General features: G+C 30.8%; 5 protein-coding genes and 1 long non-coding RNA gene across 6 annotated transcripts; 2 read left to right on the top strand and 4 right to left on the bottom strand.

Moving 5' to 3' along the window:
• Positions 1–11,222: 11,222 nt before the first annotated feature.
• LOC107930611 (U-box domain-containing protein 4) lies at positions 11,223–13,916 on the top strand. The gene is made up of 2 exons (XM_016862285.2): positions 11,223–12,668; positions 13,609–13,916. The coding sequence occupies exons 1-2, from the start codon at positions 11,685–11,687 to the stop codon at positions 13,678–13,680; spliced, it is 1,056 nt and encodes a 351-aa protein (XP_016717774.2). The 5' UTR covers positions 11,223–11,684; the 3' UTR covers positions 13,681–13,916.
• An 8,249-nt stretch (positions 13,917–22,165) lies between these two features.
• LOC121203649 (strigolactone esterase D14) lies at positions 22,166–23,723 on the bottom strand. Its single transcript, XM_041114845.1, has 2 exons — positions 22,938–23,723; positions 22,166–22,738 (listed from the first exon to the last, which is right to left on the bottom strand). Exons 1-2 carry the CDS (start codon positions 23,306–23,308, stop codon positions 22,309–22,311), a joined length of 801 nt encoding a protein of 266 aa, XP_040970779.1. The 5' UTR covers positions 23,309–23,723; the 3' UTR covers positions 22,166–22,308.
• Positions 23,724–34,462: 10,739 nt separating this feature from the next.
• Positions 34,463–36,657, bottom strand: LOC121230295 (uncharacterized). Its single transcript, XR_005928247.1, has 4 exons — positions 36,448–36,657; positions 36,281–36,336; positions 34,937–34,968; positions 34,463–34,723 (listed from the first exon to the last, which is right to left on the bottom strand). It is a non-coding gene; the product is annotated as an uncharacterized lncRNA (long non-coding RNA).
• A 6,292-nt stretch (positions 36,658–42,949) lies between these two features.
• LOC121230294 (calcium-transporting ATPase 1-like) lies at positions 42,950–48,236 on the top strand. The gene is given in 9 exon segments (XM_041114844.1): positions 42,950–43,389; positions 44,153–44,207; positions 44,296–45,147; positions 45,150–46,246; positions 46,468–46,626; positions 46,813–46,984; positions 47,101–47,399; positions 47,623–47,891; positions 47,991–48,236. Coding segments are annotated over 8 exon segments (3,060 nt in total). The 5' UTR covers positions 42,950–43,212; the 3' UTR covers positions 47,872–47,891; positions 47,991–48,236.
• Positions 48,237–53,894: 5,658 nt separating this feature from the next.
• LOC107930558 (transcription factor RSL2) lies at positions 53,895–55,462 on the bottom strand. The gene is made up of 4 exons (XM_016862224.2): positions 55,127–55,462; positions 54,723–55,049; positions 54,252–54,317; positions 53,895–54,126 (listed from the first exon to the last, which is right to left on the bottom strand). The coding sequence occupies exons 1-4, from the start codon at positions 55,460–55,462 to the stop codon at positions 54,034–54,036; spliced, it is 822 nt and encodes a 273-aa protein (XP_016717713.1). The 3' UTR covers positions 53,895–54,033.
• Positions 55,463–66,966: 11,504 nt separating this feature from the next.
• LOC107930583 (adenine phosphoribosyltransferase 1, chloroplastic) lies at positions 66,967–69,762 on the bottom strand. Its single transcript, XM_016862249.2, has 6 exons — positions 69,507–69,762; positions 69,314–69,424; positions 69,140–69,232; positions 68,893–69,042; positions 68,657–68,715; positions 66,967–67,331 (listed from the first exon to the last, which is right to left on the bottom strand). The coding sequence occupies exons 1-6, from the start codon at positions 69,592–69,594 to the stop codon at positions 67,278–67,280; spliced, it is 555 nt and encodes a 184-aa protein (XP_016717738.2). The 5' UTR covers positions 69,595–69,762; the 3' UTR covers positions 66,967–67,277.
• Positions 69,763–72,089: the final 2,327 nt, after the last annotated feature.

Genomic DNA, 72,089 nt, shown 5'->3' with positions numbered 1-72,089 from the left:
ATATATTACTTTATATGTTTTAGTTCATATACACATATACCTGTATATATATTATTATTCATTTTATAATCTTAATATACATATATATATATATATATTTACATACTCATTTACATATATGATTCATATTTTCCGTATACATACATACTTATGTTATATACATATATATATTAACTTAAATACATACCTATATATACCCACCTTTTTAAAATCTATATATATACGTACGTACCTATTTTACAACTTATATGTACTTATATATTTTTCTATTTTTTTTAATTGTATATATATATGTATATATCCATATTTTCATTTTCGTAAACACATTAATACCTGCTTATATGTATTTTTATACTTTATAATTTCAACATACGTATATATATGTGTATTATATTTCTATTCCTTACTATTATTTTATTTTGTATTTATTGCTTATTTATTTAATTTTCTTTATTATTTTGAATAAATATTTTAATTTATTTGTATATTTTTTTTATTGTAAGTATGATTTTTATTATACTGTTCCTATTGTCCCTATTATTCTTACAGTTTTGCGTGCATTATGATTTTATTGGCTTTCGTATTTTTCCTACGATTTTCGTATTTCATTTTATTTGATATAACAAGTTCGTTTTGAATTAATAATATTTCGTGTTCAGATTCGAGAATATCGTACCCTAACTTACTGGGTTTCGATTTTCACAATAAATCTAAATATACGAATCTTTTCAAACTCAAGTTTTTTTTAAAATGATCTCCGGAATTAAGAAAAGATCGTGTCCTAACTTACTGGGCACGACCCCTTTCCTAAACCTGGGATAATAAAATATCTTTCAAATAAATAAAATTTTGGCATTCATTCGCGTATCGAAAATTCGAGACATTGTGTCCTAACTCACTGGATATGATTCTCCTTCTCGAATAACGTGAAATATGCCCCTTTTTCCTGAAAATTTTCAACGTTTTAATACAAGGATCGTATTTTTAAAATTCTTCAAGGTTCTCAATTTTTGACATTAAGACATTAAGTAATCAACTAGGTACCAATTTTGGGCGTATCGAGGGTGCTAATCCTTCCTCGTGCGTAACCGACTCCCGAACCCGTTTTTTTGAATTCCGTAGACCAAAATCATTGTTTTGATAAAAATTAAATCGGTTATTAAAAACAACTACTTTTCGAGGTGACCCGATCACACATCACAAAAAAGATTGGTGGCGACTCCCGTTTTTAGTTTTCATTTTCAAAACCCAAGTCGACCCCGTTTTTAATCCAAAAAATGGTGTCAACAGCTTGGCGACTCCGCTGGGGACCAAACACGAGAGTCAAGCCATGAGTTGATTACTTTTTGTCTTTTTGTCAAAAATCAAAAACTTAGTTTAAATATACGATCCTTTCATTGTATTTTTATTATGATCTTCGTCATTGTGATTCATAATTGCTGTGTTTAAGTTCAGATTTATTTTTGCACATTGCATTGCATGACCGTTGGTCACACCCTTTTTAAGTGGGAGTGAGAAGCTACGCCTTCGTGAGGTTTTCACCTCCGCATGGGATAGTGTCTCGCTTTCGGGATACATCCGTACCTATATCTCCGTGAGATCTTCATCTCCGCATGGCCATAGGGAAATGTATTCCCCTGAACTGAACTCAGTCCGTATGAGCCTATAATGGGTGAGGATCGAGGAATCTGCTGGTTCAGGTACCCTTACTTTAGAACCAACCCTCATATAGTAGACTTAGGAACTTAACCTAGGTAGAGCCACTCCAAACCCCTAGTATCTACCCGATTAGGTACTTTTTGTTTTCCTTGTTTGCTTCTGTTTTTTTTACTAACCGATCTTGTTTTGTTTTGATTATGATTGCATTGCATTTGCATTTTAGGAAAGAGATGTGGATTCAAATCCAATTACTAAATTAGAAGGCTTGTCATGGAATACGAATTCCATGATAAAGTGGAAAACAATACGACTTCCCAAACATATTCTGAGAAACACAAGAATGGCGAGGGAAGAGTTCATGACCTTGCTTGGTGGCCTGGGGATTCGAGACGATTGTCCAAAAGCCTTCAACAAGCTGACGAGCCTTATGAAGATGGGCAGATGATGGGTCGCGACCAAGTTCAAGAAAATGAGCTAGCAATGGCATCTATTGGTGAGATTACCTCAAACATGCGGATGAAGAAAAATCAATGTTGTTTCTTGGAATATGAGGGTGAGGTCGTACATGTATCCGTTTTATGTAGGGAAATTTGCTTTCTAGAAAAGTTTCCTAAATGTAATTGAATCAGAATCAACGTCTCTTTAGGCATTCATTTCATGCATTTGTATTACATTGCATCATATGCATTAGATTTTCACGAAGTGACCCTAATTATGTAAAATTATTTCAGCTAATCTGGAAAACCAATCAACCAAACATCCTTACGGTACTCGTCGCAAAGCCAAAGAAATGGATCAAAGATTAGAGAAACTGGAGCAAACGCAAAAAGAGATGCAAGACCAGTTACAGGTGCAAATGAAAGAACATATGGAAAAGATCCAGAAAGACATGGCACAAAAAATGAAGGAGTCTCAGGATGAACTAATGACTAAATTGACGCAGTTAATAACCAAGGGAGTGGATAAAGGGAAAAATCCTGTGGTTTGCGATGAAGAAGGAAACAATGATGAGCCACTTTTTTCTCCAGGATACACGCCTCCGCAAGCGCAAATTCAGATTGAACCACATCCACGAAGATCTTCTGTTTCGATTAGGCCTCAGCACTTTCAAGGTGACGCTTCAATACCGAAGAACCTTCAGGGCAGATCTGGTTTTAGTCCTGACGATAATCTGGTTGTCCCGGACTTCGATGAAGTAGCGGAGAAAGACAAGATGAAGGAGGAGGTACCAAAGCAGTTTGAGGAGAAATGGAAATGGATTGAAGAGAAGTTTAGGGCGATAGAAAGTATCGACGGCTATCGTGGAATAGATGCGAAAGATCTGAGTTTAGTTCCGGATTTGGTGCTTCCTTACAAATTTAAGATGCCGGAATTCGAGAAATATAATGGGACCAGCTGCCCAGAAGCTCATATTACTATGTTCTGTAGGCGTATGGCTGGATACGTCAACAACGACCAACTGCTCATATACTGCTTTCAAGATAGCCTCACAGGGGCAGCGTCTAAGTGGTACAATCAATTGACGCGTATCCAGATTAGTTCTTGGAGGGATTTAGCACAAGCCTTTATGAAACAATACAGTCATGTAGCTGATATGGTCCTTGACAGAATTACCCTTCAAAATATGGAGAAAAAGCCTAATGAAAGTTTTAGGCAATACGCACAAAGGTGGAGGGAGGTCGCTATTCAAGTTCAGCCGCCACTCCTAGAGAAAGAAATGACGATGCTCTTCATCCACACATTGAAGGCCCCGTTCATCACTCACATGTTGGGAAGTACTTCGATGAGTTTTTTAGACATAGTCATGAGCGGTGAAATGATTGAAAGTGCCGTGAGAAGTGGAAAGATTGATGCTGGGGAGAATAATAGAAGGTCAGACTTAAAGAAGAAGGAAAATGATGTGAGCAATGTGAACACCTACAACAAATCGATTACACAGCCAAGAAAGGTGATTACTAGTCAGCAAGGTTCATCTAGACAAGAATCGTATGTGAAGCAAGGCACTGAGAACCTTCAATTCACGCCAATTCCGATGGCATATAAGGAGTTGTATCAAATCTTATTCAACGCACGTGTTGTTGCCCCTCTCTACACGAAACCTCCACAGCCACCGTACCCCAAATGGCACGATACGAATGCACATTGCGAATATCATGCGGGAAATACGGGGCATTCCATAGAGAACTGCATAGCCTTCAAGAAACTGGTTGAAAATCTCATCAACATGGGTGTCGTCAAGTTTGGTGACTCATCTAATGCAGAAAATTCGCCACCCAATCATGATTAACAATGGGGTGAACGCAATATATGAGAAAGTGTTGGGAAGTTTTCACATCAATACCATATATGAAGGCATAATTGAAAAGGGATCTTATTAGATGTTCGCCCTTATAAAACCTGGGAGTGTTCTAAAGAAACCTTTGTAGTATTTAGAGCTTACTCAGAGTAATATTCAAAACACACTTGTTGCTTTCAGCCTAGAGCAACAAGAAGTCTTTTGTGAAAAAGGCTTATGTCTGAACGTCATTATTTTAATGGAATGCATCTTTGCGATCTTTTGAACTAATATTTTTTCATTGATCATTCTTTTATTCTTCCATCCAAATCATTCTTTCGTTCATTCATAATCATACTGTGCAGATACTTATTCTTAAATTCATACATTCTTTATATATTATTTTGTACCTACAATAGGTCCCTGGATATCAACGACATGAATGACACTGCTACAGACTTAGAACCTCCTTTTGAGCGAGATATGTGTTTTGAGGGATCTCACGACTTTGAAGATGACACAGATCGTAGCTTATCTCCAAACTTGTTGAGGATGGTAGAACAAAAGGATAAACAGATCCTACCTCTCAGTGAATCATTAGAAATTGTGAGCTCGATGAAGACTAGAATTGACCTGCCTACAGAGACGAAAATTCAAAGATGTCTTTGTATGATCATACCAGGGTATGCCTCGATTCTTATAATAAAACCTGCACAACAGCACGATGTCAGAAATTTACAGTGCGAACGATGCAATTCTTTGCCGGGGCAATACCGTTCTCGTCAATTCAGCATAGCTCTGCCCGTTTGAAGTCGAGTTTCTATTCCTTCAAGATGTTGCTGGATTTTATCCCGATGGAAGAAGAAGATCAAAAGTTTCCAGTTGTAGTTTTGCCCTAAAAGGCTCTATAAAGGAAATTCGATATCAGAGAAGATCCTTTGAAGGGGATAACAAGGACTTGCCTAATCCCAAGAGTTTAGATCCGATTCAAAAAACAAGGGAAAAGAAAAAAAAACAAAATCAAAATCAAAATAAAAAATAAAAAGAAAAAGAGAAATTAATCAAAGTCAAAATAAAAATATGAAAAGCAAAGAAAAGAAAAGAAGAGGCCAAGGCGAAAAACCAAAAAGGGCGCTTTGTGACCAAAAGTGGTTTTGAGTTGAAAACCCAAAAAGGGTGATTCAAATTTTGAGCAAAATGGGGCATGGACATCACCATTATCGAAGGCTTCTAATGGGCATTGCTTCACTATTGAGATCATTAATTACTTCATCAAATGGAGAAAGGCTACAGCATGCGTCAATGTCATCATATGCCAATATAGAATTCCAAAGATGATGGTATGGGAAAATGTATTGAACTGGAATGACAACATGATAGTTGAGGGCTGTAATCGGTTCAAAATCAGACATCACAGTTTGTCACTGTATTGTAAGACAATGAAGTTCAAAAAAAAAAGATGAAGAATGAAAATGGAAAATGAAAAGAGTAAAAATGGAGAGGCTAAGGGGAAAACCCGCAAAGGGCGCCTTAGGCCAAAGGGGATCTGAGCTGAAAACCCGAAAAGGGCGGCTCAAATACTGATCAAAATGGGGCATGAGGTGATATAAGCTGCTCAAGTTTTGTTCATGTTGAGGCATGTGTTGATCTTGCCATGCCTGAATCAACAGGAAAGGATAGGCGACATCTTGGGGGCATCGACAGAGCATTGTAGATCTCCTAAACACATGTCAAACTCAGGAAAGTCTTCAGAAAGTTTGTACAGAGAAGTTCAAGCTGCGATATCTGGGGCACCTAACCTTCATACTATTTATATATTGAATCTGTTGTTGTTCTTGGTATACTTCATTCTTTTTCAAGATACGTGTTCCAATCAATTCCTCTTTTATTCTTGCTACCCTTGATAATTCATTCATTTCGAGCTTGCTCTCAAATCAATTCTATTTCATCCATCATTATATACTTTTTCTTTGCAAACTTGTTGCATTAGAATAATGATTAATGGACTAATAATACTTTCACAAAGGAAGTTTTGCATATTATTCTGAAAAGTTTCTAAATAATACAGGAACCTGAAACAGGACTATTGTTTAGAACATGCCAAATTTGAAGGTTGGAAATTTGAGAAGGAAGAGTCTAAGTTTGGACTTTCTCTTTGGATTTTGTTGACAAATACATTGATTGAACAAAAGGACAAGATGTCGTGTCAATGAAAAGCTTAAATAAACAAGCAAGCAATGATCACTAGGCAATAGGAAGAGGTTACCTCGGAGAAGAGAGCCTTCATTTGTGCATGAGTCTTTGAAACGACACCCTGGAAATGGTGTAAGGGGGACCAGAAAGATTAAGATCCTATATCCTTGAATTGTGATAAAAGAGGATTGAGGAAAAACCATATTTCTACCCTTGGATTGTAGAGGGAGAATGATGGTACAAATTTTGTGCCCTAATAGATTAAACTTTAAGGTTTACAGTGGGGGGCAACCAGATTAAGTGTTTCTTTGGATATACCAGACGAGCAAAAAGGCGTTGTAGTACGTCAGTGATAAAACCTTAATAAGTTTTTACGTGATGTTAACCTAAGCATTAAGGAATTATCTTCATGACATTTTGCATTCATTCAAATGTCATTCATACATATCTTGTTAGGAGCATTTGATTCATTCTGATTATGTCATCCTAATCACTAGGCACAATTAGGTTCATAAAATAGAACATACAGGTCATGTTCCCCAAGGGACAGATCAATGAAGTTACAGATCTTGCCTTCCTGCATTGATAGCGAAGCAGATCGAAGACACAAACCTTGCCTCTTTCGGTTGTGATAGAGCTGGTTGAAGACAAAAGATCTTGCCTTCCTACATTAACAGCGAAGCAGATCGAAAACAAAGCCTTGCGTCCATCGATTGCAGTGGAGCTAGTTAAAGAAGCAGATCTTGCCTTCCTGCATTAACAGCAAAGCAGATCAAAAACAAAGCCTTGCCTCCATCGGTTGCATTGGAGCTGGTTAAAGGTTACAGATTTTGTCTCCCTAAGCCGTAGCGGAGTAGATCAAAGACAGCAAATCTTATCTTCAAGTGTAAGGAAGCGGATTCAAACCATAAGTCCTATATCCCTGACCTGTAGGGGAATAGGTTGGAAATTACAGATCTTGTCCCCCTGAAGTCACAGTGGGGCAAACTAAAGCTAGAGATCTTATCTCCCTGAGATTACAGCAGAGCAGATCAAAGATAGTAATCCTATCTCCTTGAGATTACAATGGAGCAGATTAAAGGATCTTATCTCTCTGAAGTTACAGTAGAGAAGATCACATCAGGTCTTATCTCCCTGAGATTACAGTGGAACAGACCAAAGAATTTCAGATCTTATCTCCCTGAGATTACAGCGGAGCAGATCAAAGATAGTAATCCTATCTCCTTGAGATTACAATGGAGCGGATTAAAGGATCTTATCTCTCTGAAGTTACAGTAGAGAAGATCACATCAGGTCTTATCTCCCTGAGATTACAGTGGAACAGACCAAAGAATTTCAGATCTTATCTCCCTGAGGTTACAGTGGAGCAGATTGAAGCCAGAGATCTTATCTCCCTGAGATTACAGCGGAGCAGATCGAAGACACTATCCTATCTCCCTGAAGTTACAGTGGAGTGGATTAAAATAAAGGATCTTATCTCTCTGAGGTTACAGCAGAGTAGGTCGCATCAAGTCTTATTTCCCTGAAGATGCAGTGGAATAGATTGAAAACAACGAATCTTATCCCCCTGAAGTTGTAGTGGGGCAAGTTGAAGATATGAGTCCGATATCCCTGAAGTTGCAGTGAAGCGGGTCAGAATGATGGACCTTACCCCCTGAAGTTACAACAGAATGGATTGAAGTTACAAGTCATATCTCTCTGAAGTTGCAGTGGAGTGGATTGAAGCAACATGACACATTGGATTGGAATGAAACTACTTGAAGAAAAGCGTCAAGAGGAGTCAAGACTCGGCGAGACCGGGCAAAAATTGGTCTTTCTTAATCTTTGCTCTGTTCTCGTTACACGACAACGAGCAAAGAGGGGCAGCTGTACAAGCCCAATTTTCATGCCCGGGCCCAATTAACCTCTAGCCCAAGCAAAAAAAAAAAAAACAAAACACAAAACCAATTAACTTACCCAATTTCTGCCCGGCCCACTAACAAAAGAACCCATACCAGCAGACCCAATTACAATACCCCATCACCTACCCTCTGCCACCGCCACCAACTCCGCCGTTCACCTGCTTTCTGCCACCGTCCCATCACCGCTCACTTGCTCCACCTGCTCCGCCGCTCCCATGCCACTTGCACCTGCAAAAACAAAGAAGAAAAGACAGAAAACAAAAAATAGGAGAAAATTGTGGAAGGCTATATTAAGCCACCGAAACTATTTTGTAAAGGGGGGTATTCTTTGTAACAAAAACAGAGATTAGCAAAAAAGGAAACACGATACAAACTAAGTTTTAAGGTGATTATGAGTATTTTTTTTGTTTTCATTTTTATTTCTTGTCTTTTTGTTTATTTACACATATATAAAATAAAGAAAGGAAAAAGAAGGGAACTCACCTGAGAGCCGTTCGGTTGCGCCGATTGAGGGTTGTTTCCCGTCGAAGATCGACCCTAAAAGTTGGGTTCCAAGGCCTCTCCTCTCGGCTCTTTAGGCCATGCGAATCTGGCCTTCAATAAGGTCTTGAAACGGATGGGCAAGATGCCTATTTGCGCGAGGCCGACCACCGTCCGTGGTGGCGTAACGGCGGCGCTAGGGGAACCCAAGGGCCGGACCTTTTGAGAAAGCAGAGGTCTTTCGGATTTTTTTTTAATGGTGGGTGGAAATAAGATTTTTGGGAAAATTTTGGGTTTAAATAACCCCACAAAACGGCACCGTTTGGGCTTTGGGTTCAGAGACCAAAAACGACGTCGTTTTGGTCTCTGACCCGCGCGGTAACCCGACCCATTGGGAGGATCTGCGTGTTTTTGACTATTGGGTAATTTGCGCATTTAGTCCCTTTGATTCTGTAGCGCTTTCAAGAAAATTTTTCGCATATTTGCAATTTCACCACAAAATTTTATTTTTGCCTCAATTCGGTCCATTACTGTGCAGCGTTTTGAGAGGCTTTGGCTTATTTTCCATTTTGGTCCCCCTTTTTTCGCGCGTATCACAATTCGATCCCGTACCTTAATTTATTTCTTATTTTAGCCCGGAAATTTTGGTTCAGTTTTAATCTAGTCCTATTATTATTATTATTATTATCTTTTTAATTCAAATTTCGATATATACATATATACATGTACATATATTTTATGATATACATATATATTATAACTTACACGTACGCTTATTTTTCTTTATATATATTTTACAACTTATATTCATATCCATATATCCATATACATATTTTCATTTTTATAAATATATGTACATACTTACATACAATCTTTAATTTAAAATATATCTTTTATATACTTTTTAAATTCATATACATATATATTACTTTATATGTTTTAGTTCATATACACATATACCTGTATATATATTATTATTCATTTTATAATCTTAATATATATATATATATATTTACATACTCATTTACATATATGATTCATATTTTCCGTATACATACATACTTATGTTATATACATATATATATTAACTTAAATACATACCTATATATACCCACCTTTTTAAAATCTATATATATACGTACGTACCTATTTTACAACTTATATGTACTTATATATTTTTCTATTTTTTTTAATTGTATATATATATGTATATATCCATATTTTCATTTTCGTAAACACATTAATACCTGCTTATATGTATTTTTATACTTTATAATTTCAACATACGTATATATATGTGTATTATATTTCTATTCCTTACTATTATTTTATTTTGTATTTATTGCTTATTTATTTAATTTTCTTTATTATTTTGAATAAATATTTTAATTTATTTGTATATTTTTTTATTGTAAGTATGATTTTTATTATACTGTTCCTATTGTCCCTATTATTCTTACAGTTTTGCGTGCATTATGATTTTATTGGCTTTCGTATTTTTCCTACGATTTTCGTATTTCATTTTATTTGATATAACAAGTTCGTTTTGAATTAATAATATTTCGTGTTCAGATTCGAGAATATCGTACCCTAACTTACTGGGTTTCGATTTTCACAATAAATCTAAATATACGAATCTTTTCAAACTCAAGTTTTTTTTAAAATGATCTCCGGAATTAAGAAAAGATCGTGTCCTAACTTACTGGGCACGACCCCTTTCCTAAACCTGGGATAATAAAATATCTTTCAAATAAATAAAATTTTGGCATTCATTCGCGTATCGAAAATTCGAGACATTGTGTCCTAACTCACTGGATATGATTCTCCTTCTCGAATAACGTGAAATATGCCCCTTTTTCCTGAAAATTTTTAACGTTTTAATACAAGGATCGTATTTTTAAAATTCTTCAAGGTTCTCAATTTTTGACATTAAGACATTAAGTAATCAACTAGGTACCAATTTTGGGCGTATCGAGGGTGCTAATCCTTCCTCGTGCGTAACCGACTCCCGAACCCGTTTTTTTGAATTCCGTAGACCAAAATCATTGTTTTGATAAAAATTAAATCGGTTATTAAAAACAACTACTTTTCGAGGTGACCCGATCACACCTCACAAAAAAGATTGGTGGCGACTCCCGTTTTTAGTTTTCATTTTCAAAACCCAAGTCGACCCCGTTTTTAATCCAAAAAATGGTATCAACATTATAAAATCAAAAAAATCAAAATTCAAAAAGAAGTTATAAAAAGGTTCATATAAATTATAAAAAAATAAATCAAACATAAATTGCCATGCAAGTTATTTAAAAATTTAACGTTTTAGCCAGCATTTTCGTTAAAAAATTTTAAGTTGTAATTTGACTCTTTTTTTTTTAGATTGAGCATTAAATTTAATTAAAAAACGGCTAGATTGATAAAAAAAACTATAAATGTTGAAAGATAAAATTACCATCACATCTTTTTTAAAATGCAACAAATTACTTATAAAATTTAAAAACTTAAATTCAATTATCATAAGCTATTCATATTTATCTCTCTATTAATTAAATTCACTGTTTTCAGAATCAGATTAAATTAAGAATTACTCGATATACTAATTTGAAATAAAGAGTTAAATAAATTGAATTAACTATTAAATTAAATAAATTATTTTTTATTTTTAATAATTTATTTAATTAAACTAATCGAATCAATTAAACTAAAAATTAACACCCATACAATTTTCAAAACATTTATTAAACTTTCAAAACCGTGGGGAGTTGTTTTATTTATCATTTCTTTTTCCCAATGAACCACGGGGAGTTTAATTGGTGATAGAGAAGGGAACCAAGGGGGACTGCGTCTTCGATAATAATAAAAAAAAAAGCGTTTATCGAATGGCGAACCTTCGACGCACGCGCTTAAAGGGACAGACCATTCGCACGTGCTCAACAATGGCTTATAAAGTTTTTGGTACGGTCAAAACCCTGCACGTGTCAACCCAAAACCCATTGTAAGCGTCCAGGTGTAGCTCCCTTTTGTCTTTTGCACTCCACCCTTTATATTCGCTTCCTTATTCACTATTTTTCAGCCCTTCTCAAGTAACCCGAAAATTACCTTTCACATTCGGATCCGGGTCACCCGATTTCAAAAATATCCGGTGAGATTTTTGATGCAGTGACGGCGTGGTGGTTTTGGATATGGAGACAGAGAATGCAGTGAATTACAAGTTTATGGGGAGGAGCTTTACTGATTTGAGTATCAACGATGATTCTTCTGCTTTTAGTGATTGTAACAGCGACAGATCCGGTGAGTTCTCCACGGCGTCATCGCAAAGCCGGAGGTTATTTCTCGCTTGTACTAATTCTGATAACTCCGATGAATTTATACGGCAACTCGTATCGGATCTTGGCTCCTGTTCGATTGATGAGCAAAAGAACGCGGCTTTTGAGCTTAGATTGTTGGCGAAGAACAAACCGGAGAATCGAATCAAGATCGCTAAAGCCGGTGCGATCAAACCGTTGATTTCGTTAATCACATCAACCGATCCTAACCTTCAAGAAAACGGCGTGACGGCGATTTTGAATCTGTCTTTATGCGACGAGAATAAAGAACTTATAGCTTCATCTGGAGCGATTAAGCCACTGGTTAGAGCTTTGAGAACGGGAACTTCAACGGCGAATGAAAACGCGGCTTGTGCTTTGCTTCGGTTGTCACAAGTGGAAGAAAACAAGGTTGCAATCGGACGGTCAGGAGCGATTCCACTTTTGGTTAACCTTCTCGAAAACGGTGGAATTCGCGGCAAAAAAGACGCATCAACGGCTCTGTATTCATTATGCACGGTTAAAGAGAACAAGATCAAGGCCGTTGAAGCTGGAATCATGAAACCGCTAGTGGAATTAATGGCAGATTTCGGTTCCAACATGGTTGACAAATCGGCTTTCGTTTTGAGCGTGCTGGTATCAGTACCGGAAGCCAAAACGGCATTAGTTGATGAAGGAGGGATTCCCGTTTTGGTTGAAATCATTGAAGTTGGATCACAAAGACAAAAGGAAATCGCCGCCGCAATCTTGTTGCAGATTTGTGAAGATAGTGTGGTGTACCGTACTAAGGTGGCCCGCGAAGGAGCGATTCCTCCCTTAGTCGCTTTGTCTCAGTCAGGCACCAATCGCGCCAAGCAAAAGGTAAGTTACTAGTAACGGTAATATCAACCATATATTTCTATACTAACTTAAAATATTGGATTTCAGTTAAGAAAGATACAAATAAGATCAATTTATTTAAAAATAAGTAATTTTAACTTTTTTTATTACATATATTTTATTTAATTTTTTTAAATATTAATAAGAAAAATAGATTTACCTCAACAAATTAATAAAATTAAATAAGTAATTTTTAAAAAAATAGAAACCACGTCCCTCTTTCTCTCATACAATTCTTTTATCAATAGAGACTCAAAAAATTTTTTTTTATCAAGAACCATTTATGTATTTTTTATTTCTTTATTAATAATTTTTAGTTTCTTTTAAAATATATTATTTTCATTTTTACTCGCATAGCGAGTGTTCATGCAATTATTAATTTGAAATCTCTAACTAAATCTGGTGACACCATCTCAATCAATAAATTTATTAAAAATAAAATTATAAAGATATTATTGTATTTTACTATTTTAAAATTAATATTAAATATATTTTATTCATTTTTCTAATCACCATAAATTATTATTATTATGATTTTCATGTACGGTTGGTTAGTCATCGTTGGCTGACGTGGCATGGCTATTTTTGGGAGAAAAAAAAAGTCGCGGAATCACCCACGCCAGTCGCAGAAATTTCTCCTTCCATTTTGGTTAATTAAAAAAAATTAAAGAAAACTCATAAAGAAACCAACAAAACGCGCCTAGTCGCAAAAGAGGCTAAACTGTCTTTTCAAATTTAATTAATTATTTTATTTTAATTTAATTTCTTTTCCAATCAGTTTGTTGAAATTTCTTTTTCTTATGTTTTCATCATGAAAGGCTACTACTGTTTTGTATTATTGTGTCGAAGATGAATAGAATTATTTCGTTGTCGTTTTGTTTCTCATGATTCATTTATTAATTTGGACATTTATTTTGTACAGGCAGAGAAATTGATAGAGCTGCTCCGGCAACCAAGGTCCGCCAACGCCGCAGCCAGTCCCTCAGATCTGTAAGCATAAAAATCTTTCCTTACATCACATAAATGATTGTAATTATTTAAAAAAAAACTGAAATAGAGATTTTACGAGATAAAAAAATGTGAATAAAAAATGTAAATATCTTTATATAAAATCTATCTTGCTATGAAAATGATGTGAGACTTATGAGGAGCAGATTGATTTCTGGATTTTGGTTTGTCCTTTTTCGAATACTTTATGAAGTATATATTAATCGTTTGGGTTATACAGTATTTTATTTTATACCATATTACATATTATATCACATCGTAAATGTGTATATAAATCAATTTTTCATATTAGATTTTATCACACTTATCATAAAATTTATTTAATAATGAGTCAATTAAGTGATAATAAACTTGTATTTTTATGTTAATATTTGAATTTATAATTTATAATTATTTTATTTTAAAATGATATAAAAATAAGAAAAGAAAAATTTGTCATTATAATCATATTAATTATATTTTAAAAGATATATTTTTATAATTTTATAATTGAATTTGTGACTCTGTTAAGAGTAACACTAACTTATATAATTTTATATATTTATATAAAAATATAGTTATTGAATGAACTACATGTTGCGGTTAAAGGTTTTGTATACAAAATTTCTTCAATTTCGGGATCGATTCATAGATTTAGTAGTGTTTTTTAATTATTTTATTTAAAAATTTTAGATAAAAATGTGAAAAACAAAAACAATACCATGATAATATTTATTATTTCTTAAAAGATGGTTTTTTTAAGTTTTTTACTAATTGATTTAATGTTCGATCAGCTCATAATATATTTAAATGTATTTTATACTGAAGTTATTTTTTTTATGAAAATGTGTTAAAATTAAATAATAAAGTATTAAAAAGAAAATTTTAATTATACTTTTTAAACAAATTATTTGTAGTTTTAGAGTTTTTAGAGAGATTAAACTACAAATTTATTATTTTTAGATATAAACATAAGATAACAAATAGTTAGATATTGTATTATTTTGTCTTTTTCTTTCTTAAACTATAAGTTTAAGGAAGTATTAAAGTGGAATAAACGAATGTCATTTGTGGTCCGGAATTGTGGCTTCTTTGTTTTAGTGGTACTTTTGCTTTGTTTGGTAACATTTCATAGTTTAATTAAGTGCATATTTTATATAAAGTGTAATCTTTTTGCTCTAATTTGGTATTAGTCAATCTTTTTATTTTTATAAAATTATTAAGAGGACTAGATTGATAACATCATTAGCAAGGGCGAAGCCAGAAGGGGGGGTAAAATGGAAATTTAATTTTTTATAGTCTATATCTTTATAAATTTTTAAAGGATTAAATCAAATTTTTATAATTTTAGGGGGGCCCAAAGTGCAATTTTACATTTATTAATTTAAAATTTTAAGAAAATTTCAAGAGCCTAAATATAAATTTTCTATTTTAGGAGGGGCCAGGGCCACTACCAGCCTCCCCTTGTATCCGCCTCTGATCATTAGTTGTGATCATTAATCGGTCACATTATTTAGGTTATACGAAAATTTAGTCAATGGCGTTTAACCTATAATAAATTTATATGTTGCTGAAAGCTTAGAACTATTTAATAAACAATTGAATAAACTTGACCCAATGTTACTAAACTATTCGAAAAGTTTAAGTTTTGGTTACTCAACTTCAAAATGTTATAGAATGACCACTGAACTATTTGAAAGATTTCATTTAAGTCACTAAACTATTCAGAAGTCTAGTTAACGAGCTCCAAGTGGCCATTGAATAATCGGTACGATAAATTAATATTCTTTGATGAGTAGAAGATCAGAGAAGAAAGTTATTTGAATTTCGATTCTTAGAATTTTAACTGTCAAAGTTGTTTCGTGAAAAACAATTGAATTATAGAAGAGAAGGAAAAATATGTTTTCGATTAATATAAGTGGTGCAAATAGAAAAGGTCATATGACAACAAATTTAATAGCCTAATAACTTAAATGAAAAATTTAAGAGATTAAAACGTAAATTTACTAATAATTTAATTTACTTTAACTACAAACAAATAAATCAAACTATATTAAATTAAAATAATCATTTTAGAGGGACTATATATTATAGTTAAAATATTTGAAAGGAAATCCACGAGAAACTCGTGCATGAGGACGAAATAAAGAAAGGGGTGCCCACATTCATTATTGGTGTTTGATTTTCTTGTTAATTAAAATTATTTTAACCATCTTATCATCTTTCTACGTGTCGAAACCTCACACTATCACTAGCTTGGTACTGTAACTTTTTAAGTTTATCAATTTTCTTTTTCTTAAACCAAATTTGTGGAGTGGAAACAAACAAACAAACAAAAATAGTAAATAGATGATTATTTATAAGACGAAACCTAATATCTGGTTATTATTTTATTCACTTTTTTTTTCTTTTCTTTTTAGAAGAGCTTTGTAATGATTTGTTCTTTTCTCTCTTTATTCGACGTTATATCACTTTCCAATTTCCATATGGTGTATGGTTAAGCTCCAATATTATATTATATTTGGTTAATTTCAAAAAAAGAATTATTAACTATATATATATATATTAGATGCTTCCTTTTTTGAGTAAGCAAAGTTCATATAGGTGGGCAATGCTCTTTCTTTTTTTTTTTTTACTCAAAGACATTGATTCCATTCATCTTTACTAGATCTTTGCATGTGTTAGTTCACTCCATCCGCTCGAAGATAATTTATAAACTTGAAAAATAGACTTGAACGAAAAAAAAAAAGATTCATTTAAAAAACGAACTAAGTCTTGAGTAAAGTTTTTTTTGGCTCGAGCCTGACCCAACTTGAATTAACAAAAAGACAAATAAAAAATTGTTATTTTTTTATTGTTTTCTCATTGTTTTGCTACCATTTTACTATTTTATTGTTATTGTTTAGATATTGTATAACTATTGTTTTATTATTAATATTGTTACTATTTTAGAGGTATTGGATATTAATATGTTTTATATAAAATTTAAATATTTTATTGAAATAATATATTAAGTAAAATTTATTATTTTTATTTCACTTATGTATAGAATTGATTTTACTAAATTTTGAGACAAGAAGCTGATAAAGAGAATTTACTTTAATAAGGAGTATACTTTGTTGTTATAGATGAAAAATTGTTATACAGTGTAAAAATAATACATAAAAAATTTGTTCCACAACAAATTTAGTTGTTATAGAGGGTTATTGTTATATAAAAGATTGACAAGTATTAATTGGGGTTCAATTATTTTAGCTTTTAGTCATTTTGAGTTCGGGTTATTCAAGTTTGCAACTTAAGTTATGATTTTAGATCATTTTTGGTTGTGATTGCTTCATAGCCATTTTTTGTTTAGATAATTTTAATTTGAATTATTTTTATGTTGAATTCAATTTTAAATTCTTATCAATTTAAATTCAAATCATTGATATTTTATAATCAAATCGAGATATTATTATCATCCTCTTCTCCTATGCAGCAAAATAGTCTTAATATTTGAAGTTTTAAATTCAAAATTGCTAAAACTATTTAGCCCTACTCCAATGATTAGTTTGGGTATCATACTTTGCATGTAGACCTTTGTAATATGATGAAAAAGTGTACATCTCCCATTACAATAATCTCTAATCCCTATGCATATGAGTTTGGGTTCTTTCAAATATATATCTTAAATTATCTCTAACTAATTAAAGAAGATATTATAACCTAATCCAAATCTGCAACCTCCACCAAGAGTCTTTTAACAATATCCACTTTTAAATGTTTTTTAATCCTTAAATAAGATAATCAAAAGGATTTAATGTTAGTTAAAAAATTGTGATTACACAAGCATGTTGTTGATGATCAACAATCTTTTTTTCTTTTTTTTTTTTTCCATTTGCTTAATCCCACACTCATACTCCACATTAGAGAAATTCAAAAAATGAATGAGGATTGCTTTGGGTTATTGAGTTGAAAGTCTTTAGGCTACTTTTGGATGGACGATGATTGTAGTGTGGTGAAATCTTTTATCTCATAGCTATAATTATTAATCTCACAAACATCGTTGTTTTTACTTTACAGTCTATCTAAAAGTACCCTTATCTTGTAACAATTTTTATATATTTTTTTGGTTTTGTTTAAAAAGGCTAGACTAGGAAGTCTATGCTCTTGCGATTTGGAGTGGTAAATGGCACGATCTCTCTGTAATAGAATTCTCTAAGATTTAAATCCCGTTCTTATAAAGTTGACTCGAAATTCCACCCACGTCCATTGAGCTAACCATCATATATATTTTTATAGTTATTTTGAATCAAATAATCATGGATTAACAAACCTATCATTGGATTTTAATATAATATCTCAAACACAATTCTATTTTTTTTTTAAACTTAGAGGTTCAAATTTGTTTTTATTTTTCATTACTAATAAAATATGTAACAAAAATACACAATTTGGTTTAGACATTAAATACTTAATTTAGGGGTGAAGTTAAAAAAAAAATTTGTTTCTAAAATTCTGAAAGGGCTAAAGTTAAAATATTTATGTTAAAATAATCTTCTTTAAGGATTAAAAATGTAATTATTCCATTTAATTAAAGGTTAAAAATATTTAAATTGAATGTTTTTAATTTTTTGAAGGGCTAAAAAGTAATTTTACCATTTAGTTAAGGATGGCCATAATCCTTGTTTACAAATTACACCAATGAAAAAAGTAATTTTACATGAAACCCTTCCCATAAAAAAAGTATAATTACAAGATTCATTTACCAAAAAAAGAGAAAATATTGGTTAAATTGTTTAACAAAGTAGCACTAAAAAAAGGCACGAGCTGCACCCCAGCTAACATAATTTTGCAATTTTATATCAAAATTTAATTTTAATTGATAAACCCTAATTTTTATTTAGCTTACAACAAACAATATAGAATTAGGGGAGAGATTTTCGTATACTGATGTAAAATTAAATTGATTTTACATAATTCGTAAAATTTTATACGATTAATATTTATCAGTTCAATCGTTATATTTCATTCATATCATTCATGCATGTTACTTTTGGTGTAAAATAAATATTTTTAACTATTCATTTTATTTAAAAATAATAACCGTTAAATATATATTCATATAAACAATATTTTAGACCAATATGATGGAAATATCAGATTGATTAAAAAATTTACTTGCATGATAAATGCAAATATCTTGATATAAATTCAACAATTTAGATTATTAAATATCAATGATATAAAAAGTTGCAAAAGGAAGTAAAATAGAAACGCTTTACATTGATGTAAGTAGACCTCTCCCCTGATACTAACTATTTAAAAGGTATATAAAAATTAGATTAATGTATATTTTATGTATCATTATATTAAATTATTTAACTATCATTTATTATATTTTTAAATTTTTAAAATATTTTATGTACCATTAGTTTTGTAAATAATTTATATTAGTTACTTAAAAGGTATTTAAAATTTATATTTCATGTATCATTATATTAAATTATTTAAATATCATATAACTTAACTAATTTTTTACTTTACACTATTGTTGATACCTTGTATCAACAAGGGAAGAGAAGGTGGTGTAAGTAAGGCATGTTTACCCTTGTTGGGCAGAGAACCAAAAAAGTAGGAGAATGAAGAGGAGAGGGATGAGAGCTTAGTCTCTTAGGGTTTGTTGAGAAAGGAGAGGAGGCCCTTTTTATGTTGTATCTTAGGGTATTAATGGGTAAGCGGTGGTTCCTGAGTGATCTCCTCGTGAGGAAAACACACTCATTAATAATGGATGGCCTATCGAAGAGCCCAACCGGGTGGTTAAAGATGGATGATTCCTCTCGTGTGTGATACGAAGCATACAAGTAGTTGGTCACTGATTAATCATCCAGACGATATAAAGTGGAGGGCTGCCTGTGGGCGTATTTCTAATCGCTTCTCATGTTACTACGTGTTCAAGTCAAAGAAGTGGTATAACAATTATCATGTTAAAAGAAAAAAGGACATTTTAACCTTCAATTGCAATTTTTAGCAACATTACTAAACATTTAAAATTAATAAACTATATTTTTCACAGCACATTTTCTAATAACAATTTAAAAAGCACTTTTCAGCTGCAACATCGACGAAAAACTAAGCATAATTGTTCAAGTAGATAATGACATGGCTTAAAATACTTTTGTAATAAAATTAACAGTACCATTTTTTAAGTGATACAATTTTTAAGCAATTTTATCTTGAAACAAAACCTTCTTTATAATATAAAGAAATCGAAAACTAAATAAAACCGAATTATCATCAACGATCTAAAAATTTAAAAAAAAAAATCGAATCAAATCGGATCGAATCCAACCAATTTGAATCTCTACCTTTCAATGTTGGTGTCCCTCAAATTATCTGTTCAAATGTCAAATTAGTTCCACAAAATATCTTCTGGGCTGTGGTGGAATTTTGTTGCTATCACGGCCCATGAGGCCGCCACGTATTTATACAAAAGCCTTTCACCAAATATTTACATTTTATAATTATTATTTTCTATTAGATTTTTTCGACTAAATTCGAATAAATAATTTGATTTTTCAAATTTCGAGTCAATTTAAATTTTACAATTTAAATAAATTGAATAACATATTAATATTTTGATCCCTAAAAATTCCAAAATTTCATAATTTGTTTTTAAAATTCTCCAAAAGGGTAAATTTGAAGACCTAAACAAGTAAATTATCAATTTCAATTTATTATATTAAACTATTTTTTAAAAATATATATGGTTTTAATTTTATGTGCTTTGACATAGAATTAATTATATTGTAACAATATTTTAATTTAACTTGAACAATTTCACTCGATTAAACTCGACTCAAATTTCATTTAACTCGAATTGATTCGAAAAAAATTCACGGTACATCCATTTAAATTATTTACACATAGATATTTGCATATTCTTATAGTTATATCTAGGGTTAATGCATTGTTTCAGGCCTAAATTTGGTAATTGTTTCTATATCGAGGTATGAATCTTTTTCTCTAAGTTAGTCTCTAGATTTGATAATCGCCCCCACATTAGGGCTTGTTTTTTTTATTCAAGTTAGTCTCTGAACTTGACAATTATTTTCATATTTGGGTCTGAACTTATTTTGGTTAACTTTTTTTAAGGAAATAGCATGGATTAACTTGAATAAAAAAAGTTCAAACCTTAATATATGATCAATTGTCAAGTTTAGGGGCTAATTTGAACTAAAAAATCAAAATCTAATGTGAGAGCAATTGCCAAATTCAAGGATTAAGTTAAACAAAAAAAAATATAAAACCCCAATATGAAAACAATTATCAAATTCAGATTCCAAATAATGCATTAACCATTATATTTAAATGAGAAAAAATATAATAAAATATTTTAAAAATAAAAAAATAGGCACGTCACAATTTTTTAAAGATACTTGTAAAATAAAAAATATATTATTAACACATCAAATACCAAGTCTTAATTTAAATGCAAGTTTCAACCAACTCAAAATATATAAAAAAAAAACCTATGCAAAGCTCATACCTCAATTAATCATTAATTAATTTTTGTTTTGGTTAAAAATAATTTAATTATAAAAAACACTTGAATATATATAATATTATTAACAGTCATGAAAATAAAGAAAATAAATAGAAACATACTTCAAATTTCAAGATTAAATTAAAGGAAAAAAATTAAAAATAGTAGATTTTTGTATTAAAAGTCTAATTATATTTTCCTTTATCTATTAAAAAAATAGATAAATTAATCCCTATATATCATATCAAAAAAATTAATTCTTCTATTAAAAATTTCAATTATTTCTACTATTAAAATTTTATATTTATATGTTAAAATAAGATACACGTGACATATTACACATATAATTATTTAGTTATTCTATTAACAACATAAATTTTTAATAATAAAAGTGAATACTTTTTTTAAAAAATAATTAATTTACTTTTTAGATAATTCTTAATATACTACTATTCTTATAGTGAAAAGCATCCTCTCGTCACGTCACAATCACGTGGGGTATTCTAATCCTAATCCTATGGGAGGGAAAAAATATCATGATAAAATAATATTTAAAAAATCCCAAGGAGCCTAACGTCCACAAATTTATGTATATATAAAAAAAATACAAATTTATGATTTATTATTACCATAATAATAAAAGTTAGATATTTTATTCATTTTCTATATATTATTTTGAATATAAAGTTAATTACATCGATTTATTATTGAAATGATACACACCGATTAAAATGATTAAACCCAATGCGAATTTGACTATATTCAGTTCAACTAAAATATAATTTAAATGACCCAAACTTAAAACTACTTAAACTCAAAATCACAATAACTTAAAATGATGTAAAAATTGAAAAAATTCAAATGGGTTAATTAGTTAATTGACCCTTAAAATATACATTTTTCCTCAATTGATATCTATGCATGAATTATCTTTTTTTTTTCATTTTAAGAGAAAATTAGGAGAAAATTAAGAAATTAGATTTTATTTTTCAACATAGAGATTACGTTAAAGAGAAAAAGGGTTTGAATTATCACTGTATCAACACCAGAATAAAAATCCGACCCATTGGGTCCAATTGGCATTGTTGAAGTAAAAAAACACTAGAAAACTCACCGCGGAAGGGCTCGCCGGAGCACTTGAGCAAGCAACACCGGCGCAGTCAAGTGCGGTAAATGGCCTTCTGTTCTCAAAATCTCCACCGTGGTTCGTCCCCCAAGATGGGTCTTTAAATACTCCGCCACCGATGCCGGAACCGACACATCTTTCGCCGTCTGGATCACGCAACACGGCACTCTCACTTTCCCGAGTTCCCCTCTCAGATCACTGTTGAATATCGTCCTTGAAACGAACAATGATATGTCCGGTCTCATGTTGAAAAGTGTCCGGCTGAACTCTCGAACCGCCGTCGGCACATCGGCCCCCACCAACACTGGGGCAAACCCGTTTACCCAAGCTTCGTAATTGGCTTCCATTGCTGAAAATACTTCCTCAATCTCGCCTAGCTCGAACCCTCCGTGGTAATTTTCGTCATTGAGAAACCTGCAAACCATAAATTTCATTTTGGTCTAACTCTAATTTTAGTCGTTGTGTTATGCTGAAACTTTAAATTTAGTCTTTTTGATTTAATTCAATCCTTTATTATTAGGTCTAATTCTAGACCTGAAATTTTGAATATTTAAATTTTAACATATTTCACCGGTGAACCACAAAGGCCAATTTTTTTTTCCTTCCGTTTTACCTGGGAGAAGCGCCGATGAGGATGAGTTTGGAGAAGAGTTGAGGGCAGCGAATGGAAGCCAAGATACCGATCATGGCGGAGACGGAGTGGCCGACGTAAGCGCAACGGTGAACGCCGAGAGCTTTAAGAATATTAAGCAAATCGTCGACGAAAGCATCGAGAGTGTCGTACCTAGTGGAATCGAAGTAATCGGGGTTGACGCTGCCGGCACAAACGAGGTCGTATAGGATTATACGATAATTAGGTGTGAAAAATGGGAGAATCCGTTGCCAAACCGATTGGTCCGTACCGAAACCGTGAGCCAAGACAAGGATTCTGTCGCCGGAGCCGACAACTCGTACGTTGAAAGCTTCTAAAAGGGTGTTTGCCATGTTTTTTTTTTTGGGGGGGGGGGTTTCTGTAGCGGGAATGTGTTATTGACTTGGGGATGTAGGGTTTGTTTGATTGTTTTTTACTGGTTTAGACATTTATTTATATTGGTTTTTGCCATTGGTGGAAGGGTTAATGACTTTGATAGTGATGGTGGTCTTATCTGATATAAGTGTATTGATGGGGCATGCCATACAGCTCAAATGTTTTGTTGGGTGAAGTTGTTTTTGGTGGGTTTTTTCTGAGTTTAGATTTTTTTTTAATTTGATTTTTCGATTTTTTTTATAAAATTGAGTTTGAACGGATCTAGGATAGGATTGGGAATTTTGGGTTTAGGGTTTTTAAGTTCAAGTTCATTGTACAATCTTTGGTTGTTAATATTGTATCGATGACTATATTAATAGAATTGTGTTTTAGTGTTTCGTTTCAAATTTATCGATATGGTGAAATATTTTTATAGTTTGATTTCTAGTTCTATTATATATATAACCTCAATTTAAAAGTAGTAATTAGATTTAATGCTTAATCTAATAATTACTTCATTTTAAAATGTAATAGTGAAAATTAGTTAAGTTACAGTTATAAAAAATTAGCTTTTTTTTTGACAAAATGAAAAGATAAATTACATCAAATCAATTGCTTAAAAATACTATTCGCTTTGTCTTGTTGTAAAACTTCTAAGATTTCATTAGGAGCCATATCAAAAACCTTTAAATTTGACTTCAACGTTAGACTAAGTTTAGCCAACCAATCCTCAATCATGTTGTGTTCTCTAACTACATATTTAATCCGTCATTGTCCTTTAGATCTCATAACTCGCTGGACTATTCTAACCACAGTGATACCTAAATCCTCCAATCCAATATCAATTAAAGCCTGAACCATATCAAGATTATGAGTCTGAATTGTAGCTCATCTATACCCTTTATTTAACAGAACGAGAAGCCCATCCAGGATACCCTATATTTCAGCCTCAAAATGCGTATATATACCTTAATAACGATTAAATCCCAAAATCTAATTTCCAAGTTGATCCTGCAACACACCTCCAACAGAAGCATTTCATGTAGCTCTGGCCACTACGCCATAAATGAATAAATGGACCCACGTACCATCAGCATGAGAGTTATATCCCAAACTAAGAGTATTATTCTTGTGACTATTGAGCCCAACTAATAGAGATTTCAACAACTTCAATTGCCGACCAAGTAACATTCTGAAAGATGAAAAGATTTTATTTTTCCAGATATGCCAAGCGATTAATCCAAAAAGACACGACCATGTAATGCCCTGATCTTGCAGCCTTATATGACAACAAGGTTATAAGATAACCAAACCTGAAAAGTATAAGAAAAGGATCTTTGTTGATGCTCTATTGGAATCATATACATCCACACTTCCTTTGCTACCAGACAATCCCGAAGCACATGAATACTATCTTCAATTCCATACCCACATATAGGACAAGAACAGTTATATCCAATCCCCCGTTATGTACACTCTAAATTCGTTAGAAGTCTCCGCTTAAATGCCAACCAAAGGAAAAATCTCACTCTTTATGGACCCTGGTACTTCCATGAATTCTTCCAAAATTCTTCTCAAGATTCCAAGTTCCTTCTTTTAAAGACCAGAACGCACTATGTACTAAAAAGGAACCTAAGGCCAATGAGCCCAAATTATCCTATTTGACCCCGAATTAGGATGAGGAGGAGGGATACTAACAATACGATTAATCACTTCTTCAAACAACCATATACGAAACAGATCCAAATTCCAAGTACTATCAAACTTTACCAAATCCCTTAGAGTGCAATCCAAATAAAGAATAGCATAGGAGGGAATTTGCGAAATTAAAGGACCAGTATATGGGATCCAAGAATCTTTTGAGCAACGAATATTAGCACCATTTCCAATGGACCAAGCTAAGTTGGTATAGGTTGGTGATGCACTGGTATATATTAGTCTTGATTGAAACGAATTGAAATACGATAAAATAGCTTAAACATGTTGAAATTTTGATGAAGATGAAACTTAAGTTGTTTGATATTGGTTTAAGAAAGAAACAATGTATACCAACCTATAAAACTATTATTGATACAATATAGATGACCATGGTTTCATCACTTGACTTTCTTTTTAGAGTTCTTGTATGTTCTAGGTTAAGTGACTAGATGGGTAGCCTTAGAAGTAGTTCAAAAGAGTAAAAGGGCTTTCTTCAATCAAGCGAGTCACTTTTTCATTTCATTGTTGGTTTGAATATTATTTTTGTTCAACATGATTTTCATTGATTTATAATTACATTGAAAATACAAATCAAAGAAAGTTGAATGAACACTTGACAAAAGTCAAGTTACACTAAAAACATATTTGGACCAAGCATAAGATATAGGAGAAAATGTTACAGTCACTAATACAAGCCATATCACGATTGTCAAAACCACATAATCAAATGGCAACAACCAGGACTAAGAACACGAATTGGTGTGTTGTAACCATTATTGACAATCTTGTCATTCTCGAAGCTTACTCTAAAGTTTTAGAATGCATTGAATCCATTTAGTTAAACATAGAAAAAACGAGTGAGTTTGTAACAACCTGATTTTCAATGATACCAGAAAAGACAGTTTCAGAATCTCATTTTCGTTCAATTTTATCTATTAATTGCTTAATTAGGGTACATGGACTAAATTGTAAAAGTCTTATCGTTATAGGTTTTTAATTGGCCAAAGATATAAAGGCTTAAATTGCAATTAGCTAAAAAATAAAAATAGTAAATTAACCATTTTTCAATAGGATTTAGTGGCTTATGATGACATCTCTCACTTATGTTAATTAAGATTAGTTTAATGTTAATTAAAGCATGATTAGTTTAAATTAATTAAGTTAATTAGCCCTAATCTAACTATTTAAGTTAAAATAAGGTAAAAAAATATATATCAATTTTCATTCATCTTTTTCCTCTTGTCGAATGTAAAAGAAAGAAAACCCATTTAATTTGAAGGTGTCGGTGACACAAACATTGACGAAAACTCGATAATAGGAGGCGAAAAGTGCAATAAGGAACAAGAGTAAGGGTATTTTGAGGAGAGAGGGAGAAGGGAGTTGTAGATGGTGAGAAGGTGACAATGGCACTAGCATCGATGACAACTCGACGATAATAGGAGAAAATGAGAGAAAAAAACGAGAGAAAGAAAATGAAAAATGAGAAGAAAGGAAGAGAAGGAAAGGGGAGAAGAAGGTGGTCGTCAATCAACCCTAAACTGATAGATAATAGGTCAAAATAATGAAAAAATACAAAAAAAGTCGCTATTTAGGTTTTTAAGGGTTTTAACCATCAAAAGAGAATAGAAATGTCCATTTGGAGAGAAAAACAAAACTGATGAAATCTGTGAACAATAACACAAAATACAACCACCACGTATTAAAGAGTGAATGTGCATTCGTACTTCCACTTCAACCAATAAATAGTTTAATGGAATAGTTTTTGTACCATTTGTACTAGGATTGTACCAACTATGGTCTAAGTTTGCTCCTATTTTTAAATGACAAACTCAATCTTACTTAGACCCATTGTTATTTTTTATTCTTAAAATATAATTATTTTTATTTAATATTTAATATTTAATATTTATGTATGTATACATAATTTACTGCCATTACATATATGTTCTTTTATTAAATTTCTAAACATAAACATTTTAACATTTATATTTTTAAAATTTACATCATAATATAATGTATGTATTTTTTATATAATATAAATTGCATAAGATATAATAAAAAAATAACATATTATGAGCTTGAAAAATGGTCGAATCATGTTTTATTATTTTATAAAAAAATTATTTTTTAAAACTTTTTATTTCTTTATTTTATATTTTTTTGCAATAATACTATTAATTTCATCTAATTTCTTTTCAATTATCGTATTTTTTTATAAATTTTATTTTTATAATATATATGTTTCTTTCTTCTAGATTTTATATATAGTTTTGAACTTTTTATATCTTTATTTCTATTTTTTAATATTTTTTAATGTTTATATACATTTAATAAAAAAATATTTTTTACATAAAGATGCCATGTGGCGCTTTGTAATTGGCTATAATAATAATAATTTTTTAAAATTTGTAAAAAGATGGACTAAAAAATATAACAAATGCATATTTTAGATACCAAATTGAGAATTTAAATATACTCTAGGTACCAAATTAAGACAAAAAATTTTTTTATACATCTCAATAGATAAACAAATATACTTTAGAAGTCAAATTGCAAATTAAGCCCAATTGAATAAGGGTAAAATTTCTTCCCCTAATTTTTAACATCATTAAATTGTTCTTGTATCATTACTTCAAAAAAAAATGTAAAACTAGATTTTAATATTTTAAAATTATCCTTGTATCATTATTTGAAGGTAATATAAATTAAATTTCACTTTTCAATTTAATCTTAATAAAATTTCAATTTAATCCAATCAATTTGGTAACACTTTATTATACATCATTTATTACTTTGAGCACTTTTTTTAAAAATATTTTTTAATAAAATGGATATATTTACATTATTGTTTTTTTACTTATTATTACTTATTAATATTTTTAATGAAAAATAAAAATTCTTAATATTACTTATTTTACTTCTTCTAAATTACTATAATTTCATGTTTTTATATTATAATATTAAATAAATTTATTCATATTTTAATTATAATATTATTTATTAAAAATTGGGATTTTATAATTTATAATATTTGAAAATTGAAAAAAAAACTATTATAATATTTTATATAATATTTAAATATGGTGCTTTCCTAATAGAATTGTTAACAAAACAGCTAGAGCATACTTAAAACGAGTTATAGAACATATTTAGATAGTGAAAGATTTTTTAATTAATAAAGATATTTTTAATTAAAACAAAATAAAATATTTTTAAAAAATAAAATAAGTTTATATAAATTTAAAACGAAAACTATTCAAATCGAGCCATAAGATTTTTATTTAAATGTAGGATAAAATTATGAATATGTTAGAAATATATATAATAAGAATTCGTATTAAAAAGTTTTTAATACACAAAATCTCGGTAAAATGAGTTCTTTAGTTTCACTCAATTTTGAAATTGAGTAAATTGAACTTTTTAAAAAAAAAACTTAAGTAATTTAGTCCTTTTCAATTTCGAAAGTGAATAACTAAGGACAATTAATCACGGCGTTAATGTCTTTCATCAATTGTACATAATTTTGATTGGTATAATAACAAATTTAGCCTTCAATGTTTATATATTTTGTCATTTTGGCCTTAGTTTTAAAAAATTAAATAAATTGAGCCTCAACAAATTTACACAAATATTGCGGGATACATTTGTTAAATTGAGACCAAATTGACAGAATGTGTAAAATTTGAGAGCTAAATTTGTTATTATACCAATCAAAATCATGTGTAATTGATGGGAAATATTAACATCGTGATTAATTACCTTTAGTTTCTCATGTTCGAAATTGATAAGAGTTAAATTGCTATGAATAGGGACCAATTTGTCCAATTTTGAAATTTGGAGGAATTGGAGAGATTTTTTTACCCAAAATATCGTACCACAACTCATATTGGTTTTGACGAAGTTGATTTTTGGTCGGTCTATTTACATTAAATCAATTTAATTTTAAAATTTTCAGATTATTACAATTTTTAAGGCAAAGTATAATTTCATTGAACTTGTGATTTCCTAAAACCTAAAAAGGATTATATAAAGAAATTTTTATTTTTGGGGTGGCGAAGGCTATTGCCTATCCCTTCCTTCCGCTCTTGATTATAGTTTAGATCATTTTAAGTTTAAATCATTTTAGATTTTAATTGTTTTTTAAATCATTTGAGTTATAATAATTTTTTTATGATAAAATCAAAATTACTTTCAGCTCGAGTTTCAATGTTTGTGTCAGAATTGATAACCCTAATTGAACTTAATTAATATTCTTACCAGAATCACCAGATTATTTGATGGGAGAATTAATTGCTTGGCTTAATTAAGTTGGGCAATCAATGTTATACATGGAAAATAAGCAGACTCCCATTGTAAGGTCACATAGTTGGAATCTGATTCAATATACAGGTGTACCTTTCACCAACCAAAAACTTACTGCATTGTCCATCTTTTTCCTTGTATAGCCCCATCCAACTCATTGGCTACACAGTTGAAAACACTATTATTTTCTTCAATGCATCTCTTTAAAAAAAGTTGTTCCTCTTTTACCCAATATTTGTCTTCAAAAGCATAAGAAACTGCTTTATCTTCCATCTTTAAAAAGCTTTGTTTCAGCATTTACTTGTTCATCTTTACAAACCCCTATAAATTTATCAATTGGTCTTCCCCACTAATGGCGCTTTCGAGAAAAAGGTAAAACAAAAGGACCATGGCATTATTACAAGCACTGAGGAACTAGATTGTTGTAGGAATAGTGTGGATACAAGGTTTGAGGTTAGGTGACTTGGAGTGGCTCTTATCCTAGTGCTGAGAACTGTAGGAAGGGGTTAGAGAACAAAGAGATCCCCGTTTTTTGATTGGAGTGTCTTGATTGCCTATTTTGAGAACGAGGGAGTTTTATATAGGTGGTGGATTCGGTGTTAGGCCTGTCCTCAACCCTTATAAGCACTAATTTTGTTAAGTAGGGTTTAGTGAAATGTCGTGTCAAGATATGTTTTATCTTTTTTAGGATATGATTGACTATATGTTATAGGACCATTCATGGTAAAATTCCTTACTATATGCATTAGGATATGATGGATGTAACAGAGAGAATTTTAATAAATTTTGTTCCGATTTTTAAGTGGGCAAACTCTTAATTAGTCAAACATTTTTTCAAGTTCGAGATAATTTTTTAATAAAAGACTCGACTCAAATGATTATCATGTATAACAAATACAAGTTTATGAGAGTGTATTGAATGCCTATTTTGAGGAGGGAGTTTTATGTAGATGGTGAATTTTGTGTCAGGCTTGTTTTTACATCCTTGTAAGCAGTAATTCTATTAAAGTAGAGTTTGTAGTAAAATTATGAGATGCCCTGTCAGGAAACTGATCTAATCTTTTTGAAGATATGATTGGTTATGTTGCAGTTAATCGGTGCTGGATCCCCTTATGATGCATGCCAAGACATAATGAATGTGACAAAGGTCTCAATTGATTTTGGCAGGATTTTTGTGACAATTCCCTAAGTGGGCAAGCTGTTGGTTGGGCAAACCTTCTTTCAAGGTTGAGGCTGTTATTTTGACAAATGATTTGTGTTTAATCAGTGTTATTTGAACCAATTCAGTCGATCATGTCAGAAATTAATCAGTGTATTGGTTCAAACATAGAAATTAAATTCATTTTTGGGTGAACCATTAAAAAGTAGTAAAAATTTAAAATTTGGTGACTAATCGATTTTTATAATTTGTATGAATTTTTAATTATTTATTTAATTATCGTTGGACCAACTATTAAACTAATTGAATAAAAATCAATGATATAATCAATTCGACCTTGGATCCGATTATTAAAATATTGTATATAGCAAGTTTTCCATCCACTTTCTCAGTAATTTTTTATGGGATACTACTCTTAACTAGTTTGTTAATTGGATCAATAAGGACCAGGATTAATAGAGGGGACTAGATTGTGAATTCCAGCTTAATTTTGCTTTTACGAGTTATTCTTTTTGCTCTATAACATGAATGATGTAAACATGCAAATTAGTGTGATGGGGGTTGTTGTTGTACAGATAACAAGACATTTCGATTTGTCCCATAAGCAATAGATATTGTAATTTCCATTCCTATGATAGAACCTAAGGATTGGGACAAAAGAAATGAGCATCAAAAACATGCAGGATGAACCTAACTTACTTTGCCATATCTCATTGGAGGCAAAGCTTAGCCTAAAAAACAAGTAGGCTTCTCAATTTCCATTAGCGAAAAATAAAAAGCATGTTAGGACATAAAGTTAGAATAGTTTGCAGAAAATTTATGGCACTTGGGGCCCTCTTCCAATGAATGCCTAAACACTACGCATGTTGCAAAAAATTGACATTGAGAGAAAGTGAAAGATGGTGCATTCTTGGGGTCTTTTATTGGTTTAATGAGTTAATTCAAAGAAGATTAAAGGATTTATCTAGATTTGTAGATTAGAATAGTTGGATTGATTTTGGATTAAATGAATTTTTAAGTATTAAAAAATTTAAATTATTTTATGTCGAATCAATTTTTAAGTTTATATCATTTTAGGTTCGGATCTTTTTGAGTATGGGTAATTGAGATTTGAGACTTAGATTTTTATTGTTAGATAATTACGAGTTCAAAACATTTTTGGTTATGATCACTTTAGGTTTATGTTATTTGGGGTTATTTGTTTAGATTATTTCGGTTCAGATTATTTCATGTTTGTATCAATTCGATTTTGGCTTGTATGGCTTCATTGGAAATTCTTATGGAGGCGCAGTTGTGGCCCAACATTGAAGTGGAGAAAGGCAATTTATTTAGAAATCTTTGAGGGAGAATTTGAAAATGCAAGTGCAAATTTTTATCTTTAGACGACTCCTCATATTTATGAAGGAACAACATATTAGAGAACGCAAGCTTCTAAATAAAGAGAAGGGTTGAATTAATTTATCATTGAAGAGATAGTGTGTGGGATGAAAACTCTTTCATGCTTATAATGATATTTTACTAATGGTGAAATTGATCAGAATTGTGTAAGGACTCCACCAGAATAGACAGCTAATGAAAGAAATAAGAAAATGAACAAGATGTGTATAAAAAGTCAAAATATCCTTTACTTGATCATGATTTTTTTTTGTTATGTAAAAAAACATTATATTAAATTTAAATTAATCGAATGAAATTTTGGAATTCAAAATTATCCCTTTACTTATCTATGCTTTTAATTCTTCTTTTCTTTGCTACTCATATTCAACCTCATCTAGATAAACCATGGGACAAGATTGTTGAATGACAAATGTGGGGAAATAAGATGCATTTAGATAATGCATTTACATTAAACCTTAAAAAGACAAGATAACACGTATTTAGGACATTCAAGAAGAATTTTTAAAGATATCTTATTTAGCACTTATAAGATATATTCAACTTTTGTAGGAAATAGGTGAGTGGAAATTTACAAATAATAATAAAAAAGAAAAAAGAAAACCCAAGGTTGTAGGGTGTTTCTAAAATAGAGCATTTAACAGAATAAAGAGATAACTGGAAGCTTAGTCGATTAATTCATATCATGTCTAATCACCATTGGAATTTTGTTGGATTCTTTAGGTGAAAGTCACTCCATCATCCAATACTTTATGCTTAATAGAAAAAAGTATAATTTTTTTTTAAAAAAAGAGAGAGAAAGAAATTAATGTTATCCACATGTTTGAGAATCAAAATGAGTGTTTCTCTTTGAAAAAAAAGAATCATCCTACCATTATAAAGTATATGGATAATGTAACTTTCTTTGTTCTTGAAATGATTAATTTATACAAAAAAAAATTTGGAATAAATTTTAGTTAAGTTGATATCGTTGTTATTACAATAATTAGGAGAATGTAAAATTGAAGATTTAAAATAAGTTACGGTAATATCATAAATACTATAATATCTATTATTTTTTATACAAAGCTTAAAACTACTCATAGCCACTCTCCAATCCTTATAAAGAAGCATAATATTTTCAGTGTATTCGAACCTACATTCTCTTATATTAAAAATTATATTAATACGATCTAAATTAAAACTCAATCGACGATATTTTATGCCCTTCTTGCAAGAAAGAGGTAATGTGTTGGCAAGTTAAAAGATTTCAATTTCTTTTATCATTGCTTAGTAGATTTTACTATTAAAAGAACACGTGTTGGACATAATCATCCACTTCCTCTTTAATCATCCCTTTCTTCTTGTGATGCCCACTCTTTTCAATCTTTCTGGTCCATTTCCATTAACAAAAATAGATGATAAATATACATAAACCAAAGATGCTTGATTTGTATTAATTTTCTTTTAAATTTATCTTGGAGTAATTATTTAGATTAATTTTATAAAAATTATTATAACTTTATAAAAAAATAATGACTAAATTAAAAAAAAAGGGTACTTATGTGTGTAGATATGGTCTAAGATTTTAACTTTTGTGGCATGGGAATAAAATATGTCACGACTTGTGGCTCTCTCATGGATATTAGATTTGATATGTCTTCTTAGTAGGATAAGGTAGTTGGATAAGGTAGGTGGGTTTCTCTTCTTTTCTTTTTAATTTTTAGTGTAGGGAATTATATCCAATTTGGAATTAAATTAAGTTGAATTTTTAAACCGATAAATATCTTTTAATGCTATTTTTTTTCATAAAACTTGAACTCGTGAAAGAAGGGGCCGTGCATGATCGTTCCCCCTCCCCAAAAAGATAAAATTCTAGAATTATTTTCTTTAAAATTCGAAAAATTACAAGTTAATACAATGATAAATTTTCATTGATCCCTATAAAATTTATATTTCAATTTTAACCTTAATTTCTTTTTCGAACTTTATATTGCTCAATCCAGCCGAGGTAATTAAGGTAAGTTGATTTGAATGACTTGCCTTTTTTTTTATGTAAAACAAATAGATAAATTAAACACTATTAACTAGTAATATTCAATGGACTCTCTGTAAACAGTTGTAGCCCTTCATTTCTATCAAAAGCCAGTTTAGTGATACCTATTTCTAACAAGAGTTGTTGAATATGCTTGACTAGTGCTGAATGTGATGTCTTTGAAAATGTTTCCTGAATTTCCTGAAAAACCTCCAAATTGTCTATCTGAATCAATACTCTATCACACTGTTTGTGTAACACCCTAATATCTAGCCCAAAAATTTTGACTAAATCTTGAAATTCACATTAGCTATTGAAATGACTTAGAACATACAAATCGTTCAAACTTTACCAAAAACATTTTCTAAGACCACTTTGGCTCATGTTTAACAAAATTTGGTAATATACTTATCTTACGTTTTGCAAACAGTGGTTTAATTGTCGCTAAGATTAAATTAAAGTCAAATTGATATTCCCTTCGATTTGCAAACATTTTAGATTTAACAAATTGTTAATCGAAATTTCAAAATTAGTATTGCAACGGAAAAATCTGACATTTTTCTATTAACTGAAGTTCATAAAATTTAAGACTTAAATATTTGGCCGATTATTAAAAAAGGGTAAACAGTCAATTGACTAAAGTCCATGCATGAAAATACTAATCTAACTCAAAACTGGAAACTCATACCATAGTTCATATAAAATATTTACAATCCAATTGAAACTAATTTATTAAATCTTACGAAAAAAATATTAAACCAAACCAAGATGTGAAACTCCGAGACATCTGATTTGCTGAGTCCAAAACCTAACCTAACGAATTACCTGACAAGAATAAACTAAGCAGTGAGCTACGGAGTTCAGTATGAGTCTAAAACAAATGTAATTAAGTAGTGTCAAACAAGCATTCAAACATACTGAAATCTCAAATAATTTATATAAGTTAAACACATTGAATAAGCAATTCCATTCGCAAATATTACACATTCAAATGCGTAGAAAATATCCAAATGCGTGACAAATGCAAATAAAACTCACCCAACCATCCAAACACACCAACTCCGTCCAACCTGCACACCAAATAGAGTACTTTAGACCCTTCCATCATTTACACACCAAATTTGGGTTATGGTGGACCCATCCAACTCAAGCAAACCTTAAAGTGGTCATGTGTCACATGATTGTTATGCAGCCAATTTGCCAACATTGTTGCAGAATTACTGCCAAATTATATCAAAGCAGTTTAACTGCAAAATCTAACTTCCTTATCCTCATAACCAAATCCAAACCTTATCCTCGTAACCAAATCCAAACCATAATGCATATGCAAAATTCTCAATGCATACAAATATATCATACTAGACATACTCATATACAATTTCCAATGTTTCATATCATACTCAACCGATTTCCAAAATAGCAGATTCAACATTATACAAAATTTCTAATTTTCACATCCAAACATTTTCATATACCAAATTTAGTTTACCACATCATGTAAACAACTTGTGCGAATAACAAAATTAAATCTTAAGAATACATATATATATAATATTCTAACAGTAATATGCCTTTCATAGACCTTCCACAACCAGTAATAGTGTCTCAATCACTCTTACAGAGGTTTAAACATGCAAGGGATCATTCAGTGACTAAAACAAATTAATTTGCGAAAAAGGAGTAAAAACTTCCACAAAAAAAAGAACCACATGACCGTGTGGGAAGGTTCAGACCGTGTGACAGGGGTACACGGTTGTATAGCTGAGGCACACGATCGTGTGGTTGAGAGACACGACCGTGTGACTGAGGTACAAGACTGTGTGGGCAGACCGTGTAACTCTTTGTGCTTGTGTGACATAATTTCACCATAAGAAGTAGGGGAGACACAGTCGTGTCTCAGGCTATGTGAAACCTCCCCAGGCCGTGTGCAATTGACAAAATCCCTAACAGAGGTCTGTGACAAGAAAATTACCCTAACTTTTAAAGCGGCACATGGTCATGTGGACCGTCGGCGCACGCTTGTGTAGCTAAGGTACACGATCGTGTGGTTGAGAGACACGGCCGTATGACTGAGGTAAACGATCGTGTGGGCAGACTGTGTAACTCGTGACATAATTTCACCATAAGAAACAGGGGAGACATGGTCGTGTCCCAGGTCATGTGAATCCTCCCTAGGTCGTGTGCAATCGACAAAATCCCTAATAAAGGTTACACAGCAGTGTGACAAGAAAATCACTCTAACTTTTAAAGTGGCACACTGTCGTGTGGATGGTCCGTGTGCGGCACACGCCCGTGTGGTCCAAAAACCACCCCCAAATTTGCTGCAAAACAAAAAAATTAACAACAATTACACCCTCGACTACAAGTGTTCAAGTAACACACCTGAAAATGCGCTTCCAAGCACCAAATATCCATTAATACGCCTCTATTCTACCGATCTGAAAATTCAATTTCACAACATACTAAACCTATAAGAACTTCGGTCAAAACCAAATGTAAAAGAATCAAAGAACCATTATAAAACTCAACAAAACAACACTTACACTTACTTGATTCGACACTTGATCAAACGAAAATCAAGAGGACAAATGAAACCCTTAATGAACAGCAACTAACAATTATGTGAATGAAAAAGAAGAAAAAATAAATGAACAAAGAAAATAATGGAATAAGAGGATACTGAAGCAAAAGAATCCAAAATTGAAATTGGAGAAATTGACGAGAGAGAGAGAAGAAAATAAACGTGAGAGAGCTTGGGATTTTTTTCTAAAATTAGAATTTCCCTCTCAACTCCACTAAGCCCCTATCAGACACATTTAAATTCAGTTTCAATTAAACTCAATCACTTAGCTACACAACAGAAAAATAACAAAAAGAATAATCCTTGAGTAAACACGTAGAGGTTTAAACACAAGACCAAGTGGTAAGCTAACTTCTTATTATTGAACAAGTAAACTCATCCTGACTTTAAAACACAAGGTTAAACTTAAAAATCTAACCTTAACCTCTAACTCAACTTGCAAACCTTGATTATTTAAACCCCAATTTTGGGGTGTGACAGTCTGCTCTGAAGAAGAGTTAATAAGTGATAAAAATAACATGTTTTAACCTCATTCTTAATACATTTTTGGGTGATTATTAGTTGTTAATTATGAGTTTTATGCTCCTAACCCTTTAAATTCATGTTTTGAGGCTTAATACAGCATTTGGGAACAAAATGAGCAAAAAACGAGCGAAAATCAAAAAATTAGAGCAACCTACAGAAGCCACATGAGTTGACCCATTCCACACGGTCATGTGACCCACACGACCTATCAAGAGTCAAGCCATCTAAAATATCCTAAAGCTCAGCGTTAAAAACAGGACATTAGACCAACCGTCTATTAAATCCAAAAATCCAATTTCTGTGTTGATCCCTAAGAATACCCTCGCAACAACATCCTTGAAACCGACTTAACAGCTCCATCCGAGTTTAGAATTTAGACCTACTTTCTTCAATAACTCTGGTGATTTCCACCACTCCAAGTTTCGTCAACCATTATCAGAATTTAGAATCTTAAGTCTGATTTTTTTTTACCGTAAATGATACATTCCCCTAGTTGGAATCAACTTGAGAAAGAAAAATACTATAGTTTTCCTACAAGCTTGGAAGTCTTTCGATCACGACAATATTTATTGTTTCCATCAAAAAATTTCAAATATAAATATATATAGAAAAAGGACAATATTTCATGTTTCTCATGCCATTATTGGGCCTTTGTAATGGCTTTTGCTTGTAGTTTAATGACAAAGGGTTTTCTTATAATTAAGGTTGGACCAAAATTACTTATCTTTCCATTTGTTGATTTGTAGTTTTACTCTTTTGTGCTATTTTTACGGTTTAGACCTCTTTAAAATTTACTATTTTGATCTTTCTAGTTGATTTGCCAATTGAAAAATCAATTTTATCCACAATTTTTTTAGATGAACAAATTTGATATTCTCATATCAACAAAAACACTTTTTCTTTGACATGCGATGTTAACCTCCACATACATCAACTTTTTAACTAATTAATTGCGATGGAATTAGATACTAACAATTAACACAATGTCCAATCGTGGTCACTCTCTATGGAGTATGGACCTATTTTCTCCATTTTCTTAACCCAATTAAAAGACTGCTGGAAATTGGCTTCGTGAATTATAAGATTATTTAGTTTGGTAGGATAATCCAAACCATAGCAAAAATTCATGCTCTATACTTAAACCTATTAGGCTAAGTCTGGTTGCTAATCAATTACCCAAACAGGTTACAAACTGCGAAGAAACATCATCAAAAAGACACAAGTTCGTCAAATCCATACGAGAAGAATTTAAGTTTAGAGACTAGCAGCGAATAATCCCTCCCAAAATTACATGGCGATATCCCAATTGATGCACAAAGTTACCATGTCATGGGTTGCATAAAGGAGCACAAAATTGATGTGTACATTTTAGAATTTTCATGTTTATTTTAAGTCATTTGGTTCGATAGAACGGGTCCATTATTTAGAAGTGACTCAATATTTATCTACAAAGTTTAAATTCCTTAAGACTTTTATCTTCTAGAATCATTGACATAATTTGATATGTACCGTTAGATTTAAGGGAGCTTAGCTATAAATAAATCGTTTTCTCTTCGTTTGTAATTATCTCATTTTTTAGTAACAGAATACTTTTGACTTAAGCACTTGGTGTGTTATTACTTATGATTTTTCTGTTACTTTTTTGCCTTTAAGTTACATTTGCTTTATTTTTTGTGTTTTAAAAATTTTCTCATGAAAATACTCGTTTTTTTTTAAGTAAAATTGATTTGAAAGGAAAAAAGTTTTTTAATATCACGCGATTTGTGAAATCTAAAATTTTAACCTGTTGACACTAAATCATTCACATCTCTAAGCACCGTGCAAGTACCCGCTCGTCCTCTTGAAACATACTCCGAGAAACATTTAACTTCAAAGCTACATCATGGAGGTCGCCACGACACCACTTACGGCACCCTTTGTAGCAAAAGCCTATGAATAAGATTATGATTAATATTATAAATGATGTTTATATTTTGATTGAATGCTAAATATGATATTTTTATTTTTAAAATATTTATTTTAGTACTTAAAAATATTAATTCGCGTATAATTATAATATCTGAGTTTAACACCATTAACATGTAATTAATCAATCAATAGTATTTTAACAAGTAAATTTTAAATTTACATCAACATTTTATACGATATTTCAAGTTCATGTTACCTACATAATATATATTTTTTTTCAATAAATCTTTGCTTTTACTAATACTTGCACATGCATTTTCAAATATTATTGAAATTTTTTTATCATGTTAAAAAATTTGCATAACATGTTATCCACTTTTTTGGGGATTAAAACATGTTACCCACTTTTTTTAAAAAAAAAATAAAGGAAAAATGTTATCCACTAAACTTGGACTTTGCGGTTGATTTCATGATTATTGAGGGTACTTGAAGCAAAATTGAAAATGGTAGAATCCCTTCTTAGTTACCCTAAATAAGAGTTTTTTTTTTGTTAATTAATTATTCTACAGCTAAATAATAACAAAAGATTGAAGGTGTATTGTACAAAAAAAAATCAGATGACTAAAATAGAAATAATCCTTATTTAAAATAGTTGACAGATAATTTAACAATAAAATAATCAATTTATTAATTTGTATATAGAGTGATCAAATTAATAAAAAAAAAACTCAAGGATGAACAAAATAAGAATAGAAGAAAATTATGGGTTTTTTTAGTAATTAAATGCATGAATGTAACCACCAATTGTAACCATTATAAATAACAATTATTGAATATGACTGACAAATGTTGAAATCTTTTCCCCTTTTTGGGACTTGGCTTGTGCTAACACAACCCTTTTTTTAATTGCTAGTTCCATGTGATCTTTCTACATGTTATTGTCCCAATACCTAAATCATTGATTGTATCATACCTATTTATTTAATTTTATTTTCAACCTACCCCACCCTGTATTAATTAATTAATATAATAAAACTACTACATCTCAAATCTTAATTTTGGGATCCTAAGTTTAATTTCAAGTCCAATTGAGTCCCTTTCAAAGTTTTGGAGTTTTTTTTTTAAATATAATATCTAAAACTATTTTAGAATTACTTAACCCATAAATAAAAGGATAATGCGCTTCAGCACACTCAAACCCGCATCTTCCTACATTGACAACAATGCTCATGCCAATTAAATTAAGACTCAATCGACTTGTCCATTAAAATTTTGAATATTATAAAGAGATGATTGTAGTACATTTTGAGACACTAATATTTGAGATTTAAATCATAAATTATTTTTTTTTAAAAATAATTAAAAATTATTATATATTAATAATATTAAATAGTGAGATTTAGATCGCATCTTTAATAAAATATACTAATTTAATTTCATTTATTAAAAATTATTTTCAGTTAATAAAACAGGATTAGTATATTTTAATATAAAATTTAAAAATTTCATTGAGATAATATCTTAATTCGAATGTACTATTTTTAATTTCATTTAGGAATAGTACTAATTTTTCTAAATTTTTACACAAAAATTGTTATATTGCTATTATAGAAAAGTAAAAATAAAATAAAAAAAATCAGTTATACATTGAATTTTGATTAAATTTGGAATGGAGTTAAATCAAAATCTTAAATAAAGAATAAAGCTTTTGCAATACTAATTTTTCGGTTTACAAGATTTAAATTTGAAATCTTATTTACGGGATATTGAGTTTTTTTACCATTTAATTCATAAATTTTGGTGGATTATTTTATTATCTCATTATATGAAATAATGAAGAAAAAGGGAAATTGAGATTCAAAATTTGAAATTGAAATTCCACAAGTCAATTTATGGTAAGTAAGAGTGTTAGGTTAGTCCATAAATTACCAAATACAATATTAGCTATAGGAGATTGAGAAAGGATCAATTAGGCATTTTTATAACAACAAAATTCAACTAGTAATTAGGTTTGGTTGACTTCAAGTACTTAAGCTTAATTCTCTATTCTCACTATGACATCATTTGAAAATGAACTTTTTTTATTTTTTATAAATAGAAATAGATAAATTATATTATATTATATTATAAATTTATTTTTTTGGGTTTACAATTAATTAAATTTATTTATTTTCTTTTATATAAATAAATAAAGAAAAATTATCGGTGAATCAAAGGGTGAATCAGAGGGCAGGTAAGAGTTTTGGCTCCCAAATATGAATAAATTACTATGTAGCCGCTTAAAAATGTTTAAACTATAAAATAAGCTATGGTCAAATTACAATTTAACTTCCCAAAAATGAAAAATATTTCTGTTAAATACTTTAAAAAATAATGTAATCATAAATTAATATTTAATAAAATTATATTTTGACATCTCGAAAACTAATAATTCAATATTGCCCCCTTAAAAAAATTTCTGAATTTACCCATGAGAAAACAATAATTTATTTACACAAAATAAAAAGAACAAAAACTAAAATCAAATTATATTATGATTTTTGGAATTGAGAATTAATTAGAATATTAATTTTAAGAGATATTTGATCTGTAAATTAATATGAATAAAGCTAAAAAGCAATTGAATTAATAGCTGAATTCATTGAACTAATTTCCTAAAATCTTTAATAATATTTTTTAATTTTTAATAATTTATTTAATCAAGATTAATGAAACAAAAAATTAATGATTTAATTACTTATCTAATTCTAAAACCCTTAATAAGAAAAATATACAAGTGTTGGAATAGTTACAGGATTCACTTGATTGGTATGAAACCTATAGAATGTAAATTTAATTATAAAGTTTTAAAGTTTAAGGATTAATTTAGAATATGATTTATAAGTTGTGGACTTTGATGAAAATAACCCAGAGGAGGAAAACTATATAGTGGGGCCCAAAGACACTCTGTTGACCTTGGATTGGTTACCCAACCCACATGTTGAACCGCGTAATCCACGTTTTCCCTCGAATCAATGCCCCCATCTTTATTACACACGGTCAGATCCCCCCGCCGTATTTACCACTCCACGAGGTAACTCAGTTTACATAGATAATATAAAATATATTAAAGCTATTTCACCCATTTTCCACCCTCCTCATTTACCCCTTCTTCCGACAGAAACCGATACAATTGAAGATTGATATTGATTGATTCAATAGATGAAAAATTTGTTTGAATAAAATTTTTTTATGATTTATTTAATTGAACAAAAGATTAAATTAATAAATTTATAGTTTAATTGATTCAATTTTAAAAATTTTGCTTTTAATTATAAAGAAGTTGTCATTTATACTATCTTTAGTAAGAAAAAAAAACTTTCAATGTTGTTTGAATCTAGTGGCGAAGCTACGAGGTTGTCAGGGGCCCCGACCCTCTTAAAATAAAAAATTTTATATTTAAGTAATTTATAATTTATAATATTTTAAATTAATAATGGTAAAATTATACTTTGTTTCTTAAGGTGATAAAAATTTGATTTAATCTTTTAAAAATTATAAAGATATAGACTATTAAAATGATAAAATTATATTTTTACTATCGTAAAAATATACACTTTAATTCTAGTTTCACCACAGTTTGAATCGCATCAGATTAGTAGGTCGAATACATTCGATCGGAAATCGATTTGGGTGTTGGTCCGATTAGAAAAGTTAAACCGATTGATCCTGAATCAATATAGATCAGTTAAAGCTGATTTAAAGCTGGTTGAATAATTTAAAAATATTATGAATTTTTTAAATTATATATTCAATCAAACTAAACGAATCAAGAATAGATGATTTAATTAGTTGCGACCACTAATTTTAATTTATTTATTTTTATAATTTATTTAAATTTTGATTCCAGTGGATTATAAACTTAATTAAAAGTTATTGTGATTATCAAATATTCTAATAAAAAAGAAACAGTTAGGCCAATTAAGGTACTGAAGAGAGAAAGAAAATGGACTTTTTTTAGTTGAAAACAAACAAAAAAAACGTTGGAAACAGTATTATTTGTCAACTCCGGTCTTTTTATTCTCATTTGCCTTTTTTTTTCTTTGGAAGAAGCCATTAAAGCTTAGAAGAACCAAATCCTTAAACAAAAATTCAAAATTCCAATTTCTTGGAAGAATATAATCTTCTTTTTCTGATGTTGCTTGAGCTTCTCTTTCAATATTAGCAACTTTAATAAATGAACTAGTAGTGCCAAAAAAGCTAAGGATCTATTTAATTAGATTTGTTTTTGTTTCTCGGAAGTGCAGAAGAAAAGCAAAAAATGGAGAGTTATTTGAACGAGAACTTTGGAGATGTGAAGCCAAAGAACTCATCTGAAGAAGCTTTAGAAAGATGGAGGAAGCTTTGTTGGATCGTTAAGAATCGTAAGCGAAGGTTTCGATTTACTGCTAATCTTTCCAAGCGTTTTGAAGCTGAAGCTATTCGTCGCTCTAATCAGGTTCTTTTTTTTTTTTTAATTTCTTTGTTGGACTTTTCGAAGTTTTATTTATTTATTTATACTTTGTTTTGTTTGCGTCTTGAAGAAGCTTTTAGTAGAGAATTAAATGAAACTAAGCTCTTTTCTTAACTATTTTGGATCTGTTTAGATTTCTTTACTTTTTTCTTATCTAATAAAGAAGGATTTGTTCTTTTAATTTTTTAAATTATTATTCTGTAAGATTAAAATAGTAACTTTCAAGTTTCAACTTGCTTGAGATTAAGAAGTTAGAAGTTGAATGTAATTAGGTTTAGATCAGCTGATCTATAACTGCCTAATCAACTTTTGTTGTTTCGATGCTTTAAATTTCTCGTTGAGAGCTTGCTATACTTGTGCATTTGTTTGAAGCTCTAGGTTTGTAAATCAATGGCATTGTGATTTTCAGCAAGAATATGATGTTTATTTCTCTGAGTTCTGTAGTGTTTTGAAGAAAATTAGAACTGTCTAATTAGTTCACTCTACACAAAGAGCTAGTTAATTTATTTTATGGTCTAAATTTGTTGATTTATTTTATGGTCTAAATTTGTTGCTATGTTTGTTATTATAAACTTTAATGTATACTTGGTTGGCTTTTTTCTGATAGTACTTAGTTGGGCATAATTTTGGTGAAGAGTCAGCCCTTGCACCTTAGAGATGATAGAGTTTCATTGAACATTTGGAACAATTTCCTTTTTTATTCTTGATTTTGATGTTAAGTCTTTTTATTGCTTTTTGTGTGTTATAGGAAAAATTTAGGGTTGCAGTTTTGGTTTCACAAGCTGCTCTTCAATTTATCCATGGTAAGAATCTCATTAGTCTGATACATGTCAGGATTTAACGAGTTTTTTGACGTTTCCAGTATGTTTGATTCCTTTAATTTGTCAACAGGCTTAAACTTGTCTAGTGAATATGATGCACCTGAAGAAGTTAAAGCAGCTGGTTTTCAGATTTGTGCTGATGAGTTGGGATCTATTGTTGAAGGTCATGATGTGAAGAAGTTGAAAATTCATGGTGGGGTTGAGGATATAGCAGCCAAGCTCTCTACTTCAATTGTTAATGGTATTCCTACTTCTGAGCATTTGGTAAATAAAAGGAAACGTATTTATGGAATTAATAAGTTCACGGAAACCCCTCCACGAGGTTTCTGGGTTTTCGTATGGGAAGCCCTTCAAGATACAACCCTCATGATATTAGCTGTTTGTGCCCTTGTCTCTCTTGCTGTTGGTATTACAGTGGAAGGATGGCCAAAGGGTGCCTATGATGGTCTTGGAATTGTTTTGAGCATTCTTCTTGTTGTGTTTGTCACTGCCACAAGTGATTATAGACAATATTTGCAGTTCAGAGATTTAGACAAGGAGAAGAAAAAAATAACGGTTCAGGTTACCAGAGATGGACTGAGGCAGAAAATATCAATATTTGATCTACTTCCTGGTGATATTGTTCATCTTGCCATTGGAGATCAGGTCCCAGCTGATGGACTCTTCATTTCGGGGTTTTCCGTTTTGATAAATGAATCCAGTTTAACGGGAGAGAGTGAACCAGTTAGTGCAAATGCAAGAAACCCTTTTCTCCTCTCTGGAACCAAAGTGCAGGATGGGTCATGCAAGATGCTTGTGACTACTGTTGGGATGAGAACTCAATGGGGGAAACTAATGGCCACCCTTAGTGAAGGTGGAGATGATGAAACCCCATTGCAGGTTAAACTGAATGGAGTAGCCACAATTATTGGTAAAATAGGTCTTTTTTTGCTGTTGTGACATTTGCTGTTCTAGTACAAGGATTGTTTAGCCGCAAGCTACAAGATGGCACACAATGGATTTGGTCTGGAGATGATGCGATGGAAATGTTGGAATTTTTCGCTATTGCCGTTACAATTGTTGTTGTTGCTGTTCCTGAGGGGCTGCCTTTGGCTGTGACATTAAGCCTTGCTTTTGCCATGAAGAAGATGATGAATGACAAGGCACTCGTTCGCCATCTGGCTGCTTGTGAGACAATGGGATCCTCTACAAGTATTTGCAGCGATAAAACAGGTACGCTGACTACTAACCACATGACTGTTGTGAAAACATGCTTTTGTGGGGAAACCAAGGAAGTGAGCACCTCCAACAAGAGTAATCATTTTAGATCTGCAGTTCCTGAATCTGCTGTGAAAATTTTAATTGAGTCCATATTTAATAACACCGGAGGAGAAGTCGTTAATAACAAAGAAAACAAAATTGAGATACTGGGAACACCAACAGAAACTGCTCTTTTAGAATTCGGGTTATTGCTTGGTGGGGATTTCCAAGCAGAACGGAAAGCATCTAAAATTGTGAAAGTTGAGCCTTTCAACTCTGCAAAAAAGAGAATGGGTGTAGTTATAGAGTTTCCGGAAGGAGGTCTCCGAGTGCATTGTAAGGGTGCTTCTGAAATAATCTTAGCTGCATGTGACAAAGTAATAAGCTCAAATGGTGATGTTGTTCCCCTGGATGAACCAACCACCAATCATCTAAAGAATACAATTGAGCAATTTGCTAGTGAAGCTCTTCGAACTTTATGCCTTGCTTACATGGATGTAGGAACTGATTTTTCTGTTGATAGCTCCCTTCCTCTTCAAGGGTACACTTGTATAGGCATTGTCGGCATCAAAGACCCTGTACGCCCTGGTGTTAAGGAGTCTGTTGCAATATGTAAGTCTGCTGGTATTACTGTCCGAATGGTCACTGGAGACAATATTAACACTGCTAAGGCTATTGCAAGGGAAATTGGAATTTTAACTGATGATGGTATAGCAATTGAAGGTCCAGTTTTCCGGGAAAAATCTGAAGAGGAATTGTATGAACTTATTCCTAAAATACAGGTGCATTCTTTTGCTCTTCTTTCTTCAACTCAGTTTCTATTTAAGTTGAACTCTAAGTTGAATATGGTACTAGTACTTAATTGAAGAACCAACACTAGTAGCATTTTGTGGCAGTTAGATTAGTCTCTTACCATATATTGCGGTGGGCCAATATATGGATTTGTCTTTCAGATGCTCATAATTAAAGGGAACTGTTCACCAACTATATGAAAGTCGTGCAGGTAATGGCTCGATCTTCACCTATGGATAAACATACTCTTGTTAAACACCTACGAACCTCACTTGGAGAAGTAGTTGCTGTGACTGGAGATGGTACAAATGATGCCCCTGCACTTCATGAAGCTGATATTGGGCTTGCAATGGGCATTGCTGGGACTGAGGTATATCCTAAATGCAGTTCCTTCACTTTCTTATCAGGAAATATATTAACTTCCAACATTGGTCTCACTAGTGGCGAAGTTGTAGAAAATGTGACCAAGATTTTGTGCTTTTTTTCACTGTTCTGAATTATTCCTAGCTCCTTAAACGAGCATGTCATGTTCTTAAAACCGATTCAAAATTTACAGGTGGCCAAAGAAAGTGCAGATGTCATAATCCTAGATGATAACTTCTCTACAATAGTAACTGTCGCTAAATGGGGACGTTCGGTTTATATAAATATCCAAAAATTCGTTCAGTTTCAACTTACTGTCAACGTGGTCGCCCTAATTGTAAACTTTACTTCAGCCTGTTTGACCGGTAAGAAACCCTGTTGTTGTCACTTTGATATGGGCTTATCACTTCTTTTGCTTGGATTTGACAATATTGTGATTCCCCTACTAATTCGAGAGTTGATATGATTTCTCGCTTCTCAGGAAATGCTCCGCTCACTGCTGTTCAACTTTTGTGGGTCAACATGATCATGGATACGTTAGGGGCACTTGCATTAGCTACCGAGCCTCCTAACGATGACTTGATGAAGAGATCGCCAGTTGGTAGGAAGGGAAACTTCATCAGTAATGTAATGTGGAGGAATATTTTAGGGCAGTCTTTATATCAGTTTGTGATTATATGGTTTCTTCAGACCAGAGGAAAGGCTGCTTTTCATCTCGATGGCCCGGATTCCGATCTGATACTGAACACTCTTATTTTCAACTCATTTGTCTTTTGCCAGGTATGTTAAAATTGTTTCGATATTCTATAGGTACTTACATGAGTGACTTTGATTTGATTCAAATTCGGTCAAACTTGGGATGTTTATGGAATCGAGCTGCATAACTTAATGCCAGTCCGCATTGTTTTGAACTAAAATTCAATGCAGTCATATCGTGTACTGTGTTTGATTCTATATCTTCTTGGATTGCTTGAATTACATCAACGGCTGTCATTTTCTTCAGGTTTTCAACGAAATTAGCTCTAGAGAGATGGAAAAGATTAATGTTCTCAAAGGCATACTGAAAAACCACGTGTTTGTGGCCGTGCTAAGTTGCACTATCATATTCCAAATTGTGATCGTTGAGTTCCTCGGTACCTTTGCAAGCACTTCTCCTCTCACAGTACAGCAGTGGTTTGTCAGCGTCTGCCTTGGATTCCTTGGGATGCCGATTGCTGCTGCTTTGAAGTTGATTCCCGTAGGATCAAACTGAGACCAAGGCAATCTAGATAGGTGATTTTCCGACTCGTTTGTTTGAGTTTTCGTCTTTTGATTAGTTGCTACCCCTCTTCTTTTATCCGTTCTTTCGTTTAACACTTCATCATACAGCAGTAGATAGCATCAATGGATCTGATGGAAGACTTGTTACACAGTCAAGCTGAAAAGCCAAATATTTCGGGGGAGGTCGCTTAGACTGCTGCAAGACTATCGATCTTTCGGAAAAATGCCGATATAGATTCTTTCACCAAAGCTTTACATCGAATTGAAAAGATTTTGTACAGACATTATAATTTGGATTTATATAACTGGAATTGTTTTGAAATTAAAAAGGGTTTTTACCTTTCAATTTTTTGCTTATGTTAATGCATCTTTCTTGCAGTCAAGTATCGATGTTTCTATTCTTACTTCGTTGATCACAATAGGCATGGCTTAAAGTTGACAATAGGGTTAACGGTTAAATTCTGCTACTAGTCCTTCTACTTCGTGAAAGTTGTGGATTTAGTTATTTTAATTTAATTAGTCATTTTTACTTGTACTTTTCAAATTTTAAAATTTTAGTCCTTGACAAACAATAATTGTTAAATTCATTCAATTAAGTTCCGCGACTTCAAAAATTTAATGCGACAAGCATATTATCACGTGGAATGTCACATCACTTTGTTATTTCTGTATATTACTTACTCAAAATTTAGTTAATGGATTAATGATTGTTGGTTGTGTCAAGATTACAATTTCAAAATCTAAAAAGTATAAGGATTTTAGAATGGTCAAATTGGAAAATATATTTTAAATCTACAATTGTACGCGTAGTACATGACTAATAATTAAATTTAACCAAACTACTACTAATTGGATTAGGATTAACATTTCATAATTCAAAAAGTATAGAGACTAAAATTGATCATTCAAAAAATATAAAGATTAAAACTGATCAAATTAAAGTATAAAAATTAAATCCACAATTTTTACAAAGTACAGAGATTAATAAAAAAATTTAACCTAGGTTAAATCACAAGTTGAATTAAGATTAAATTAAAGTTTAGAAATTCAACAAATTGCAAATTTATCACAAAGTTGAAATAATCCAACTTGTAACAACATTAATTTGAAAAGAGCGAATGTTCTTGTGGGTTTTTAAATTCGGCAATTAAAATTTGTCTATAAAACTTTGATTTGGGGTTGGTTGAAATTCAATATCTACAATATGATTTAATGTGTTTCCTTTTTAAGTGTTTTGCTGAGGAGAGCTATTGGATGAGTCATGGTGAGCTTTTGGTATGCGTATTTGGATATATTACAACCGTCCACGTGATCGACTGAACGAGAGTGTGAAAATGGGAAGGGTTTGAGTAAAAATATGAATTAAAAAATGAGTTTAGATAAAAAAAATAAGGTCCGTTTAGAAAATGGGCTACGTCTAGGGTAAGACTTTTTTGACCCAAGCCCGGCCCAGACCAAATATACAAAAAAAAACTGCTGCTTTCTTTTTTTTTCCTGTTCTTACTTTTTTTTTTGCTATTTTTTTGGCACTATTTTGTTACCATTTCACTATTATATTGCTATTATTTTATTTTTATTGTTTGGATATTAGAAATTTTTATTTTATTGTTAATTTTGTTACTATTTTAAAGGCATTTGATTGTTAAGTTGTCTTATCTTAGTGTTATTTAAGTGTATATACTTTTTTTAAATTTATTTTTAATTTGTTGGGAAACATTTATTTTAATGTTTTTAGTATTTTTTTATGTATTATATATATTAAAAATTATATAAAAAATTAATAAGGGCGAGCTGGGCCCGGGGTTAATATTTTTTTATTCGTGTCGAATTTGAACAAAATTTTAAGCCCATTTTTCGGGCTAAGCCTAGCAAACAAGTCAAAATTTTTTGTTGGACCCGGCCTAGCCCATGTTGGGCAAATTCTCCTCATTATTTCTTTAGTTAAGATAATAAGTTTCAATGAAGTGATTAGATAAGATAATTTGTATATTGCATATTTAAAACCTAAAAAAGGACTTATATAGTTGATTCGTTTAAATAAACTCTTCATGCTGATAGTTAAAGGCTCTTCAGCATAAGTTTCCTCCAAAACAGCTCAAAATTGTGGGTATCAGTACATCAAACAAAATTGAATTCGATTCGATCTATTTAAATTTCAAAATTCAAATTAATTGAATCTAAATTTATGTTACACAATATTAATATGATCCATCGAATTAAATGATTTGATTATCAACTATTTTGATAAGAATTTTTTGGACCGAGCCTAATTGTTTGATTGCCAAAACTTATTCATAACTTACAATTGCATCAAACCAGACTTAAAAGGGTAATTGAAGAATATTGTTTAAATGAAAAAAAATATTAATTTTTATTTATTTAAAAAATAAAATATTCATGTAATTTTGTTTTATTTATCAAGTGAGTTGATCTCACTTATTTTTATATTAAGTTGATATCATTTGATTAAGTGATATAATATGATATTTTTACTATAGTTTCAACTATCCTATTACTGTTCCTCAGTAATATTTTATTTTTAAGTTTATAGTATTTTATATCAATGGCGTATCATCACAACACAAAAATGAGAGGTGTTTTGTTATGGTGGTCATGCCATAAAAGGGTGTGGAGAGCTGTTAATATAGGGACGGTTCACATTATGGAGAGTGTGAACAATTGCTAGACTAGGAAGTTAGGAAATAAGTGGGGTGGAGTATTGACAGTGTAAAGATTCTATGTCTCTGCCTCTTTTACCTCGATGATGAGGGGATATTTATAAAGGAATAGAGGCTCCCGTGTGCCTAAACCACTAGAGTTTCTTCCCATGGGTGCAACGATAAAGTGGCATGTGTCAACCTAAGCACTATTGGTGTCTATTTTAACGAGAGGTGTATTGAATATGACTGATTGATGGAAAAAAAACATTATATGAAATAAGGACGCCATATAATATGTATTCCTTTTTTAATAACTTTATTGGACATCAACATATTTTTTTAATTAAAAAATAACAAATAAAATTTTTCTTATTGAAAAAAAGATAGGATAAGGTAGAATCATAATTTTATTCAATCATTTCTCTGTTTAAGTGAGGTCATAAAGCTGAGTTTCTTTGGTGTGGTATTGGTGAGGCTGTGTCATCATTTGAAGTTTTGAAAAGGTACCATTTCTTTCTGTCGTCATTTCTTTTGGGATAGCACTTCGTTTTCCCGCCCTGGTGCCTATAAAAAGGTTGCCCACCAAGTTTTACGTTGCCTTGTGTTCTTTTTCTCTTGTTTTTGATTGCATAATCTTTTCTTCTTTTTGCTCATTGTACTTGGTTCTTGTTTTCCCTAAAATGGTTAGCAATTCCTTGATAAAGGATATTGCAGTGGAGGGTGAGGAGTTGCTAACGACCACTAAAATGGAAGTGATGGCAACCATGCTACGTTTATAGTGTTTGCAGTGGAGACATTATAGGTATGAATTTTTAGCTTCGTCGGACTTTCATCTAATGAGTGATGATACAACATGTGGAAGGAGCTTCTACTTGCCCTTTCATTTGTTTGAGGTAGACTTTCACCAGCCTTTTCACCTTTGGTTTGTGAGGATTATTCGAGTTTATCGTATTGCTCATCCTAGTGTTTACTAGTGTAGTATTTTTTGGATTGTACGAAGAATTGGGAAAATTCTTCTATGAGTAGCTTTAGAAATTTGTTCACATTTACCTTTGACGACCCTCTTGTTGTAGGGGAATTCAGACCACAAATTGATGAAATGTCTGTTGTAAATAATTTCCCAAGGAATGTCACCTTCTACCATCACAAATATATTTTAATAAGGAATTAAGTTGAGGGATTTTCCACTTTTGCTACTATGGACAATTCTTGCTCCTACCAGGCTTATTATTCTCCCGTTTGCTGGGTCCTCCGCCTAGGATCAATATCATCACCTTAGGACTAGGGGAATTGTATTTGTCGAGACTTGGACTCTACATGATTTTTGGAGGTTCCGTCTCGACAAGCACTGTCAAACAGACAAAGGTTGAATGAAAAGACGAACATTATTAATATGTAAGGAGTGATTATTCCTTCGATGTCACATTCAATGTGGCCTCTTGACAATGAGGATTATTTGGAAACGAGAGGGAGCTTGCCGATTTTGTATTCCATTATGTGCGTGAACATTTACACATTGAGACTCCCTTTGCCATGAATCCTGAGGAAGGTCCTGTCGATGGCCGAGATGAGGGCCCTACAACTGTTCACTTTTGATTATGGGTTTGCCATTTATCGTATTAATCATTTGCTTCATGCCTCCAAAGAGTGTAGGTTCCTTTAATAGATCTCGTGCTCTAGTTATAGTGGTGTTTGCAGTTGGTATTAACACTAGCGAACATCATGTGCCTTGTTGAGACAGTGGCAGAGGGTTTCGAGGTAGCTCCTTCTAACTCGTCGTCAGGGTTGGACCAAGCATTGACAGAGAATAAGGACCTGAGGGACGCAAATTGGGGCCATCATGATCATGGATATGTTAGGGGCACTTGCATTAGCTATCAAACCTCTTAACGATGACTTGATGAAGAGATCCCCGCTTGATAGGAAGGGAAACTTCATCACTAAGTGGTTTGATTGTCAACTATTCTGAAAGGATTTTCATGGGTCAGGCTTGCTTGCTTGCACATAAATTACAATTGCATCAAACCAGACTACAAAGTTTATTGAACAAAAATTTTAAAATGGAAAAATATAGTGGTTTTTATTTATTTAAGAAAACTATGGAATAAGGTAATATTTAATTTCAGGATTTGATAATTTTTTTTCAATTTTGACCCATGTAATGACACTACATTTTAAGATTATACCACATCATCACTTTTTTAATAAAAAAATAATTTTTAAATGATGATATGGCTTAATATCAGAGTGTCGTGTTATCACATGGACCAAAACTTGAAAAAATTGTCAAATTCCAAGTTACAAGATCTGAACGGTTTGATTTTGTTGATAAAAAGATATAAATTGCAGTAGATAACAAAAGCTTTGGACATTAGTTATGGCTTCCCTTTCTCTTGTGTTCTTTCTTTGTATTCAATTGAATCAACAATGCCTCAAGCCTAAACCTTAAATCATCTTAAACCATACTTTAGAATAAAAATTTCAAAATTAATGTTCATAAATGAAAATGACCTTAATGCATAACATTTTGGAACAAATTTTTTGAAATTTTGATAATAAACAAATTGGTCCTTCTAAAAAAATCAAAGTAATTTTAACCCTTGTTATATTTTGAAAGTGAGCAACTAAAAACAATTAATCACAATGATAATATTTTTCGTTAGTTGTACGTATTTTTAGCCCTCAAAATTTATATATCTTATCAATTTGGTATTGATTTAATAAATCTAGCCCATAACATTTACACATTCTGTCATCATTTACATAAAATATATAAACATCAAAAGCTAAAATTGTTATTATACCAATAAAAATTATGTACAATTGACGAAAAATATTAAGCCGTGATTGATTGCTCTTAGTTGCTCGATTTCGAAATTGACATGAATTAAATTATTTTAATTTAAAAAAAAACAAACAATTTACTCAATATCAAATTTTAAAAAAAAATCCACAAATATCTTTTCACCAAAACAAAGCATATTAAAAAACAGGCACATATTTGATAGTTACAATTCGCTGATCAATTAAGCCTGCCATTTTTCACACTATGAAGTTCTGTGCACAGGATAGTTTTCATATATGCTTGAATACCTGTATATATATCCATGGCTATACATTATTGCTATGTATATACTTAAATGATACCCTATCAAGATTGTTGCCATGTTCAATTCAAATAGAAGCATTCACTGAATTTTCTCTTAACTTATAGAATAATATCATGCATCTATAAGCATGTGCTCTGTGACATTCGGTAGGAAATATATAATATACAAATAGAATGAAACAGATAGGATAGTAATTCATTCATTACTGCTCATGATTGAAAATTTTCGTTTAATTTCATTCATACTACAAGTCAGCAACTATATATATATATCATAATATGATATAGTACAGTATTATTATTCTCTTCAGTTGTTGAACCGTTGTCAATTAAATTAGGTACTTATAAATTAATTCAGTGTAGGGGCAACTCTCCATTTTCAGTGTCATAAAAGTGTAGAGATCTTCTTGTTGAGTGCCACATCAACACCATTGTAAGCAATGGGAGCATACATCCATAGATCATCAGAGCTTAAAAGCTGCAACCCATGCATCATGCAAAAAACAAAAAAAAAAAGGCAATTTCATATTAGTAATTTAATGGTTTAAGACCCTAATTTTGTTTCAATTAGGGTATCAGTAAATTTTCTTTTTCTCAGTTTACCTTGATTTGTAGCTGCAAAAACTTGACATAGTGGACAGCCTCTTCAAGCATTGTGCTGATATCAACCTGTAATTGCATCAAATTGAATGTATTAATTATAAATTAATACAAACCCCATATTTTCTATCAAAATAATATATAAATCCAATATATAGGTTATACAAGTATAATGGTTTGATCTCTCTACTATACTCAAATTTGAGATTTAATTTTTTTACTTTAATTTGATATATCTCATCTCTTTCATTTTATAATGTCATTAGCGAGAGCGAAGTTAAAAAAAATAAAATTTAGAAACAAAATTAAATTATGTATTTTTATGAGTTAAAATGTAATTTTACCAGTTCCGATGAGACCCTTTTATCACTAACTAAATCAAATAGGTAACACTATTAAAAATAATTATTTCGATTATTAAAATAATAAACAGGATGCCAAAATGGAACAAAAATCAACCAATTGGTTAATTACCTTAGTTCCATTGGGGACAAGGTTCTGCAAAATCCTCAACCTCTCATTAATCCTCTCTCTTCTTTTCCTTGCATAAAGACTTTGGGGATCAGTTGCTGATCCTCTACTAGCTCTTGCCTTTCCGTTCAAGTTAAGAGCTTGAGAAGCTTTGGTATCCGAGGTTGCACCCCCACCATTACTATTAATGTCTTGACAAACACTATCGTCCTCTGAACTACATGTTGTGCTTGAACTATGTCCATTTTCCACACCAATGTAATTATTACATTCCCTTTCATTGCGGTTCTTCTTTGACCTCTGCACATTCTTACAACCTTTTGACATTGCCTGCACATTCCAAACCATGAATTAGAAAACGCTATAACAAGACACATACACATATATACATGATTGTGTGTATGTACCCGAGGTCGTTTCTTTGTGTTCAAATCTTCGATGACATTGTTGACAGTGCCTTCCATTGGAGTGCTGGGGAATAGTGGGGGAAACGAGTCAAATGACATGGTGATGTCATTTGTTACAGCAACATGATTTGAACCGGTAAGGTCGTAGGTTGCAACAGAATTGTAATCGAAAGCATTACTAGAAGGCAATAAAATCTCATTGATTTCAGGGTTTATAAAGCTCAAACCCTCATCATGTTCTAATGGAAACGAGAAATCAAGGTGGTCATCAATGGAGAATAATTTGTTAAATGAGTACTCCCATTCTCCATTCGGGAAATTTGCAAGTGACTCCATTGAGACAAAATAGGAGGAGGATTTTTGGGGTTTGTTTGGTACTTGAAGGGTCTCAAATGGTGGTTTGAGGTGAGCTAAGAGAAAGAGACATTTATATATCCCAAAACCCTAAAAAAAAGTTGAAATATATTATAAGTTCTATACTTTTTAAAATTTTAGAATTTAGTCTCTTTATTTTTCAAATGTCAAAAATCAAGTTCAGCTGTTAACATTCTTAAGTTTTTTTTTTGGTTAAATTTATTAATATGACATTTTGAAATTAAAAAAAACTCACTTAATAGCCATGTAAATAAAAAAAATAACGTAACGAACCTAAATTTAATAAAAAAAATTTAACAATATTAATAATTGAACATGAATTTTGAAATTTGAAAAGTAGAGTATTAAATTTGCGACAATAAGAATATAAGGATTAAATTCTAAATTTTTAGAAAGTATAAGGACTTATATAGCATAATTTACCAAAAAGAATGTAAGGGATTTGACTTATATTAGTTTATAGAGTTTCTTTTTTTATTTTTTTTTAAATTCCAGATAATTATTGTGTTACTAATCCAGGAGTCCACTGTGTGGGGCCAAAACCAGGCAAAGTACAACTCATAAGGTGGCTAAGTTCATGAATTGATAGATTAAAATAATGCAAAAAGGGTTACAATGACCCTTAAACACCTTGGACCTATTAAAAAGTGCAATTAAAATGACTTAAGGGGTCTAACAACAAGGTCACTAAATGTGATTAATTATGATTAGTGAAGTTATATACACTACTTTGGAATTATTTTTTTAACAGTGTTTTTAAAAAATTATTGTGAAAAAAAAAGTTTTAAAAAACTATCGCAACAAAAAGTTAGAATGTTTGATTTACATGTTTTGTTATAAAGCAAAAGATAATAATTTAAATGATATTTAAAATATTAATTTTAAATATTTTTAAACAATTAATATAAATTATTTGTAAATCTTAATTTAAATGAAAAATATATTAAATTAACATACAATCTTTAATTCTTATCAATTAATAAAAATTCCATAATTGATAGAATAATTGAATCAAATACGAAATATACTTCTTTCCTCATTTCTTTACTATTTTATAATATTTTAATATTAATAAATATTCAACTTAGATTATAATATAAATATAAAAAAAAGTATATTAACTTATTGTTAATATTATGATATATAAAACATAAAATTTAAATATTTTAAATAATTAATATAAATTATTTATAAATTTTATTTTTAATATATATAAAATTTGTATTTAAAATTTGACCCTTAATTTTTTTTTGAAAGTGTTATAAGCATGATACGATGAAAATATAAAATTAAATACATATCTAATTAACTATAAATATCAAATTATTACAACATAAATAAAATCACAAAATTATTACAACACAATTAAAAACTAATACAATGTAAACTAAATCGATAAGAGTAGTCTTAATTTGGCCCCAATTTTTTTAATGTAAGAACGTGGGAGTCTTTCCCTTGAATATAATAAGCATGAGGAATGTTAGAAGATTAAACAAAGAAATTGGAACAAAAGGGACGGCCAGATCGTGGAAAATGAGTATGACATTTGTTTTTTTTTTTTAAATGAACTTAAAATTCCGACAATGCAACCGCCAAACTCGCTCCTTGTCCTAAACGGGCTAACTGGCACCAACCCTAACACTTGTTGTTTTTGCAATTTAATCCCTTTTCTTATCTTCTTGCTATGAAAAACTATCAAATTAATATTACCCATAGGTTAGATAATTGGTAGTGTACAAACCCATCTCTTTACAACTCAGTTTTGACGCTTCAAATGATATATATACACATCTTCTAATATTATAATAGTATTTATCATACACGTAAAATTTTGTATTAAATCGAAAAAATGTTACACATTTTTAATTTACTCAAAATTTCAAATCTTTAGTATAAAGTTCAGATCTTGGACAATCCCTTCTCTTTTAGTATAAATAGATTTTGTGAACAGAATGTGATAAGTGTTTCTGATAGATTTATATTAGCCTTATACTAATATTCGATAATTATGTTTAATACATATTCGAATATGAATGAAAATATATGATCCTTGAAATATATATACACATATTTATACTTATATGGTGGGTAAGGTTGACTCTCATAGCCAATAGCTGCACAAAAAGCATGCAGCCGATGAAGAGTTTTATTTATAACCCTAAACCATGTGAAAGTTATAAATAAAAATGCAAAAAGTATGATTTGTTCCCCAACAGATGATGAAATGTAATAACCAGACAGGCATTTTTATTTTCGAATTTCGAGCATCTTTCTTTTTTTTCATGTTTATAATTTACGTGGCAAATTAATTAAGGACATGGATTAGCCATGTACGTGGCAAATGAACTAAAAGATGCTCCATGTTTAAAATTATACCCTAAATAAAATGAACTAAAATCTCTGATCAGATTTTGTGAACACCCAAACTATAGATATGAATATAAGTAACTTCGTGAGAAATAAATAAATAAATTAACCCAAGATTCCTTCAAAGCTGAAGCACTATATCTATGACAAACTCATTATGATCCCACTTGTGGGATTTTAGTTTATATATATAATAGGTTCGTATTTAATACATTATCAATTTTGAGTGAGGTTAATTAATTTAGATTTTAAGTTATTAAGGTTTGAGATTTAGGGTTTTTAAGTCAGATTATTATAAGTTGCTCAAGTTCTTTTAAGTATTTTGGGTTTTGGTTGTTTCGAGTCTATTTATATACGCTCAAACCCATATCTTTTTTATTGTTATAATAGTAATAATATCAACTAAACTATGGTTCAATCAACATATAGTTAAGTCAAATTTGAATTCAAGTTGATTGGATCAAGTTTTTACCTTGATAGCAAAATAATCAAATATTGAATTAAACATGGTAAAAAATAGATAATAACATATAATAAAAAAGATTTAAAAATAAATTCAAATAAGCTGATTGAATTCAAGTACGCTGAATCGCATTATCCTCCTATTTATGGTTTAGGGAGAGGGACGATGGGTAGTTCTAAGCTTTGTGTCAAAAAGAACATATATGATCAAAACTTATAACGAGATTATTCAAAAAAAATTCAAATAATTACATTTATAATGATGTATTAAAATCTAATTCATTAATAACATATAAAATTAAACCTCGTTAATATGTTAAATATAAATCCATATATATTTATATACTAATCCACGATGTGATAATTAATCCATTAGATTACCTGAACAAAGCCAAAAACATACTTCAAAATTATTGTACTTTTAAGAACCCTATGATTCCGCCGAAACCCTCGTTGAGAAACTTACGTGTCAGCCGGAGACCATTTTTAAGTTTTTTTTATAAAATTTTTATTTATGAAAATTCTTTGTTTTGAAGGGAAAATTTTCGATATGGACACTTGGTGTTGTTAGGAGCTTTGCACCGGCCATTGCACGACCTTTCAAACAACAAAAACTCTAGCATGTCGGAAAATTTGTAGGAACAAAATCATGTAATAAAAAAAAAAATTAGTTGCACTGAGTTTCTTTTAACTTGTCAAAATCTGATTTTATTCTTCATTTTGGAATCTAATATTAGCTGTTCCATCCTCACTAATTTTCACTAATTTCTTGGTATTGGTTTACATTTTTTTTCTCCTTGATTTTAGGAAATAAAAAAAAATGACAAAATAATAATATAAGGTGGGATAAATATCAATTATATATATATGAACTCTAATCTAGTGCAATTATACACATGAAACATGAATTGTGGTTCATATATATATATATAAAACTTTGATTTTGACTCAATTGTACATATTTAAATAAATAAATACATAGATTTATTCTTACATTGGATTAAGATAATCATTCGTGTATGCAATATATCAACATAAAATTATGATAATTCGATAATATTGTTAGTGATTTATGAAAATTGAATCAAATTAAGATTTCATGCATAAAATCGCACAACTTTAAAGTTCATATATGACATTACACATTAGATTAAAGTTCATGCATAGTTTTTATATTTATCCCTATAATGATTGCAGTTTTAAATTCTTTTAAAATTAGAAGGATTGAATTCCAAATGAACAAAGAATACAAGGATTTAGAGCATTCTCATTGCCTGAATGAATTGCTACATTTTTTTCAAATTTAAAAACATGAAAAGAACATGGTTAATCCTATGATAAAAAAAAGTATTTCTTAAAAAAATATCCAAAAATTAAATACACCATATGAAAGAAAATAATCTTTAAGACGAATAAACTGTGGGTCGACTTTAATTGACAAAGATGAAAGGGATTTTTTTTTGTTTAAGTGCTAAATAATTTAAGTAAAGACTTAATTAGGTATATTCGTATATATGTATATAATAATTAGAGAGATAAGTCTCCAAGAGAATGAAATGGAGTAGTGTGAAAATTAATATAATTATTATTGATGTGTTGAGAAGCCATGTTAACGTGGGGGGAGTCGTGGTTGGTAAAACTAAGCTTTCAATTTCTTCAACAGAATCAACATGATAGAATTTGTATGCATAAGCTAGTGTCTGTTTACTATTAAAATTGTTGGTACAAAAGGTGGGGTTCGAGAGTGGATGTGATTCATACACTGTGTCGAGGTTAGTGGTGGTCTGAAAGAACTTTGAAAGGTTTTAAAAGAGATACAATTGTTAGTGTAAAAGCGGTGTTTTGGTGTCTTCTAGTGATGAAGAGAACTTAAATTACTACAAGAATATGCATTTTTAGTATAATAAAAAACACACTAAAATTAAAGCTAGAATTATTAGTGGTTAATTTTCAGGTTTTCACTTGTTGTCTGTTTATTTAAAGTTAGTTGTAATGGTAGTTTAGTTGTAATGGTAGTTTAGAAAAAAAAAAGTGAGAAAAATATAAGAGCAAAAAAAAATCGACGTAGCCAATCTTTGTTAACGTAATTCAGATACAACGGTCTTATGTCTACGGAACCTCATCTAGTGAATGATTTTATTTTAACGATCATCTGAATCATCTGAATCATCTATTGGCTTAAGCCTAATCTATCCTTACATAAAGAAGTAATTGCAGCACCAATACTAACCTCAACTGTTACAAATCACTCACTCAAATATCTCACAATACAATCAATAAACTCTCCAAAGAATACCCAAAAGAGTGTCAAAAAAATAACCACAAGAACACAACAAAGCTATGGACAAAGACATTCAAAAAATTACTCTTTGATGTGCGGCACAAAACAACCTATTTGTAGGCTTTACAAGTGATCAATCAATAGTGTTTTGATAGGTTTTAAACCCCTATTTAAAAGTTGAAATTATCCTATTAGTTATCACATAAAAGTTTTTATAAATTAGTCTTCCAACTATTCCGAAACTCTCTTGAACAAATATGATATTTATCTCCAAAAATAGCATTTTAATAATAAGACTTTCATGTTAACTCAATCACCTCAAGCGATTCAGTTGGGAGTCTTAACACCCTAGTCAACCCACACTTCTAGTTTTGTTAAATATGCCACTTTCAAGTGAACCAAACTCGGTACAAATGAAACTTATTCAAGACCCAATTCAATCGGCTAAGTAGAGAAACGATTTCGTTATAACAGGACATGGAATGAGCAATAGCAACTTTCCCAACAAACACATAGAATTCTCTTTTTATTTTATCAATCACGCCTTTCGTCTTTGTCACAATAACTTCATTCTTTTGTAACTATTAACTTTATCACGATAACTTTTTTTTTTGTGATAGTTAATTTTGTCACAATAGCAAATTCTTTTGTGACAAAGTATGTTAAAACTAAAATTATTAACAATAGAGCAAAAAAAAAAAACATGTTTTCACACCTACATTTTATTACTAAGATGTGACTTAATCATATTATTGAAAGTTTGTGGTAGAGTTATAGAAGACTTTATTTTATGTGTGCTAAGATGTGATAAGAGGAGTCTATAAGTAGATCCTAACATGACCTTGCGACCATCCATTGATGGTTAGCTATTAGGCTTACAAAATATATTCAATTTAAAAGTCTAGTCAATATCGAAAGTGCACGAATATTATTGCAATAATATATTACAATGAAATACTTTCAAAATAGAAAAGGATTAAATCCCTATAGGGATAATATTAGTTTAAATTGAGCTAATGTAAACAAAATTGTTCGACTAATCTTATGGATTACCATTCTAATAGAACTCATAGCGCTATCAATATAACCAATTTGAAGGTAATCACTCAAGTAATTAAGAACCTAACAATCTCAAATTTAACTTTCCTAACAACTATAGAATTAGTGATTAGTGGATTCAATTGGTGAATTAATGGTTAAACATAAACTTGTTGACCCTAAATATATTTCCACTAATCCTAACCCCTCCGGGTCTCTTGACTCGCCTTGAAAAGTAGAATTCACCATTAAACCCCAGCTCCCGCTTGTAAGCCTAGCATACACCACATCTTTTAACTCATTGTGCTTAACAAGCTAGATCGGTTTGGTCAACTAGGGTTAGATCTCTTATTTTTCGTAATTCTAATCATGCTTATGGTCGTCAATTATAAGCATGCGTTAAAATCACCAATCTAAGCAAGCAACAATATAAGTCTTTACAACAACCTATTTAATCATCTTATCACCAATATTTGCCACTAATCACATAACAAATTAGTTATCCGTGGATTTAACAGTAACAATGGAAGTTATCAACATTAGAATGCAAAATATAAAAGGATCAAGGTCTAGAAATGCTAAATAAGTGTAGATATCCAAATTTTTGAGAGCCCAAACTAGATCCTCTTACACCAGACTTGTCTAGTAAAATTTGAGATTGGAACTAAAGAGATTTAAGATTTTTTAATTACAAAATAATATCTAATAAAACCATCAAAGTAGATATTACATGGAAAGTAAAGTTTCTACAATTGAGGAAGATAGACCATTTGGGACCTGATTTTCATGTATCATTGATACGATGGGGTTTCTCGAGGGCTTATAACAATGCCTAATTAGTTTACCTAAGTTTATTGTTAGAGCGACCTAACAGTGTGGTTAGGACACAACTGGTGGCAGTTAATCAAGGTGTTGAGGCAATTAAGAGATGAGTGAAAAGAATAATGCTACAAGCAGTGCCTACTGCATCTGGCACTGCTCAGCCTCATAACTTGCCATTTTTAAAGTTTTCAATTTTTGTAAACAAAATCTTTTAGTTGTAATCTTCGCTAATATTTTGGACGTGTGCAAGTCCATTTCTGAAGACCAAACCATTTATAGAAAACATATCTTGAAGATTGGTTTGAATTGGATTAAGCAAACCGGTTTCCTTATTTTAAGGAGTCTGGATCGGTCGGGTAACTTGGTCACATATACTGAAGATTTGAAGACTTAAGCTGGACTTATTGAAAATATTCTCCGTGATGATTACCTTGCTACTTTGGTAGGAAGATTGATTGTAAGTATGTTAGCAAATCAAAAGCAGTTTAAATACTTGAGATTTGTATAGGTTATGTACTAAGAGTTTTAGCACTTATACATTCAATAATGAACTTGTAATTGTGAAGGCATTGAGTGTGAAAACAAGTGAATTACTTGGTTTCTGGGGGGAAATTTAGAGAATAAAAATCTAGATCTTAGGTACAAAAGTGAGGTTGTTAAACTGGTGAGTGTTAAAACTTGAATCACTTGTTATACTAGGTGTTATGATAGTAGATTATCTCTCTGAACAAGGTCCCACAAACTTCGAGAAACCGAACTACATAATCATATTGTTGTGTTCGTATTTGTTTTTCAGCAATCCATGAAGCAATTTGCATTGCTCGAAGCACCGCTTCTAGCACTACTCAAGCATACTCTCTCATAAGGTAATGCATCTCTTATTAATTTCTGAAACTTTCAAGTAACATTATTGTTAATATGTATTTCTCTTATACTAAATTATTATTTAGAAACATAAGCATTATAAAGTTTTCAACTAATCCGAATTTTAATATAAACTAATAAAAAATAAAACTAAAATGCAATTAATATTTTTGACAAAAGAAATTAAAAAAAAATCACAAACCAGATTAATACTAAAAAAATTGAAATTAAATGAAAAAAAATTAACAAAAGCAAAGCCAATATATTACTAAAATTTGTACTAAAAAGGAAAGTCAAGCTACTAGAAGTTTTAATTTTTTTTCCTCCTTCATCTTAGTTATATATACATATACAAGTATATATATATTTATTTATTTATGTGCATAATTAGTTTCTACAAAGCTTCTCAATTTTTTTAAGTATTAGTGTCTATATATAGTTCATTTATATTATTGTCATGAATGGGGACAAAGAAAAATATCTTCTTCAATTGGCCTCCCTAAGAATTTTTAGGTATATTAATTCTTGAAATTATTACTCTTCAATTAATAAAATATCAATTAATTGTTTTTTGGTTAAATTCTGTTATTAGTACATGTACTTTATGAAAGTTGTGGATTTATTCTCTATGCTTTAATTTGTTCAATTTCTGTCCTGACCCAAACAGTAACAGTTAAATCCGTTTGATTAAACTCAATTACTAGTCCTGTACTACGCATACAGTTGTAAATTTAGTCTATATTCTCCAATTGAATCATTATAAGTCCCTAAACATATTACGCATATGATAGTGTGTTTGATGTATTGGATTTTAATGAGGACTGAAATTTTAAAATTTGAAAAGTACAGATACTAATAACTGAATTCAACCATTATTTTTATATAATTGTCTTATCTTTTGCTTGTAATTATTAAACTAAAAAAAAAAGTCAATGCTCACTGAACTTATCTTTTATAGGTACATATAATAATGGTTAAAGAAAATATAAAGTAATGAAATGTCAACTTTTTAGTATTAATGTAGTATTACATCATGGGAAATATGGAAAATTATACCTAAATAATAATTAAATGAAGGGGTCACTTATGTGCATAAATTTATTTTTTATTATTTGGTGGGGAGAGTTGGCTGACTAAAATGAATCATAGAAATAAATTTAAATTAGTTTTGCTTGTTGTTCATGTAAACATACAAAAAAAAATTGATTTTTTTCATTTTCTTAATATATCTTTTGATTTTTAAAATAAGAAAAAAAAGAAAGAAAGAATTTTGAAAATAAAATATAGTTGGGAAGAGCATGCAGATTTTTTTTTATTATAAAAAGAAGCATATAATTGTACTTTTTATTTAGTTATAAATATCTGTATTCTTAATCTACAATATATAATATGTGTATGTCTGTATTTGTAAATGGTGATAAGTTATATGAAGACCATAACTATTTCTACTTTCTAATATATATGAGGTAAAATTATAGTTTTCATCCTTCTTTAGTTTTTATACTCTAATTTCACGTAATCTTATGCTTTATTTTTATAATGTAATTAGATAGTTCAAATAATTAACATCGTCAATTATTCCGCTTAAAATGTGGACGTAATTTCCTTTTTTAGAGAACTCTTCAGACTTGGGTGTAATTGAGCAAAGTTAATCTGAATATTGGAAAGTTTGGGCTTGATTCAATATTCGGGACTTGATACTCAGCTCAAGCTTGATCAGGCATCAAATTTTAAGCTGGAGCTAGAGCTTGAATAAGCTCTTTTATCAATTTTCGTTCTCAAGTCCAAACACAAGCTTGAGCTCGTTTGTATTTAAGCTCTTTTTATACAATAAGGATAAAAATGTAATTTCATATTATAAAAATCAATTTAAATGAAAATTTTGATTATGCCCGCGACATATTCAAATTAGGTATTACAGTGCATGAATTTGACTCGACTGATTGCTCGAGCTCAGCTCGATAATTACCAAATCAAATTTGAGTTTTTTCAAGTAGAACTCAAATAGCTTGTAGGCACCAATATCTCATTTACTTGCCTTAGACTAACCAACGAAATTATAGAAGTAGAGGACCAAATTATGTCAAAATTATTTCGATTAAAATGTTGATGTAATTTTTTTTTCTTAATAACACTCTTTAGACTAGGGATATAATTGAGCAGAGTCAACCTAAATACTAGCAAGCTCGAGCTTGACTCAAAATTCGGGACTCAATAATCAGCTAAAGCTTGATCAAACATCAAATTTTAAACTCGAGCTAGAGCTTGATTAGTCTCATTTATCAATTTTCGAACTCAAGCACAGTTAATTGATATTCAAGCTCAAGCTCATTCGTATTTAAGCTCTTTTTATACAATAAGGGTAAAAAAATAATTTCATATTATAAAAATCTATTTAAATAAAAAATTCGATTATGCCTGCTACCTATTCGAATCGAGCATTACAGTGCATGAATTCAACACGGCTACTAGCTCAAGTTGCTCGAGCTCAACTCGATAATTACTTGATTGAATTCGAGGTTTTTTTTAGAAAAACTCAAATAGCTTGTGAATGTCTTATTTACTTACTTTAGACTAACCAATGAAATTATAAAAGTAAAGGACCAAATGATGTCAAAATTATTTCAATTAAAATGATGATGTAATTTTTCTTCTTCTTAAAAACACTCTTTAGACTAGGGATGTAATTGTGGCAAAAAAAAACAGACAGTAGGGATGTAATTGAGTAGAGTCAACTTGAATACTAGCAAGCTCGAACTTGACTCAACATTCGAGACTCAATACTCGGCTTAAGCTCGACTAAACATCAAATTTTAAGTTGGAGTTCGAATAAGCTCGTTTATCAATTTTCAAACTCAAGTTCAAACCCAAGCTCAATTAAACTCATTAGTATTCAAGCTCAAACTCATTTGTATTTAAGCTCTTTTTATATAATAAGAGTAAATATATAATTTCATATTATAAAATATATTTAAATGAAAAACTTGATTACGCTCACGAACAATTCGAATCGAGTATTACAATGCATGAATTCAACTCAATTGATAGCTCAAGTTGCTGAAGCTCAACTTGATAATTACCAAATCAAGTTCGAGTTTTTTTCATGTAAAACTCGAATAACTTATGAGCACCTATGTCTCATTTACTTACTTTAAACTAATCAATGGAATTATAAAGGTAGAGGACTAAATTAAGTCAAAATTAATACATGCATTAAATTAAGTCGAACCCAAATAGTAGCAAACCTAAAATTTGAAGCTCGATATTTGACTCTAACTCGATCAAACATCAATTTCTAAGTTTGGGCTAAGCTCAAGGCTTCAAGCTCAATTAAGCTCACTCAGCTCTTATTATATAATAAGAGTAAAAATGCAATTTCACAATATAAAAATATATTTAAAAAATAAATAACTCAATTAGACTGACGAGTAGTTTGAATCAAATATTACGGAGTTTGGCTCAATAATTACCAAATTAAGTTTTTTCGTTAAACTCGAATCACTAGCGAGCAGCAGTGTGTTAGTCTCATTTACAACCCTAGGTTATTCACTTATTTCATGCGGGAACATAGGATTAAAAATAGAATAGTAGAAACGAAAAACAAAGGTCAATAAATGGTGAATTCAGCAACTTAAAAACACAACAATGGCATTAACAACAGAATCTCTTGTATCAACAAACAAGACCTTTCACTCAAAGCCACTTTTGCTCAAAATATTATTACAAATGCAATGAACACTCGCCTGGAAGAATATCATCATCAACAACACCTAAACCTTATATTATCATGGTTCAATCCACTAAAACTTTTACCAAATGCAGCATTTTTTATTCAACCAAATAGACTTGTTAGGCCTTTAGGCAAAGTTGTAGCTATATATTGAAAACTCTAAAAAGTGCAACAAACAATGCCCATCTACCACCACCACAACACTTGTGAGATCAAGCCGAGTTTACAAGAACAAACAGCGGTGTATCTCCTAACCGTTCCCGACCCTGAAATAGAAACCGAGAAAGAATAAGAAAGGAAAGCAAACATTAATGGGTAACTGATATCGGGAGAATATGGTTTAGTTTATGCATGATTCATAGCACACCAGAAGTCAGAAACCAGTAGCAAAATGGTAAAAGTACTATGGAGGCCCCAGTACTTGGAGTCAGATTGCATTTTGCCCCCTTACCTAAAAGATTGGGCAAATTAATCCTTATACATTAGATCAACGAGTAAACTGGTCTTTTTTGTTAAAAATTTCATCTATTTCTTCTGTTAAAAACTGACATTGCTAATAGAATAACCAAATGGATCCATATGGCATGCCAAGTCTACCTCATGATAACATATAGGGACCAGTTTTTAATATTATAAATGGATGGAATTTATAACAGAAGGGTCAATTTGCTTTTTGATATAACGTACAGGGACTAATTTGGCTTATTTTTTGAGTAAAGGGGACAAAATACAATCCGACTCCTAGTACATGGGCCTCCATGGTACTTTTACCGTAGAAAAAGACTAATGGTCAGTAATTTCAAAGCTCTACTAGAGTGCTAGTTCATACATGGTCACAAATTTGCATTTGGTATTACATCCATGCCTTTATGCTTTTGTTGAATTTGATAAACAATGGTAATTTAACATGAAATTAACTATAATAAATTTTAGTTTTATTTTAAAAGAAATGATAGAGATGCTATTGTACAAACCTCAAATGAACAAAAAGGATAACAACTAGTTCATTAGAAATCAACCTCCTTTGACACCCAACATAATGTTCATAACAGAACAAATATATAGTGTTAGAAGCTGACATTGAAACTACTATATGTTTGAGAACTTACTGCTCAGCCTAACATGTGCTAGTGTTAGGCCAAGCAGTCTAAATAAGTAGGCAGGGTACAAGCAGGTCCACTGCACACCTATCAGACATGTCTTTTGGCATTAGCATAGGCTGAAAAAGAAGATTAACACTTTGCAACTATGCAACTCGAGCAGGAATGAGATTCATTGTTTCTCAAAAGAACTCGCAATTAGCTTTCTAATCATCGTAAGCAACATCTAGAATACTTTTTCCTCTACAATACTATGACATTTGTTTGTTTTCTTGCTGTTCTAAAGATGAATTATGATTCTAAATATTTATTATTAGTCCCTAAAGATGCCTAACTACAAACTTCTCCATGGCATATTTTTATTAGAGTTTATAAGCTCAACCTTAGCTTTATCAGTCATTATGGTTTCAAAATATGTGTTTAAAGCTCAGGTTCATCACACGAACTGTGATTGATAAGGCAGCAAGAGGTATGAGATTAGCACCACATACCTTTAAACCTGATAATTCGATAACACAAGCACACTCCACAACATGCACGCCGACTCGCTCTGCAAACGAAACAATCATTCATGTAAATAGCAAAGCAATGCTCTAATACGACAAAAAGGAAATCCTAAGGCAATCTCTTGTAATTTCCCCTTAGTTCAAAGGCTCACTCATAGCAGCTCACTCATAGCAACACACTAGCATATTACTTTTGACGTTTTTATATAAAATTGAACTACCAAGTAGCCTAATCGCAGCAGACAAGGTTCCACCGGTGGCAACGAGATCATCTATTATCAAAGCACGTTCTCCAGCTTGCACGGCACCGACATGCATCTCCATTTTGTCTTTTCCATACTCTAAAGAATACTCCTCCGAGATAACCTCCCCTAATAAACATCAAAAAATTTAACAATTACCACAAAGATCACTAAACAAAATGCAACAATCAACAATACTCAACAAAAATCATATTTATATATATACCAGGCAACTTATTGGGTTTCCTCATAGGAACAAACTTGGCACCAATAGCCAATGCAATAGGTGGACCAAATATGAATCCCCTTGCTTCTATACCTGCATTTTACCATACAATTATAAAGACATATGTACAATATACACTATTAAAGTAAAAAAAAAACTATTACTGGAAATTACCTGCAACAACAGATATATTTTGCCCTTTGTACCTTTCAACAAACAAATCAATAGTATCACTAAATGCTTTGGTATCAAGAAGCAAAGTTGTTATGTCTTGAAACATGATCCCTGAACCAAAAAATGAAAAGAACAATTAAAGGATAAAAAGAAAAACCAAAAAAAGGGATCGAAAGTATGTTTTGTTTGAAACCTGGTTTGGGGAAGTTTGGGATGACACGAATTGCAGAAGAAATTTTGGGGATACGAGGGTCTTGTTGTTGTTCATCTTGAGACGCCATTTTTTGTTTAGTTGATTTTTTAACTGAGTTGGTGACTCGCTGATGAAACTCAACACGGGGACGGGTCGACTCGGATGGTATTGATTTTGGGTTTTGCGGGAGAGAGCAAAGTAGCTGTGAAAGAGGGAGTCTGCCTAGTTGTCAGAGTGACCAACCCTAATAACCAACAGGGTAAACTACACCCAAGGTCATTGAACTATTAGTAAGCATACGTTTTGGTCACTAAACTTAAAAATGTTACAAGATGATCATTGAACTATTTGAATATTTTTATTCAAGTCACTGAGTTGTTAATATTACTATTGTATGGCCTTCTTCGCTCACATTGTCAGTTCCAATTGAAAGCTCTATAGTTTAGTTTTTTTCATGAATCAGTTTTGAACCGAAATTCAAACAACTTTCTTCCCCAATCTTTGACACTAACTATCAAATCAGCTTGGATCTAATGTATATTTTTCTACTCATCGATGAGTATTGTTCTACCGTACCGATCGTTGAATTGTTGCTTGAAACTCACCAACTAAACTTGAAAAAAAAAACTTAACAACCTAATGACTTAAATGCGAACTTTCGAATAATTCAGTGGCTATTTTATAACTTTTTGAAATTGAGTCACTAAAATACAAACTTATTAATAGAACAGTGACCTTGAGTGTAGTTTGCCCTAACAAATATCAAAAATAAATAAATAAGCAACCAACTGTAATTTATTTATTTTTATTTGACGTATTTGACATTGGCTTAAATATCTTCTTATTGTGTCTAGCTTCGGCACAAAAATTTAAATTTGATTTAATTCTATTTGATTATAAAAATTAATAAATTTAATTTAATTTATTTGAAATTAAAAAACATCCAAACTCAAAACAATGAAAATTTGAATCTAAACGACCCAAATAAATAACTTAAAATAACCAAAACTATAAGTGATAAAAATTGGTAATGATGTTACCCAAAAAATCAACTTCAAACTTAAATAATCTGAACTTATCACAATTCAAATTTAAAATTACCCGAACAAAAGTGATAAAAAAATATTAAAAGTTTATTTAATCCTATCTAAATTGACCTGATCAAAAATCAATCCAACTCAGCACGACCCAAAATTGATATAAAGTTATAATCCTAGTTTCAACTATTAAGGATAAAAAAAAAAAATTGGAACTTAGAACTAAACTTGTCTATTTTTTAAAAAATCAACTTTGTTTCAAATTTTGATTTAGGGTAGAGGTGTTAAATGGTAAAGTCGGAATGGGTTGGAGTTAATTTATATATGATATTAGTATATTTTATGTTTATTCAAACTCAACTTGATCCAAAATATAAGTTTAAAGATTTTTCCAAAGCTATTCTTATTTGTAAATGATTAACCCAAATTTATTTCGAGTCTGCTGACATTATTTTCAATTTAGTATTTAACATTTAGATGTTTTTCCTTTTATTAAGAATTTAAAGTTAAATTTTTTTATTTTTTTTTAACTCAAATAACTTAACATATTTTTAACGTTTACATAGTATTATATTATTGCATATAATAATTTTTTGTGATATGAATCACATAACATATAAAAATAAAATAAAAATATATTAAAAAATGTAAAACGGGTCAGATCGAGCTCAAGCCTTAAATGTTGAAGTCCAAGCCTGACTTATATTTTAAACAGACATATTTTTTGCTCAAGCCCATTTTTTAAAACTTTGTACTTTCAGCCTAGCTTGAATGAGTAACCCAACCCAAGAACAGATCTAGTTTAAGAAAAACGAGTACATTAAGTTAGAAAATATATTAAAATCATGAATAGTCATTATCATAAAATAAAATAAATATTATCTTATAATAATCTGGCAAGTTATTAGGTGGGCTTTTTTTCACAAGTGAGTATAAATAACAAAATAAAGCTGGACCAACTAAATACTTGGGTTGGGCTTTGTCCAAATGCACTTGTCAGAGTTTGTATAATGTATATATGTATTAATTATGCTCATTTGTTTTTAAATTATACTATTAAAATAGTAAATTGTTATGGGTTTTAGGGTGTCGTGTTCGGACATATAGTACTTGGAGAAATTAGGTTTGATTTTGGAGATGACATTAGTAGAAGGGGTGGCTATAAACTCGAAAAGGATTAGTTTGTAAACTCTTCAGCTTTTGAAAAGAAAAAAGAAGTAAAAATACCATGGAGGCCTTTATATTGGATGGTGTATTTTGTCCCCTCGACTCAAAAATATAGGCAAATTAGTCCTTGTACTTTAGCTCAAAGAGTAAATTAGTCATTCTATAAAAAGTTTCATCAATTTCTATTCTTAAACTCTGGCATGAAGTACACGTTGCATAACTGTCTAGTTATTTTGTGAATCACGTTAGTTTTTAACTATAGAAATGGATGAGGTTTTTTAATAGAAATGATCAGCTTACTATCTAATCTAACGTATAAATACTAATTTGCCCATATTATAGTAAAGAGGGGAAAATAAAATTTGATTCCTACTATAGG

This window comes from Gossypium hirsutum, chromosome A06, assembly GCF_007990345.1.
Source record: "Gossypium hirsutum isolate 1008001.06 chromosome A06, Gossypium_hirsutum_v2.1, whole genome shotgun sequence".
Classification (NCBI taxonomy): Eukaryota; Viridiplantae; Streptophyta; class Magnoliopsida; order Malvales; family Malvaceae; genus Gossypium; species Gossypium hirsutum.
This window is presented reverse-complemented; position numbering and strand designations above follow the sequence as displayed.

Bases quoted from the DNA above. Each gene is read 5' to 3' on its own strand.
- LOC107930611 (XM_016862285.2), top strand. From the start codon at position 11,685: ATGGAGACAGAGAATGCAGTGAATTACAAGTTTATGGGGAGGAGCTTT. The intron at 12,669-13,608 runs GTAAGTTACTAG...TATTTTGTACAG, and splicing joins CCAATCGCGCCAAGCAAAAG to GCAGAGAAATTGATAGAGCT.
- LOC121203649 (XM_041114845.1), bottom strand. From the start codon at position 23,308: ATGGCAAACACCCTTTTAGAAGCTTTCAACGTACGAGTTGTCGGCTCC. The intron at 22,739-22,937 runs GTAAAACGGAAG...TATGGTTTGCAG, and splicing joins CTCATCGGCGCTTCTCCCAG to GTTTCTCAATGACGAAAATT.
- LOC107930558 (XM_016862224.2), bottom strand. From the start codon at position 55,462: ATGGAGTCACTTGCAAATTTCCCGAATGGAGAATGGGAGTACTCATTT. The intron at 55,050-55,126 runs GTACATACACAC...TGGAATGTGCAG, and splicing joins ACACAAAGAAACGACCTCGG to GCAATGTCAAAAGGTTGTAA. The intron at 54,318-54,722 runs GTAATTAACCAA...ATGCAATTACAG, and splicing joins TTGTCCCCAATGGAACTAAG to GTTGATATCAGCACAATGCT.
- LOC107930583 (XM_016862249.2), bottom strand. From the start codon at position 69,594: ATGGCGTCTCAAGATGAACAACAACAAGACCCTCGTATCCCCAAAATT. The intron at 69,233-69,313 runs GTAATTTCCAGT...GGTAAAATGCAG, and splicing joins AAATATATCTGTTGTTGCAG to GTATAGAAGCAAGGGGATTC. The intron at 69,043-69,139 runs GTATATATATAA...GATGTTTATTAG, and splicing joins GAAACCCAATAAGTTGCCTG to GGGAGGTTATCTCGGAGGAG.